Source organism: Oncorhynchus masou, chromosome 1 (genome assembly GCF_036934945.1).
Source record: "Oncorhynchus masou masou isolate Uvic2021 chromosome 1, UVic_Omas_1.1, whole genome shotgun sequence".
In the NCBI taxonomy this organism is placed as follows: Eukaryota; Metazoa; Chordata; class Actinopteri; order Salmoniformes; family Salmonidae; genus Oncorhynchus; species Oncorhynchus masou.
Genome location: NC_088212.1, coordinates 22,641,450 through 22,710,142, shown reverse-complemented (window position 1 = coordinate 22,710,142; position 68,693 = coordinate 22,641,450). Strand labels below are relative to the sequence as shown.

At 43.3% G+C, this 68,693-nt stretch overlaps 2 protein-coding genes across 4 annotated transcripts in view; one reads left to right on the top strand and one right to left on the bottom strand.

The window, feature by feature from the left end:
• Nucleotides 1-48,434: 48,434 nt before the first annotated feature.
• On the top strand, nucleotides 48,435-54,776 carry LOC135539405 (phosphatidylinositol polyphosphate 5-phosphatase type IV-like). Of its 3 annotated transcripts, none has more exons than XM_064965295.1 (11): nucleotides 48,435-48,571; nucleotides 49,224-50,071; nucleotides 51,011-51,134; nucleotides 51,272-51,369; nucleotides 51,455-51,579; nucleotides 51,789-51,908; nucleotides 52,246-52,353; nucleotides 52,519-52,680; nucleotides 52,839-52,954; nucleotides 53,076-53,212; nucleotides 53,400-54,776. In XM_064965295.1, exons 2-11 carry the CDS (start codon nucleotides 49,239-49,241, stop codon nucleotides 53,530-53,532), a joined length of 1,956 nt encoding a protein of 651 aa, XP_064821367.1. In that variant the 5' UTR covers nucleotides 48,435-48,571; nucleotides 49,224-49,238; the 3' UTR covers nucleotides 53,533-54,776. The 3 variants fall into 3 exon arrangements, with proteins under 3 accessions (XP_064821367.1, XP_064821361.1, XP_064821352.1); XM_064965289.1 differs by having other exon boundaries at nucleotides 49,184-50,071; XM_064965280.1 differs by having other exon boundaries at nucleotides 48,435-50,071.
• A 1,874-nt stretch (nucleotides 54,777-56,650) lies between these two features.
• The window catches only part of LOC135539397 (mitochondrial-processing peptidase subunit alpha-like), a 12,385-nt gene continuing 342 nt past the window's right edge, over nucleotides 56,651-68,693 (bottom strand). The window contains exons 2-13 of the mRNA XM_064965268.1: nucleotides 66,163-66,365; nucleotides 65,946-66,025; nucleotides 65,697-65,779; nucleotides 59,941-60,035; nucleotides 59,701-59,801; nucleotides 59,249-59,512; nucleotides 59,065-59,157; nucleotides 58,827-58,945; nucleotides 58,647-58,737; nucleotides 58,372-58,434; nucleotides 58,113-58,257; nucleotides 56,651-57,961 (exon numbers count right to left, since the gene is read on the bottom strand). Of these exons, the coding sequence (XP_064821340.1) occupies nucleotides 57,792-57,961; nucleotides 58,113-58,257; nucleotides 58,372-58,434; nucleotides 58,647-58,737; nucleotides 58,827-58,945; nucleotides 59,065-59,157; nucleotides 59,249-59,512; nucleotides 59,701-59,801; nucleotides 59,941-60,035; nucleotides 65,697-65,779; nucleotides 65,946-66,025; nucleotides 66,163-66,365 (1,507 nt within the window). The 3' untranslated portion in view covers nucleotides 56,651-57,791. The remainder of the gene's footprint in view (nucleotides 57,962-58,112; nucleotides 58,258-58,371; nucleotides 58,435-58,646; nucleotides 58,738-58,826; nucleotides 58,946-59,064; nucleotides 59,158-59,248; nucleotides 59,513-59,700; nucleotides 59,802-59,940; nucleotides 60,036-65,696; nucleotides 65,780-65,945; nucleotides 66,026-66,162; nucleotides 66,366-68,693) is intronic.

Here is a 68,693-nt window from a genome sequence, read left to right as displayed (position 1 = left end):
GAAGCAAACTTTGTGGCCCTGGGTCCTGAGAATGGAGAGAAGGGTTAGAGGAGTAGATCATGGAGAGAATGGCAAAGGAGTGAAAGGATGGAGAAGGTTAAAGTGGTTGAGGAAGTAGTGATGTTCCACTCCAGTCTCCCTCTCACCTAATTTATCACCTGATTTACGTAACAAAAGGCACATCGCAATAGGTGGTCCAGGTATCCTCGTGCCATGACACAAGTGGGAGGGGGTGGGCCTTTCCTTTGTTATTCTTCATTGCTCCCTTATTGTTCCCAACTTCTTGAATGCATACTCCATGAAGTTTGCCTAAAAAACTATTTTGTCTAAAGAAAAACTTTAAGTGTGTTTACATTACTGTATTTATGTGGGATATTGTTTTTCAACAGGAAAGATTTTTTTAAATTGCTGGAGTTTAACAAAAAAAAACAGTTTTTCTAACTTTTTCAGAAAAACATAGACAAAAGTAATGTAAATGATATAATCAGCTATTGTTTTATGCCCAATGTAATAGGAGGAACATTTGTATTGTGTCACATCCCAAGGTTGAGTGTAAACAGGATTTGTGTTGCCTTCCTTCTCATTGTGTTTATCTGGGCCATTTCAATGCCCCCCATCCCGGTAGCCATTTTTGAAGACTATACATATGTAGGATATTAATTTGAGCCAGTTTGCAACAGCAGGTCAATAATCCTGCAGCAAAAGGAAATTTGAATTTACTATGGGGTTGATAAAAAGAAATATTAGGGCAAGTCAAGTCTGACATTTTAAAGTGGAAATTACAAACTTTAGAAGCCTTTTTAAATGTCAAATGCACTACAAGTTTGCATTTCTTGCTGTGCAGGAACATTCTCAGTAACAAAAGAGCAATTAAATTAAGATGCTACAGCTGTAATGACACTTAGCAAATGGTTTTATCCAAAGCAATTTACAGTTCATTGAGTGCACGCATTTAAGTATATGTTACCCCTACGGGGATTGAAACCACAACCTTGGCATTGCTAAAGCCCCTCTCTTACCAAATCACACAGGACCAGCCTCACTGTATCAGCTCAAGCCACTGAAAACAGACAGGGAAGAATTTCACTACTTTGATTACTCCCTGGAAAATAATTGTGTTATCTACCTGTTGGTACCTGTCCTGGTAAAATGGTCTCTGTTAGCACTCCAAGGTGAGTTTATCACAGTTGGGAGGGGCTCTAGCTTCAGTTTGTTTTAGGTTGTGATTTAGTAGTGCTGAGGTACTGCCTGAGCTATCACTGCATGCTCAAACATTGACATGGCAGAGTCACAGATCAGAGCTTCTTACTGGCCACTTGTCTAAACACACTTATTACAATGCCACTCACTTATTGCAATAGAAATATTAGACTGCTACAATATAAAGTGGTATAGTAGGTATATCAGATAAACCATAGAATTATTTTAATTCCTCCCAAAAGCTGTCATTCAAGTCTCTCTCTCTTATTAGTTGTTACTTAGACAAGTGTGTCTTTTCCTTAAACCAAGGCCCCATTCATCCCAATTCAACACTCCTAAACTAGTTCAATATGATCCATAACTCTACATTTACTGTGTGTTGAGATGAAGTGTACAGCTAATCCAATCCACACCAGAGCATACAACACCCTGAGCTGCAGAGAAACAGAGTAATTGTTTGTACCATGCCATGTGAAAACCAGAACCATCCCTCATCCTCCATCCACATGTTTAATAGGACTGAGGGGGAGGGAGATGGCTTCAGCGGACATGTTGGGACGTGTCTATTCACTACAGCTTCGTAAAGAACTCAATGGTTGCCTCTTTTATGCATACGTCTATGTACTGTATTACCATGCTGTACCATGGAATTTGTGGTGTTTTGTCATCAGAAGATATAATTTCAGCACTGAAGTGGCACATCACCGCCACATCATGTTTGAATTCATTTTAATTAAGTTGATAACATCTTAGCTCAATGTCTCAGTTCAAGGCAGTCCAAACAAATGTTAAAATGCGTAAATTCCTTCAACAACATGTTGCTTAGGTTTGTAAATCAACAGGAGCCCACGGACTGGGTATAAACTCCTCTCCAACACACTTCAAGTAAGGGTTTAACTGTTGACTCATGGCACTCCACTGGAATATATAGCAGTTTGCTGAAGTGTGAACAACAGAGTAATTAACAACATTTGCTGAAGTGTGAACAAAGAACTTGCTTTCTCTTCTGCTTCTCCCCTCACCTTCCCTCACCTTCATCCACCTTCGCCCATCACGTACACATACAGGTGTGAGTATTCAATTAACACTCTTTGTTGAAACATGCTTCCCTTTGAAAGTAAAACAACCCTGAAAAGCAACTGCTCTATCTAATCCTTTGAACAATCACCTGATCAGTTTCCTCTTGTGACCATAGGCGCTGATATCCACACTAGCCCTGTTGTGTCAATGACTCTCACCTCTACGTCCCTGAGCTGCCCTGTCACACCAAGAGGAAACACTTAAGTCTGTGGGGGCAGGAAAGCCAGGAGATCCTGAGTAATACCACACAGAGTGAAACACCCCCCACCCCAAACATCCAAATCTCAGCCCTACCAACCTTTTGTCCTGCTTCTTGTCTGGGGGACACTGGCGGTTAGGTTAGCCTGGTAATTACCATATTGAGGTCACATAAACCTTCTGTAAGAGGCTCTGGGTTCTTCTAATCACTTTAACATATGACTGTTATGTCACCTCCAGGCCACTGAGCTTTTTTTAAACATCCAATCGGAGAAAAGCAGAACGTCTAGTTGATCATCTTGTTTATAATAAAACAGGGAGTTACAGGCCAGAGACAGCTGAATCAGTGTAAGGGAGATAATCATTATGATTTATATCACATTCATTTATTTGGGAGCTATATCACCTCATGTACAATAGTACAACCCTAGGCAGTCTTGTCAAGGCAATCAGTCTTGACAAAAGTGTTCTGCTCCAATGTGGCCAATGGGTGCGTTCGAGTGGATCAATGTTGTCTAGTCGATGGTCACGCCAATGTTCCCTCAATTTTTAAAAATCAGATTTAAGGTCTGTGAGCGCACACTTGAACATTGTGAAAATCCTGTGCCACTTTCGGTGCGCGTTTACTGTGAACACTGAGGCTGTACCCGCTTTAAGTTAGACTGAACAGTGGTCAACAAGGCTACTGTGGCTATTTGATCATCATGTAGGCCTACCAGAGTGGTCTACCATCAAAAACTATGGAGAAAATGCATCCAATAACATTTTTTACATGGAAATAGCTGTTCTATCATCCAGCCTACAGTAGCAGCCAATGTGTGGTGTTCAATGTATGCCTACATTTCAGAAGATTTTGAAAAAACATGCAGAGATTGACATTAACCTGTTTAATGCTGTTTGTCCTTCAGACAAGGAGGTGACTGAAAATATTGTTGTGTTGTCCGATGTACTTTACAAAATAAAATGCATAATTATTCCCATACCACTATTACAGAGAATCAGACAAATTATGCTACCCTCTGCCTATTGGCTACTTAGTTTATTCAGGCATGTCTCCAAATACAACCCTGCCACTTTAAGACAAAAAAAAGCTCTTAACCTGACTCCTTTTTCAAAGATTTCTAGATGTACACGTTTTGTGCTATTGTAGGAAGCAATCACGCCCCCATCACTGACTACAAATGATCAATAACTGGGCTAATAACTCACAAACTAGCAAACGATATGAAGAAATGTACAATGTGCACACGTCGTTACATGTAGCTATTGCTTTGATCTCAAAACAAGCCCATCTACTCATGATTGTTGATGCTGTTAAAACAGTCCAGTTCAAAGTGAATACACAGGTCCATATATGGCAATGGTCTATTTGCATATAGGCCTACTGCAGCTCTGATTGGTTATGACGCACTGGTCTGTGTAGAGTATGTGCCTTCATGGCTTTTGTGCCTGTCAATGCAATAGAATCCTACTCTGCCTACAACAAAATCTCTTGCATAGTTCGTTTTGTTTCAGTATGTTGCATTAAAAGTGGCTAATATTGCACTGATTCGATCACAATTCCCACATTAAAGGGAAACATTAATAGTGTTAACAAACGGTGAAACTCTAGAAAGTTGAGTGAAGCACCACACGGCCAGGTCTCTGACCTCCTCCCTATAGGCTGTCTCTGTCACGCTCTGACCTGAGTATTCTTTGTTTCTTTATATATTTTGGTTAGGTCAGGGTGTGACATGGGTGATGTATGTGTTTTTGTACTCTCTATGTGATGCTGCATGTTAGCACTCTGTTTCTATAGCGGTCACGTTCGTCTGGTTAGTCAGTTTGTTTGTTTTAGTGTATTTCGTGTTTTTTCCGTGTTCATTAAAGTATGCATTCACACCACGCTGCGCTTTGGTCCGCTTCTTACGACGATCGTGACAGAATAACCCACAAACCAATAGTGAAACCCAGGCTACCTAAGTATGATTCTCAATCAGAGACAACTAACGACACCTGCCTCTGATTGAGAACCATACTAGGCCGAAACAGAAACCAAACATAGAAAAACAAACATAGACTGCCCACCCCAACTCACGCCCTGACCATACTAGGCGGGAGACTCCGGCAGCGCTGGACAGGCGGGGGACTCCGGCAGCTCCGGAGTGAAGGGTGGTTCTGGCATTGCCGGCGTGACAGGCGGCTCTGGCAGATCCTGGCTGACTGACGGCTCTGGCAGCTCCTGGCTGACTGACGGCTCTGGCAGCTCCTGGCTGACTGACAGCTCAGGACATACTGGCGGCTCTGGCAGCTCAGGACAGACGGGAGACTCTGGCAGCTCAGGACATACGGGAGACTATGGCAGCTCAGGACATACGGGAGACTCTGGCAGCGCTGGAGAGGAGGAAGGCTCTGACAGCGCTGGACAGGCAGGAGCACCTGTAGGGAGGAGACAAAGAGACAGCCTGGTGCGGGGGGCGGCCACCGGAGGGCTGGTACGTGGAGGTGGCACCGGACAGACCGGACCGTGAAGGCGCCCTGCAGCTCTTGAGCACCGAGCCTGTCCAACCTTACCTGGTTGAATGCTCCCCGTAGCCAGGCCAGTGCGGCGAGGTGGAGTAGCCTGCACCAGGCTGTGCTGGCGAACAGGGGACACCATGCGTAAGGCTGGTGCCATATACACCGGCCCGAGGAGACGCACTGGAGACCAGATGCGCTGAGCCGGCTTCATGGCACCTGGCTCATTGCCCACTCTATCACGGCCGTTACGAGGCGCTGCAATGTACCGCACCGGGCAATGCACACGCACCGGGGACACCGTGAGCTCCACCGCATAACACAGTGCCTGCCCGCTCCCTCTCTCTCTCCGGTAAGCACGGGAAGTTGGCACAGGTCTCCTACCTGACTTCGCCACACTCCCCGTGTGCCCCCCCCGCAATACATTTTTGGGGCTGCCTCTCGGGCTTCCAGCCGCGCTGCCGTGCTGCCTCCTCATACCGCCGCCTCTCCGCTTTCTCTGCCTCCAGCTCAGCCTTGGGGCGGCGATATTCTCCAGCCTGTGTCCATGGTCCCTTGCCGTCCAGGATCTCCTCCCAATTCCACGAGTCCTGCGATCGCTGCTGCTGCCCATTACCACGCTGCTTGGTCCTTTTTTGGTGGGTGTTTCTGTTGCGAACCTCGTCCTCCTCTTCTGAGTAGGAGAAGCGAGAAGGATCGGAGGACCAAAACACAGCGTGGTAAGTGTCCAAAATGTTTATTTTAAAACATAAACTGAACACTACGAAATACAAAACAATAAACATGAAATGAACGAAACAGTCCCGTGTGGCGACAAACACTGACACGAAAGACAAACACCCACAACCCAAAACTGAAAGCCAGGCTACCTAAGTATGATTCTCAATCAGGGACAACAATTGACAGCTGCCTCTGATTGAGAACCATACTTAGGCCGAACTCAAAAACCAACATAGAAAAACAACCAGACTGCCCACACAACTCACGTCCTGACCATACTAAAACAAAGATAAAACAACAGAACTAAGGTCAGAACGTGACAGGATGTTTCAATCACTTTTTGAAGACATTAGTTTCTGTATGCCTCTGGAACTGATGCTTGTGCAATACGTTCTTCTGTCTCAGAGAATATCATTTTCCCACAAGTGTCCATCACATCTAATACCCCCCACACCGAGCCAATACATGAAGCAGTCTATAACCGGGATGTGAAGCCTACTTGATCATAGGACAAATGCACCAATGTATTGCAGTCTCATTATTTCCTGAGTGTATCAACCACAGATGAATGTTTTCTACTCCTCTAGTATTGTTCTTATAAATGACTGCAGGAGATGGTTTACAAACTGTATTGATGGTTTTCATGTTATACTGTCAAATGGTGGGAAAGGCTTGCCTGGATCCTTGGTTAGGTTGTGTGGGAAGGGGGTGACATGTCTAGAAAAGAAGAAGTGTGATATGGGGTATGATGCTACCAACCATTGATATTAGTCAAGCATTTTTAATTGTCTGTTGATTAGCCAGTTCAACAATGACAGTATTTCTAAACAACTTATGTATAACCAACACAGTCCGGATCGACTGCCACCCACCAACACTCACAATACTGAAAGGGACTGAACAAGACACTTAAAGTGTGGACTACAATTTCCTACACCTAATCACAACTAATTAGGTTAGTAGCTGGTTAACATGTAATTGGATGCATAAACACACATTTGTCACTTTTATGTTGGTCAATGCAGCTGCTTCCCAGTATTGTGCCCTGGGCACTCTAGCTACTGTAGGGAGACACAATGTACGGACAGGCCCACCGTGGGTCAACAGTAGTAGCTTACCCCAGTGCTGTGGAACCATGGGAGGTCCAGACCCCTCTCTAGCTGTTCTGATTCTGTTTTTGGCTGCGTAATCACAAACAGGAAGCCAGTGGGAGCCAGCTGCATAGGACCACTTCCTTCTTTTGTTTACTGGGGGATTGTATCAACCTCTGTGGCTCCTGGATGCTGTCATGTCGCACCATGCCTGCTGACCCATGCAGTATTATACCCCTGCTTTTCTTTGTCCATCGTCACACTCTGTCTCTCTCCCTAAGCTCTTTGAAGACTCCTCGCCCTTCTCATTGAACTCGTGGCCCTACCACTTCTCCACTTCAAAGCTAATTGATTAATATTTTCAGTTGCTCATATGTCTGACAGGCTATGAAATATAAGCTTTAAGTTGGTATATGGCTGTTTCATCTTAAACAATATGAACATTAGAATGTCTTGTCCAAGATAGTCACTACTCAGTGAGAAAGATGATTTGTCTTTCATCATAGGAATGTTCTGTAGAGTAGGCCTCTATAGCACTAATAAGTAGAAGAGTGCCACTCCCCCTGACCATGGTTCCCAGGCAGTGAGAACACCATTCCCTTTGTTACCTCAACGGTCAATAAACACTGGCACTTTATTCTCACAGTTCTCACCTCTGGATAGCAGCATTTTACCTCACAGTGTTCTTTCTACTGTAAGTTACAGCATCAAATAATAAATCACACTTTTTAATAATAAAGTTAAACCGTACTGCCTACTGTCTCTTTAGAAAATCAGAGATTATATAATATGTATTTCAATACACATATTTCAGATTCAGGTTTATTTAACATTCATTGTACATAAAGGATTCTGTGCCTGCTGAAGGAGTGTTCGCAAGGTTTTGACTTTCCCTGTGTTGGTGCGATCCACTCTTTCCGAGTCTCTGAAACCCCTCCCTTGAGCCCGAGCTGACAGATAAACTGTATTTCGTGGAGTAAATGTTAGCATCCCAACATCCCATTAAAGCCACCGTGTGAGGTGCAGCCAGAAAGAAGTAGTGAGTTCAGTGAGTTTGGGAACAATGTGGCCTTTCATCACGAGGGCCGCTTCTCCCCAGTCCATCTTTCCCTCTCTCTTTTCCTTTCACCCTCTCTCCCTTTTATTCTCTCTAGTTCTATCTCTTTCTCTCTCTAGTTCTAAAAAAGTCTATCTCTCTCTCCTCTGTCTTCCTCTGCGGTAGGTCTACAGTATCATGCAGGCATTCTATGTCTCACACCCATTGCTTGGGCCATGAGTGAAGAGGTCCTGTGATTTTTCAATTCCCAGGGTGGTTCTGCCAGAATGTTATTTTTGTTACTACTTAACTTCCCATTAAATGTATTAATAGATTGAGTACACATCCATCTCAGATTATGTCTAGTTCTCAACACTATACTCTGCACTGGTGACCCAGGAGGAACTTTCTCTGAAACATAACTCATCTCCCTGAAGATTACCCAAGGATCTCCCACAAGATTAACCAAATTGGAAAATAAGTGCATCATTTTTACATTATGGCCCCTGTGGAATTGTTCACCAGTCAATGAGCAAAGAAACCTGGTGATCCAGGATGGGCACAACAAAAGGCATGGTATGTGTCTGCCCATGCAGCTCAGTATTCTGTGTCATGATGAGGTAATTTACCAAACTATCAACATTCTGACCTATTGCATCACCTCCTCCAGAGTGGGCCAATCTGATTTCCTGTTAATGGCTTACTAATCAAACATTTATCCTATCATTACCTCAGGGTAAAATCTTGCATATATTTTCAACATCAACTTCTGCATTTACATACTACAGTAGATGATGAGAGATCCTGAATTTGATATCCCTTCACAGCACCACCAGACTGAGAGAGAGGGACCTGCATTGCTCCCTAATAGGGTAGGCTGATGTAATCACGAAAAGAGAGACTTGAGAGGCTAAGGATCAGTGAGCAGCACGACAGGCTGGCTCCATGCCCTCTGGAATTATGGGTAAATATCTGAGGCCCAGTCATGGGAATGAAATACATGTCAAGTCTCAGAGCGCTGACAGTGACACTGGCTCCAACACAGCAAGGTCACCAATGTGCCTCAGTGTGAGTGAGGGACTTTCCTTCTTTCCCACTTTCTTTCTTTTTCTTTCATTCTTTCAATCTTCCTTTTCTTTCTATCTCAATGTCTTTCTTGTGAATGTAAATATCTACAGCAAAATAATCTACTTAAGACTGATGCACTCTGGTTGTTGTTGCAACATATAGTGTTACTCTAAGTGTGTTTTTACAAGAATAATTGTGTATGCCTCAATAGAGCAAGTAAGAGACAGTGTGTGTGTAGCAATCTAATGATTGTTTGGGGAGAGGGAAGGTAGGGTAAGGAGGCTTAGTACTCAAATCAAATCAAATGTTATTTATCACATGCGCCACATACAACAGGTGTTGACCTTACAGTGAAATGCTTACTTACAAGCCCTTAACCAACTCCCCTTTGAGTGGTGTGTAATGTCGGTATGTGAGAACTATGGTAGCATATGACACCCAGGTTTAGAAAGAGACTGGGAGATGTACATAACTTCCTGTCTTCCTGCAACACCACAAGAGACTAATAATCTCACCTTAGTCAGGGCAGATGAGATGATTGATAACCTCTCTAAAAACCTGGACACAACATGATATGCCTGTTTCATAACAATAGTCCTCCTGAAAGACAAAGGCCCAGAAGAGGTGCAAGGTGGGAAATCTGCCTCATCCCCTCCTGGACCACATTTCCCAGCAGAATGTCACGCCCCAGTACAGTATACAGGAAGTTGGTGTTTTGATTTGCATAGCCCGGTTCTGTCACTTCTTGAGCTAAAAGTGCCTGTTATCATGCGGTCCTATTCTGTAGCTCACATAGAGGGACCGACCGGATCAACAATATTCAAGGGTGACTTCATGAAAGTTTGTCTTACTGTCCAATCTCTTTCTCTTTCTCTCTCTCTCTCTCTCTCTCTCTCTCTCTCTCTCTCTCTCTCTCTCTCTCTCTCTCTCTCTCTCTCTCTCTCTCTCTCTCTCTCTCTCTCTCTCTCTCTCTCTCTCTCTCTCTCAACAAGATTTTCCATGAAATAATATGGTACCATCACCTTAAAGTCACCTTAAACATTCTCCTCTCACTGACTTCAGCTCCGTTCCTTGTGTCTTCCCTCATATATGTCCTGAGTGATTAAAATGTGAAAACCAAAACAGTTATTTAAGGCAAGCTGCAGCTTTAGCCCATGCTGTTCACAGGGTGCTCAGATGTCCACCCCCTACTCTCTCCAAACAATGCCAAATTGAAGAGTCAACACATTTCAGACCTGCTTTGTTTGTGTCTGGCAGAGAGTGTTGTTATCAAAGTCCTATTCATGATATAAATACTTTTACACAGTGGGAAACACACAGAGCAACTGGGCGGAACTAATACTGCAACGACACCTGTGAGAAAGAAGTAGAGAAACAGAAGGTTGATTGCACCTTGGGCGTTATACCATGATTACACTCAAATGGGACTATTGTAAAACATAATCAACAGCCTAATAGTGCACATAGGTTAAGTTAAGTTTAAGTGCAGTGCAGTTCTTCAGTCTTAATTCCAAAACTTTATTTTGACTTGCTTTGGATATGTGCATGCTCCGATTTATTGCATGCATTCACGACAATCCCATGTCAATCAATCAATCAATCAATCAATCAATCAAAAAAAAATGTATTTATGAAGCCCTTTTTACATCAGCCAATGTCACACAGTGCTATAGAGAAACCCAGCCTCAAACCCCAAACAGCAAGCAATACAGACAATACAGAGTTGACTAAGCAGTTCACTATGTTCCATATGAATCCAAAAACAAGTATTTTTTCACATTTTCCAAAGCTTTAAATAAAAGAATGTTGATTGATGTGTGATGAAAATGTTTGTCTGATATATGACTAAGATCTCAGATGTGGCTCCCTGCTGTATGGGGGTTTTCTCATGTCTTCCTTAAAACTCAATCATGGCACGTTGCCATTTTAAGCTAATCCCATCTCTGGTCTCTCTCTCGCACTCTCTCTCTTTCTGCTGTCTTGTTTAGTCTTTGTAGCGGCTGACTGTCTCCCTGTAGAGCGGTGATTGTGGTGAACCAAAAGACAGTGCGCATCTAAGGACATATGCCTTTGTTTAGCTAACATCAGCAGTGCTCTGAGGATGCTCCCCCTTCTGATATGTGGTTGTGTTCACCTGTACTGTACTGTGGGTATTTATCATGCAATATATAGTAGGCTCCCCTGGGGTGAAGATTATCATCAAATCAAATCAAATCAAAGTTTATTTGTCACATGCGCCGAATACAACAGGTGTAGACCTTACAGTGAAATGCTTACTTACAGGCTCTAAACAATGATGTAAAGAGGAAAAAAAGGTATGTGTGTGATGTGTGTGTGTGTGTGTGTGTGTGTGTGTGTGTGTGTGTGTGTGTGTGTGTGTGTGTGATGTGTGTGTGTGTGTGTGTGTGTGTGTGTGTGTGTGTGTGTGTGTGTGTGTGTGTGTGTGTGTGTGTGTGTGTGTGTGTGTGTGTGTGTGTGTGTGTGTGTGTGTGTGTGTGTGTGTGTGTGTGTGTGTGTGTGTGTGTAGGCAGGCAGGCAGGCAGGCAGGCAGGCAGGTAGGTAAATAAAACAACAGTAAAAAGACATTAGAAAAAAGAGTAGCAAGGCTATATACAGACACCTATTATTCAGGATTATTGAGGTAGTATGTTCAAGTAGGTATGGTTAAAGTGACTATGCATATATGATAAACAGAGAGTAGCAGCCATGTAAAAGAGGGGGGAGGGGGGTGGCACACAATGCAAATGGTCCGGGTAACCATTTGGTTACCTGTTCAGGAGTCTTATGGCTTGGAGGTAAAAACTGTTGAGAAGCCTTTTTGTCCTAGACTTTACTCCGGTACCGCTTGCCATGCGGTAGTAGAGAGAACAGTCTATGACTGGGGTGGCTGGGGTCTTTGACAATCTTTAGGGCCTTCCTCTGACACCGCCTGGTGTAGAGGTCCTGGATGGCAGGCAGCATAGCCCCAGTGATGTACTGGGCCGTACACACTACCCTCTGAAGTGCCTTGCGGTCGGAGGCCAAGCAATTGCCGTACCAGGCAGTGATGCAACCGGTCAGGATGCTCTCGATGTTGCAGCTGTAGAACCTTTTGAGGATCTCAGGATCCATGCCAAATATTTTTAGTTTCCTGAGGGGGAATAGGCTTTGTCGTGCCCTCTTCACGACTGTCTTGGTGTGTTTGGACCAATCTAGTTTGTTGTTGATGTGGACACCAAGGAATTTGAAGCTCTGAACCTGCTCCACTACAGTCCCATCGATGAGAATGGGGACGTGCTCCGTGCTCCTTTTCCTGTAGTCCACAATCATCACAGTATTACCGGGGAGGAAGGACTACCTTTGCATATGCCCAAGATGCTGCTTGATACAATGCCATCTCCATCCATTGTCCACTATAGTCTTTTATGTATGTGCTATTTATGGCCAACAGAATATTTCATTTAGTACTGCTGTTTTATTCAGTCATTATGAACGATTTTAAAGCCATTTTGTTTATGGTCCTTAAACAATGATCATTGTTTCATACTGTTTTGTTTTGTTAGTCCCACCTGAACTGACTTCTTCTAGCTTGACATACCTCTGGTCAGAACATGGCATGTTCACACACGCACACGGTGCCTCCTCCCTGTTGTGTTCCGTTCACAGCAGTTTCCCATCAGGCCAGAGGTGGAAATCACTTGTCCCTGTGCAAAAGGAAATGGCCTCAGATTCCCAGGCCAGGCGTGGGGCGGAGAATCAGTGTCGCCACAGAATGATGTTACACTCACTGTAGTACACTTTGATGCAGCAAAGGGATGTTAGTAAGACCTGTCAGCTTTGGTTCCTAGGGCGGAAATGGGCTATAATGGGTAGAGTGATGACAAGTCTTTCCTAAAGCACTATGTGCTAATTTGGTTCTTGATTAAATGATAATAAACAATTAATACTGTGCCTCATGCTCTCTGACTGTACTTTATGTAGTGCAAGCTGAGCAGAAAAGAGATTCAAGTCTCTCCCCACTGGGCTCAGATGTCAGTTTAACATCCATTTTTGATTTACATTTGGTTGAGTTATCAAGAATGTGAATTCAACATGAAATAAACAAAGAATTACACCCTGTCATTGGATTTAGGTAAAAAATTGGGTGAAGAAAATCATAAATTCCCTTAATTACGTCGGTGACTTTTTGCAAATCCAATCAGTTTTCCACATTGATTCAACATCCATCACATTGATATCAGTTTTTTTGTTTTTTGACCAGTGGGTCATTGACCATTGACTATTTGAATCTAAAACCTTGATGTTTTGGCCATGTATGTTTTACACGGAATGCTTCACTTTTTGCTATCATTATTTATTTTTCTTGCACATTGACACAATGTCAGTTGAAACACTGTTGTTGAACCTCACTGATCAGTGTTGATGAGAGTGTGTTGATACACCTTGATGTTTCTCTGAGATCTGGGTTTTCTCCTCTCACCCAGGACAGGTAACTGCTGACTTTACCTTTCTTTCTATCTCTGAGAGGATCAGACAGACTCCCATTTCTCTCACCTGACACCTGCCATCCTGTGTCATCTCAGCAAACGGTTTTCTCCTTAATTAATGCCCCATCACAAAGGGAAAGGACTGGAGGGCACTAGGACTTTGTTTACTATCTAACAACCTGATATCTTTTCTTCTCTCTCTACCGGCACAGTTCCACTGGTTCAGCAAAACGACCACATTCCACATGCAGTCAGAAGCCTGGGAATAAGTTCTAGTGGTGAAATAATATTTACATTTCTATTTACAATTTTGTCTTCCCACAAACACAATTGTTTGCTGTCACCTCGCACAAATAGTTTTCTACTATTTTATGAGGCTATGGGAAAATGTGTGTTTTGGTTTTTATTGCTGCGTGTGCCATGTTGCAGTAGACCAGATTGAAGCCTTCACACTGTTTTGGCATACTTTCATTTGACAGGTATAATAGAAGTAGATAGTGAACACAAAAGTAATATTTTAGTGAAGGAAAATAAATCATGCTTTTGTCAAGATCTCGCCGATCCCATGCAGCTGGGATAATTTTGTATGAACATGTTTATCCTTTAAACTATAAACACTGAACAGGATAAACTTTGCATAAAATACATTTAAGAAAAGAAGTGGCAGTTATTCTTTGAATATTTACTCAACAAATCCATGTTGGGAGTTGAGTAAGTCTGAGATTTGAAAGTTTCCTACAGTTATTTGGCTGTTCAGCGGGAAAGATCGACATATACACTTCGACAGGATCGCCTTCCTTGGCGGGAGACTCGGGGAGAGAAGTGAGGACAGCGACAAAATCGGGGTTCGCGGCCACAGAGAAAGCCCAAAAAACAGCCCCGAAAAAGTTTTTGGGGAGGTGCGCATGGAGTGGTCGGCGGAGCAAAGGCGTGAACCAGAGACTGTCAGTGAGTTGAGGGAGAATGTGGAGGAGAGAGAAATGAGAGAGTTATGGAATTGGTGGAGGATGCACGACATTTGCCCTAAGGAGCGTGTTATCGATTTCACGACACCTGAGTCAGCTCTCCGTACTCATCTTGAGAAGTGTGTTAAAGTTCCGGTACAAGTGATGCCGGCTTTATGCACCAGGTCTCCAGTATGCCTTCCCAGCCCAGTACGTCCTGTGCCTGGTCCTCGCACTCTCCTTGAAGTGTGTGTTCCCAGCCCAGTACGTCCTGTGCCTGGTCCTCGCACTCTCCCTCAAGTGCGTGTCCCCAGTCAGGTACATCCTGTGCCTGCTCCATGCACTCTCCTTGAAGTGTGTGTTCCCAGTCAGGTATGTCCTGTGCCTGTACCTCACACTCTTCCTCAAGTGTGTGTTCCCAGTCCGGTACTTCCTGTGCCTGCTCCCCGCACTCGCCCTGAAGTGCGTGTCACTAGTCTGGTGCCACCTGTACCATGCCCCACACATCAGGCCTCCAGTGCGCCTCCACAGCCCAGTACGTCCTGTGCCTGCTCCTCGCACTCTCCTTGAAGTGTGTGTTCCCAGTCCGGTACATCCTGTGCCTCCTACTCGCACTCTCCCTCAAGTGCGCCTTCCCAGTCTGGTACGTCCTGTGCCTGCTCCCCGCACTCGCCCTGAAGTGCGTGTCACTAGTCTGGTGCCACCTGTACCAGTCCCACGCATCAGGCCTCCAGTGCGCCTTCCCAGTCAAGTACGTCCTGTGCCTTCAGGAACCTCCTGAGACGGTCCACGGTCAGGAACCTCCTGAGACAGTCCGGAACCTCCTGAGACGGTCCACGGTCAGGAACCTCCTGAGACGGTCCACGGTCAGGAACCTCCTGAGACGGTCCACGGTCAGGAACCTCCTGAGACGGTCCACGGTCCGGAACCTCCTGAGACGGTCCACAGTATGGAACCTCCTGAGACGTTCCACGGTCAGGAACCTCCTGAGACTGTCCATGGTCCGGAACCTCCTGAGACTGTCCATAGTCCGGAACCTCCTGAGACTGTCCATAGTCCGGAACCTCCTGAGACGGTCCACAGTCCGGAACCTCCTGAGACGGTCCATAGTCCGGAACCTCCTGAGACGGTCCACAGTCCGGAACCTCCTGAGACGGTCCACGGTCAGGAACCTCCTGAGACGGTCCACGGTCAGGAACCTCCTGAGACGGTCCATAGTCCGGAACCTCCTGAGACGGTCCACAGTCCGGAACCTCCTGAGACGGTCCATAGTCCGGAACCTCCTGAGACGGTCCACAGTCCGGAACCTCCTGAGACGGTCCACAGTCCGGAACTTCCTGAGACGGTCCACGGTCCAGACGGTCCACGGTCAGGAACCTCCTGAGACGGTCCACAGTCCGGAACCTCCTGAGACGGTCCATAGTCCATAGGAACCTCCTGAGACGGTCCACAGTCCGGAACCTCCTGAGACTGTCCATAGTCCGGAACCTCCTGAGACTGTCCATAGGGAACCTCCACGGTCAGGAACCTCCTGAGACTGTCCACGGTCAGGAACCTCCTGAGACGGTCCACAGTCCGGAACCTCCTGAGACGGTCCACAGTCCGGAACTTCCTGAGACGGTCCACGGTCAGGAACCTCCTGAGACGGTCCACAGTCCGGAACTTCCTGAGACTGTCCATAGTCCGGAACTTCCTGAGACGGTCCACAGTCCGGAACCTCCTGAGACGGTCCATAGTCCGGAACTTCCTGAGACTGTCCGGAACCTCCAGAGTCCACAGTCCGAACCTCCTGAGACGGTCCACGGTCCGGAACCTCCTGAGACGGTCCACAGTCCGGAACCTCCTGAGACGGTCCACAGTCCGGAACTTCCTGAGACTGTCCATAGTCCGGAACTTCCTGAGACGGTCCACAGTCCGGAACCTCCTGAGACGGTCCATAGTCCGGAACTTCCTGAGACTGTCCATAGTCCGGAACCTCCTGAGACGGTCCATAGTCCGGAACCTCCTGAGACGGTCCACAGTCCGGAACCTCCTGAGACTGTCCACAGTCCGGAACCTCCTGAGACGGTCCACGGTCCGGAACCTCCTGAGACGGTCCACAGTCCGGAACCTCCTGAGACGGTCCACGGTCAGGAACCTCCTGAGATGGTCCACAGTCCGGAACCTCCTGAGACGGTCCATAGTCTGGAACTTCCTGAGACGGTCCACGGTACGCAATCTCCAGCTCCATGGCTGGAGCCTTCCCCTGCGCCGATGCCCAGTCTGAGCACGGCATCCAGTCCGGCTCCAAGACCAGCGTCTTCCTCTGCGCAGGTGCCCAATCCAGGCACGGCGTCGAGTCTTCTTCTGCACCTAGGTCCAATCCAGGTACAGTGTTCAGCCTGGGTCCATGGCTGGATCCGCGGGATGAGCGGGTTCTTCGGCCCGCACCAGAGTCACCACCAAAGATGGGGGATCCGAGAGCATCTCCCGATGCTGGCAGATCCGCGGGATAAGCGGATACTTGCTCACATTTATATACGATCATGTGTCTCTCTATTATGTATGGGTATACTTAGGAACAGATTTCATAAATTAAAATCTATTGGAGCTGATTTCCTAGTGTTTTTACAGTGTTTTATGTCCAATAATATTTTATTTCTTACTCAGAAAACTTCAGGGGCCAAATAAAACCACCCACCGGGCAAATTCAGTTGGGGAACCCTGCTGTAGACCATACTATTAACCACGAGAGTTTTCATCTATATTTTCCATTACTGTCTATCCACCATAAACCTATGCTGGCACTAAGACCACACTCAACAAGCTGTATAAGGCCATAAGCAAACAAGAAAATGCTCACCCAGAGGCGACGCTCTTAGTGGCCGGTGATTTTTAATTTCTACCAGCATGTTACCTGTGCAAGTAAAGGCTAAGGAACTCCAGATCACCTTTACTCCACACACAGAGACGCATACAAAGCTTTCCCTCAACCCTCCATTTGTCAAATCTGACCATAACTCTATCCTCCTGATTCCTGCTGACAAGCAAAAACTCAAACAAAGTACCAGTGACTCAATCAATACGGAGGTGGTACGATGAAGTGGACGCTAAGCAACAGGACTGTTTTGCTAGCTGTTTTGCTAAAACTGTTTTGCTAAAACAGAAGTCCAAACTCTTGCGGTACGATAGCTCAATGTACGGCAGTTGCGTTGTAAGAAACGTAAGGGACAAAAAAACACTGCCCAGTCAAAATTGTCTAACCTATAGCGGAGATCTCTCGGCACACCCACTCCTTTCCAAATCTGCCACACTGACCTTTAACACAAATGGCCCCTCAGGGGTATGTGCCTGTACCCCCTGATCACCCACGACTGCGTGGCCAGGCACGACTCCAACACCATCATGAAGTTTGCAGATGACACGATGGTGGTAGACGACGAAATAGCATATAGGGAGGAGGTCAGAGACCTGGCAGTGTGGTGCCAGGACAACAACCTCTCTCTCTCTCAGTGTCAGCAAGACAAAGGAGCTGATTGTGGACTACAGGAAACAAAGGGCATTCACATCAGCGGGGCTATAGTGGAGAAGGTCGAGGCTTTCAAGTTCCTCAGTGTCCACATCACTAAGGACCTATCATGATCCAAACACACCAACATAGTCATGAAGAGGAAACGACAACGCCTCTTTCCCCTCGGGAGGCTGAAAAGATTTGGTATGGGCCCTCAGATCCTCAAAAAGTTCTACAGCTGCACCATCGAGAGCAACTTGACTGGCTGCATCACCGCCTGGTATGGCAACTGCTCGGCCTCCGACCGTTAGGCTCTACAGAGGCTAGTGCGTGCAGCCCATTACATCACTGGTGCTGAGCTACCTTCCATCCAGGACCTCTACACCAGACTTAGTCAAAGGAAAGCCATAAAAATGGTCAGAGACTTCTGCCGCCCAAGAGGGAGAAAGAGGTTATTGCTCAACCTCAAGAGTCGCACCTACATCATCAAACCTCACTCCATCATTCATCTCACCTTGCTCCTCTTCATTGCCACCGAACTCTAGAATGCCTTTACAAAGTTGCTTCCATTGTCTGTCACTGTGGCCCTAATTTTGTGCTGAATTTTAAAGTCTGCATGTATTTCACTTAACGTGGCAGCAATCACATTGTAGGTATGACATCCTCTCAGTCTCACACAAGCCAAATAATCTGACTTCTTCTCCAAGGTCTCCTCCTCGATCCAGTGTCATGCCATAACGATGAAGCTTCTGTTATGGGCAGACCAGATATCTGCTGTGGTGCAGACTGACTTTGCGCTCTGGAGTTTGGTAGAGAGCTTCTTTCATGGACTTAAATCCCTATTCAATTTGTTGAATCAAAATCTCTCTACACGTGACCTTTCTCCCACCACTGATTCCTTCTATCAGCTTGTGGAATGAAGGCACCTCTACTAGTGAAAAGGGTTGCATATCGTCTATGATTAAGTCAAATACCAGGGGATTAACCTGGCTTTGTGAGGTGTGTGGTCCTCCTGGTTGTAGTTTTGCTTGTTTCAATGGTGTACAAGATGTCCTTTTTTGGCCATCTGTAGATGGCTGTGCATCACTGCACTCCTCCATGTCATTTGGCTGCCCTTTCCTGCTCAGGGTCTTCCAGGTATTGTTATACATCCTCTGAAAAAAAGAGTAATTACTTAACTATGACACTAAAGTATAAGTAAAAGAACAGCGGAGTGAGCACCTTGTTATTGTTTTAATTAAGGAGTGTAGCTTTACCCAACTTTTGTCCACCCTTTTGAAACTTACGCTTCACTTTCTATAGCCTGCCCCTGTCTGATAAACACAGGGCTGGAGTTGGAACATGTAACCACTCACACATGGACAAAGCTGTGGATGCAAGGATGTCTATGGTGGTTTATATTGTTTGTCTAGAAATACTCAAATTTATTTAAAAAAGGTATTATACTTCGAGTTATGATTGGATAATGCAGGCATTTATTTGTGTTGAAAAAACAATTGTACAGCAGGAAAACTGCTGTGTAGCATGTTACTCTGAAACCATAGCTAACATAAACTCACCCCATTCTGTACAAATGTGCACAACCGCCACATTCAAACGAGGCTGCAAAGAAAACTAATGGGACTGTAGCAACTGTGTTGACATCAACATCGGGGGTGTGAACTAGGTTTCTATTCAAGCGTTGATCGACATGGTAATGGCTCTATAGTATTGGAGAAAAGTTGAGAGAACTGACCCTCCGTTACATCGTGACGTGTCATGCCGTAACGTACAGCAGCATAAAGCAACTATTTCTGTCTTACAAGCTCTCTCCACCAGGTGTAGCACTTCTCTCATCGTTTAAAAACAAGAAATGGACAGTGACGGGGGTAAGGGGGGGATACCTAGTCATTTTTTGAGTTGTCACTGTAAGCGATCATGACTCTCAAAAGACTATGTTTACCTCTGAAGATCACTTTAGCACCTCCCTAAAAACCCGATTTAAATTTGACACAAACCTTCAAATAGGTATGTAATGACACATTACTTATAGGGGCGGCAGGGTAGCCTAGTGGTTAGAGCTTTGGACTAGTGACCGGAAGGTTGCAAATTCAAACCCCCAAGCTGACAAGGTACAAATCTGTCGTTCTGCCCCTGAACAGGCATTTAACCCACTGTTTCTAGGCTGTCATTGAAAATAAGAATTTGTTCTTAACTGACTTGCCTGGTTAAAAAAAAAATATATAAACTCTTTATAGTGTTTTATTTACATTTTAGAGGCGATAAGGTGAGAAATTGGACAGATAGAGGAAAAGATAGAGGAAAAGCAGTTTTCCCACACGTGATCTCTCCTTCTCACTATCATGCATTAGTTTTGCTTCCCCACCCGCCATTTTTAAAAAGACCCGACGTAGCTCATTGCCTTCTTGAATCATGCAGAAACGGCCAGCGTGGAGGTCATGTAATTTATTTTGTTGGAAAGGGGAGACATTGTGCTTTACAATGGTATTAACAATACAGTTCATCTGGAAGTATTACATTTTTGGGGGCGCTAAAATAAGGTCAACTGTACGAACCAAGGCGATGTACAAAAGTGAGTGAGTTTACGTTAGCTATCTAAGAACACAACAACCCTGACAGTGAGCATCTTGTTATGTTACGGAGTGCAGCTAGCTTTCAAAAGGTTTTTTCAACTTTTGATTTAGCTATTCAGCTATAACTTTTGAAACGCCATAGGGAGGTGCACAATTGGCCCAGCATCGTCTGGGTTTGGCCGGTGTAGGTCGTAATTGTAAATAATGATTTGTTCTTAATTAACTGACTTTCCTAGTTAAATAAAGGTTACAAGCTCTGTCAGGTTGGATGGGGAGCGTCGCTGCACAGCTATTTTCAGGTCTCTCGATCGGATTCAAGTCTGGGCTCTAGCTGGGCCACTTAAGGACATTCAGAGACATGCCTCCAAGCCACTCCTGTTTTGCCTTGGCTGTGTGCTTAGGGTCGTTGTCCTGTTGGAAGGTGAACCTTTGCCCCAGTCTGAAATACGGAGCGCTCTGGAGCAGGCTGTCATCTAGGATCTCTCTGTACTTTCCTCCGTTCATCTTTCCCTCGATCCTGACTAGTCTCCCAGTCCCCAGTCCCTGCCGCTGAAAAACATCCCCAAGGTATGATGCTGCCACCACCATGATTCACCGTAGGGATGGTGCCAGGTTTCCTCCAGACGTGACGCTTGGCATTCAGGCCAAAGAGTTCAATCCTGGTTCCATCAGACCAGAAAATCTTGTTTCTCATGGTCTGAGAGTTCTTTAGGTGACTTTTGGCAAATTCCAATCGAGCTGTCATGTGCCTTTTACAGAGGAGTGGCTTCTATCTGGCCACTCTACCATAAAGGCCTGATGAGTAGAGACCTGCAGAGATGGTTGTCCTTCTGGAAGGTTCTCCCATCTCCACAGAGGAACTCTGGAGCTCTGTCCAAGGCCCTTCTCTCCCGATTGGTCAGTTTGGCCGGACGGCCAGTTTTAGGAAGAGTCTTGGTGGTTCCAAACTTGTTCCATTTAAGAATGATGAGGCCACTGTGTTCTTGGGGACCTTCAATGCTTCAAAAAATGTTTGGTAACCTTCCTCAGATCTGTGCCTCGACTTAATCCTGTCTCAGAGCTCTACGGACAGTTCGTTCGACCTCATGGCTTGGTTTTTGCTCTGACATGCACTGTCAACTGTGAGACCTTATATAGACAGGTGTGTGCCTTTCCAAAATCACGTCCAATCAATTGAATTTACCACAGGTGGACTCCAATCAAGTTGTAGAAACATCTTAAGGATGTTCAATGGAAACAGAATTCACATGAGGTCAATTTCGAGTCTCATAGCAAAGGGTCTGAATCCTTATGTATATGTGATATCTGTTTTTTTATTTTGTAAATACATTTGCAAAAATGTGTTTAAACCTGTTTTTACTTTGTCATTATTGGGTATTGCATGTAAATTGATGAGGGGGAAAACGATTGAATTAATTTTGAATAAGGCTGTAACGTAACAGAATGTGGAAAATGTCAAGGAATCTGAAAACTTTCCAAATGCACATCTTAAATTTTGATGGGGTGTTTAATCTGCGATTTCCAGACTATCCTCAGTTTAGACTGTAAAAATAATCATCCCGCACCGTTGCACCTACAACACTAATCTAGTGAGCACTATTGGAGCTCCACCTAAGCAAGGTATTTCATTGGTTTAACATGTAGTGAGGCGTCACTGATTTTTATATAGGGTCTCCACCCTTATTTTGATATTTTTCTGCCACGAACTTCCCCAGGCACCCATATTAGGGAAGCCTGGTTGTCGACAAAGCTAGCTTAGTAGAAAGCAAGCCCCAGGCCATAAAAACGATGCATTTCTTTAGTAAAAACACAGGCGCTCCTAACAATACTGCTCAGGAAGAGGCAGAGGACATGTACTGTATTTCTTGAATAGCCTACCATCTCAGTAGTCTATTATTTTATTTGTATTTATTTAACCTTTATTTAACTAGGCAAGTCAGTTAACAAATTCTTATTTACAATGACGGAACCAAAAGCCAAAAGGCCTCCTGCGGGGACGGGGGTTTAAAAATATAGGACAAAACACACATTACGACAAGGGAGACAAGGCAAAACTACATAAAGAGAGACCTAAGACAACAACATAGCATGGCAGCAACATATGACAAGAGAGCATGGTAGCAACACAACATGACAACAACATGGTAGCAATACAACATGGCAGCAGCACAACATGGTGTCAAGCACTATTGGGCACAGACAACAGCACAAAGAGAAAAAGGTAAAGACAACATCAAATCACGCAAAGAAACCGCAACTGTCAGGAAGAGTGTCCATGATTTGGTCTTTGAATGAAGAGATTGACATAAAACTGTCCAGTTTGTGTTTGTTGCAGCTCGTTCCAGTCGCTAGCTGCAATTAACTGAAAATATGAGCAACCCAGGAATGTGTGTGCCTTGGGGACCTTTAACAGAATGTGACTGGCAGAACGGGTGTTGTATGTGGAGGATGAGGGCTGCAGTAGATATCTCAGATAGGGGAGCATGAGGCCGAAAATGGTAAAGAACATCTAGCCGCTCGAGAGCACCCTTACCTGCCAATCTATAAATTACATCTCCGTAATCTAGCATGGGTAGGATGGTCATCTGAATCAGGGTAAGTTTGGCAGCTGGGGTGAAAGAGGAGCGATTACGATGTAACATTAGCCTGCAGCTTTGATATGTGCTGAGAGAAGGACAGTGTACCATCTAGCCATACTCCCAGGTACTTGTATGAGGTGACTACCTCAAGCTCTAAACTCTCAGAGGTAGTAATAACACCTTTGGGAAGAGGGGCATTCTTTGTTTTGGAGGTGTTCAGAACAAGGTTAAGGGCAGAGAAAGCTTGTTGGACACTAAGAAAGCTTTATTCTAGAGCATTTAACACACAATCCGGGGAGGGGCCAGCTGAGTATAAGGCTGTATCATTTGCATATATATGCATATTACACAGTCTAATGCACTGTGAATGACTTTATAAGGTGATAAAAATATATATTGCGTGATGCCGCAGAACAAATTGGTGCAACCAAATCATCGGCTGGGGCCACCAACTGAAAAAGGTAGCGGCACCAGTACCACCAGGAGAAAGTATAAGTCTGGAACCTTGTCAAGGGGGAGATTTCTTATCTGCTGCAGAGTAATGTGTTCTTCTGCCAGCTTTGCTGTTGGGAAGAGAATAATGCCATAGGATGTTATGCCGAAAAATATGTTGGTATGAATGTTGGTAGGACAAGGCTATGTATGTTTGTGCACATGGAAGTCAGTGATTTATGTTACTATAGGTTAATGAGGCAATACAAGTGTGATGTGACTAAAATGAAAGGGCGTTTAGTTCACTAAAATGTTCCACTGTTTTCGTGATTTTGACAATATCTAGACAAAATCATTATTCAAATGACATATATGGGGCTAAGACTTAATGATATTTTTGTCAAAATACAAACCCAAAAAATAATACTGATGTCAGGGAGCTATACTGCTAGGGACCCATGTGTCTGTCCCCTAGGCACTCTCCCAGTGTCCCCAGATAGCCACCAGTGCTCCTGTACTGGGCCTGCCATCCGTTTTGACATGTGCTGGGCAGGTGCTTCCGACAGTGAGCTCCCAATGCTGGAAAGAGCTCACCCGTGTGTCTCCATATGTGGTCCCTGGGAAACAAAGACCCCTTTGTACTTGTGGACCCATGGACTATGTGCCACACCGCAATGCAACAACACGGTCGGCTCCTCCAAAGCCAACCTCCAGCCTTGCCGGCCACCAAGGCCTGTGTGTGTGTGTGTGTGTGTGTGTGTGTGTGTGTGTGTGTGTGTGTGTGTGTGTGTGTGTGTGTGTGTGTGTGTGTGTGTGTGTGTGTGTGTGTGTGTGTGTGTGTGTGTGTGTGTGTGTGTATCCATTCATTCATTGCCATCACATTCAGATCCACTCCTAATTTGTGATTTGTGTTTTTGAATGGATGGAGGGGTCAGGGTGGCAGAAAGAGGCAGAGACAGGCCAGGGAGATGGTCCCTCATTAGGGACTGAATGGCTGCCAAACTCCCAGCTGCCTCTGCTCAACTGGAGGATTGCAAAAGAGAGACTCAAGCAGTCCTCCTTCTGGTCCCCCTGTTTTTAGATATACTTTATCAATTAGCCTCCATGGTTATGTGTGTGTGTGTGTGGTTGCTAGAAAACAAGGAAAAATCAGACAAGTGGGTTTCGCCCCAGAAGGAAAAAGGCTATTATGGGCTTCGGGTTACAATTAGGGTTAGGAGTTAGGGGTTTGTGGTTAAGGTTAGGGTTATGGTAGCCTCTGCAGAGTCCCCAACAACCGGATGTTTGTGCTTTCAGCAGAAAAGGAAAGAAAGCCTGTAACACTACTTCCGCTTTTAGACGTTAACAATACGACACGTCGTCACAGAGTTTCTAAACCCAGAGGCACAACATTGCAAGACTTCCGGGAACGCTCGCGAAACAGACCAAGTAGACCAGGCTGGGGTTTGGGAAGTCACTGAGAGAAGTGAAAAATTCTTCCTTTGTTGTTAATTTTCTCGAAATCGAAAGGCACAACCTAGATTTGAGCCAATGTCTTAAGTACTGTAGTTGAATATTTTATTACTCCAACCTCATGAAAGCATCAAACTGATACGTTTGAATTTAGGCAAAACAACTTTATATCGAAGGAGTGCCTTTTGATTTGATGGCCTGCACATGTGCAGTTTGGTACGAGACGACCATTAGACCCGATGATGTGTTTCTGCACATGAGCATAGCCAGCCGACGTCGCCATGACATTGCCTACAAGTGTGATCGAGGATTTCTATTGGAGTAGCAATTTCTGCCTATCTTCATACTGTGCTTTCTTTGACTCCCTATTAACTCCTCCTCCATATTTACTGGATTGGTTGAGCAGGATCTAGTTCCAGGAGCTTCTTTTACACCTGCTACATTAGGTTAGAGCTAGGGTTAGTTAAGGGTTAGGTTTAGAAGTTAGGGAAAAAATGATTTTGAATAGGAATCAATTGTTTGGTCCCCATAACGATAGCAAAGCAAATGTGTGTGTGTGTGTGAGGATATGCGTGACAATAGCAGGTCACTCAGCGTTGCTCACCTGTTCCTCATGCGTGAGAGGGTGGTTACTGACTCCCCGGCCTTCCTCCCTCCCAACTGCCCCCCCCTGTCTGTCAAAGCCTCTACCCTGGGGATATGTGGTGTAGTTTATATCACCACAGTCTGTGTAACTCACCTTCATTAGTCACAGAGCTTATCAAAGAGCCTGCAATTAAAGTCTGGTGTGCAGAAATGAGCTGTACAATAATGCATGATGATTAATTAAACAATAAAGTAATTAGAAAAATGACCCCATAGGAAAACAGTAAAACCATTCTTACTGAATCTGTCAATCCAATATGTAACATTCTCTTCAAGTGGATCTCACTCATTTCTTTATTTTCACACATGGAAAGTGTTCTCTCAGTCCCTATCAGTTGAGTTGTGGATCTCGTGAGGCATTTTTGTCCTTGAATAGTAGAGCTTCTGGACACATTCCCTGTGTGCTGTGAGTTCATCCTCAATGAACACATTGTTCTCTGTGTGATAAGGTGTAATTGCCCTTACAAAAAAATTACATTGATATGAGAAATCATGTGAAAACATGTGTTTTTGGAACACTTCACGTGATCACATGATTTCACGTGTAGTTTCATGTTATTACATGTTGTCACATTAAATTCATATAATTCACATGTGATCACATGAAACGTGTTTTTGGAACACTTCACAAGTGATCACGTGAAATTCATGCGGTTTTTCCATAAGGGTGTCTCTGGGCCACGGAAGTGCTCCGGCAAGATTAAAGTTGTCCGCTGATAGAGTTTGCCTTCCAAGGGGCAATCGAAACTGATGTCATTACAAATTCATTACTTACACATCTCTGAAATTAGCAACATAGTGCCATCTGCACTGCGTCTTTTGTGATCAGTTAATCTGACTCTCTGATCATTGATTTACTTGACTTATTTCAGCAATTTGAAGGTTTTCTGTGTAGTTTTCTAATGCTGGTGAAGCTTATTATTCAGTTGTTTTTACATTTTACTCCTGAATCACTATGATAAATATAATAGATTTTCTTGAGTGTATTTTTAACAAAGCTGATATTTACTTAGATCTCCAAACTGTAGGAATACAAGTGAAATCAGTTATAGACAGAGGCATGGTGGCTTAGCAGGAAGGTCGGAATGTCGAGAACCAAATGTTTGAAAGGTCAAATCCCAGGTGAGGACATGTTGAATAATAATTACTGTATAAATAAACATACACAATGTAATCACGTACAGTGCACTCAGAAAGTATTCAGACCCCTTGACCTTTTCCACATTTTGTTACGTTACAACCTTATTCTAAAATGGATTCAATTGTTTTTTCCCCCTCTTCAATCTACACACAATACCCCGTAATGACAAAGCAAAAACCGTTATTTAGACATTTATCAAAAAAAAATGAAATATCACATTTACATAAGTATTCAGACCCTTTACTCAGGACTTTGTTGAAGCACCTTTGGCAGCGATTACAGCCTCGAATCTTCTTGGGTATGACGCTACAAGCTTGGCACAGCTGTATTTGGGGAGTTTCTCCCATTATTCTTTGCAGATCCTCTCAAGCTCTGCCAGGTTGGATGGGGAGCGTCGCCGCACAGCTATTTTCAGGTCTCCAGAGATGTTTGATCGGGTTCAAGTCTGGGCTCTGGCTGAGCCACTCAAGGACATTCAGAGACTTGTCCCAAAGCCACTCCTGCATTGTCTTGGCTGTGTGCTTAGGGTTGTTGTTCTGTTGGAAGGTGAACCTTTGCTCCATTCTGAGGTCCTGAGCGCTCTGGAGCAGATTTTCATCAAGGATCTTTCTGTACTTTGCTCCGTTCATCTTCCCCTCAATCCTGACTAGTCTCCCAGTCCCTGCCACTAAAATAAATCCCCACAGCAGGATGCTGCTACCACTATGCTTCACCGTAGGGATGGTGCCAGGTTTCCTCCAGACGTGACGCTTGGCATTCAGGCCAAAGTGTTCAATCTTGGTTTAATCAGACCAGAATCTTGTTTCTCATGGTCTGAGAGTCCTTTGGGTACCTTTTGGCAAACTCCAAGTGGGCTGTCGTGTGCCTTTTACTGAGTCTTCCGTCTGGCCACTCTACCATAAAGGCCTGATTGATGGAGTGCTGCAGAGATGGTTGTCTTCTCGGAAGGTTCTCACATCTCCACAGAGGAACTCTGGAGCTCTGTCAGAGAGACCATCGGGTTCTTGGTCACCTCTCTGACCAAGGCCCTTATCTCCTGATTGCTCAGATTGTCCGGGCGGCAAGGAAGGAAGAGGAAGATTCTGGGTGGTTCCAAACTTCTTCCATTTAAAGGTGATGGAGGCCACTGTGTTCTTGGGGACCTTCAATGCTGCTGAAATACTTTGGTACCCTTCCCCAGATCTGTGCCTCGACACAATTCTGTCCCTGAGCTCTATGATCAATTCCTTCAACCTCATGGGTTGGTTTTTGCTCTGACATGCACTGTCAACTGTGGGACCTTATATAGACAGACTTGTGCCTTTCCAAATCATGTCCAATCAATTTAATTTACCAAAAGGTGGACTCCAATCAAGATGGTTTTTATACATTTCCAAACATTTCTAAAAAACTGTTTTCACTGTGTCATTATGGGGTATTGCGTGTAAATTGATGAGGAAAACATTAATTGAATCCATTTTAGAATAAGGCTGTAACGTAGCAAAATGTGGAAACAAGGAAAGGGTCTGAATACATTCCGGAAGCACTGTATGTCAAAGTGTGAACATCCCAACGACACATTTTTGCTTGCAGGGCATCACCTGTGAAATTTCATTTGAAAAATATCCACATTTGAAACTTCATGTGAAATATAAATCACAGGTAAAGTGTTCTAAAATCACATGGTTTCACATATGATTTCACATATGCAAGGTTACGTGATCATGTGAAACTTCATGTGAAATATCATCATGTGAAGTTTTACAAAACCATATGGTTTCACATGATTTGCAAAACATGCACATGAAAAAGATCATGTGATTTTCCACATGTGAAACCACTTGGCTTTTCCTTAAGGGATAGATTTTGGTAGAGACACAAGCTACATGGACATACTTCAGAGGTGGCTTTCGCTTGTTCATGCATCCCTCAAAAACAAAGCCTGCCTTTTTGAAATGGACCCAAATGGGTCTTCAGCAGCTCAGTCAGACCAAAATCAAACTGATTTAGCCTACACATTTATTGAAATGAAATGATCCTGACGTTGCACATTTTTGTTTCATAATCTTGACCCATAAACATGCCTTTTTTCTTCCTGTCATATTTCCTCTAATAACCTTTATTTTACCTTTTGGATTTCATTTCTATGTAATTCTTCTGTGGAAAAAAACAGATGCACATTTTGAAATTAGATCTAACTCTTAGAAAATCAGACCTGTAGTATTTCAACTTTGTTGGCTGTGGGGCTATAGGTGATGGAACCAACAACATGTAATGCAACACAGTGAAGAAGACAGACACAGGACTATGAAAGGGGAGTAGTGGAATATGGAGTATCTGGATGATGGCTGTGAAAGTGTGAAGGAAGGCCTGCCGTGCTGCTGTGGGCTTTGGGAGCAGTGGGCCGGCCGGTGTGGCTCGTCTCTGGCTGCAGACAGCTGCAGCTCACACATAGAGATCTGTACCAGTCACACCTCTACTGCATTTGAGTGGTAGATAGAATAGCCAACAGCTGCGCCAGAAGCTGATCTGCTTTATTGAAGTTATGTGTGACAGCCAATGATACAGTAATGATGTGTGTGTGTTTGGTGCGTGTGTGTGTTTGTGTAGTCTGTGTGCATGTGCGGCGCGCGTGTGTGTGTATGTGTGTGTAGTCCGTGTGTGTGTGGTGCGTGTATGTGTGCGTAACCTTGAATGAAACAAATCAGAGTGTGGACGTAACAATGTCACACTGAATACATTTTCCTCACAACATATTGAGACAGAAAGGCTTTTATACAGCTAGAGAGAGATAGAGAAAATAAAGAGTCTAGTGTTAGAATCAAGGTTTCTCATGTTGTCTGTGTATGTTACTGTAAGTATCATAGCTGTGTTATATACTGTAAGCATGAGGTCTACTATAAGTAGCATCCCAATGGGCACAGACGTCAGTTCTATCATCTAGTTTTGATTTACATTTCATTGAGTTGTCAACTAACAGTGAATTCAACAACACATGTCACCATGTCATTGGATTTTAGGTTAAAAGTTGGTTGAAATAAAGGCAAAATGCCCTTACGTTGATGGCTTTTTGCAAATCCAATCAGTTTTCCATGTTGATTCAACATGTTCACGTATATTTTTGGGGTTGAAATGACATGTAAACAACGTTACCCATTGGGATGGCTGTGTTATAAGCTTCCCCAGTACTCACTAGGGGAATGAATGAGTCAGTGGGAAGAAGCAGTCTGTCCCACCTGGTGTTCTGCTGAGATCAATAGAGATAAAGGTCTCTCTGACTTGACAATTATCACCTACGACCACTGGGGACTATCAGGAGAAATTACCCATATCTCAGCCTCTCACAGAGCTGCTATCAGGCCTCTGGTACTCCCCCATGACATAATTTTCCAATGACATCCTCACATGGTGAGGTGAGAAAAGAGGAGGAGGGTGAGATGGACCACAGAGAGACAGAGAGAGAGATGGATGACAGAGAGAAAGAGAGGGTGAAAATAGAGAACGGGAGAGACAGCAGAAATGAGTGCTGTGAGAACAAATGAATAAGTCAATGAGGGAGGGACGGAGGGAGAGAAACCAGGGTCCCAACCCATAGACCAGGGACAGGAATGGGGAATGGGGTGGGGGAGGCAGCAAGGTTCCCATGCCCCGGGGGCCCCAGGGGAGTAGCGGTGGCAGATGTGACGTCTGGGGCCCAGCTCAGGTCTCTTGCACTGGGGATGACAGTCTGCAGTCTGGGCTGAGACCAGAGGCTCTCATCCATCACCATCAGATGACCAAGGGCCTTTATGTATAAATAGATACAAAAAAGACCCAGAACAGACTCTTATTGGACTCCACTTAGGGCTAGCCTTGGGCCTCCTCCAATCACAGTTGGGCATCTTGTCTCTGCTACGTTTAAAAAATATATATGTTATTACCAAGAGCCCATCACAAATCCCAGGTCAAGAAGTCATCTAGTTTGTTGATGTTTCATCTTATTTTGGGTAGCTTAAGAAAAATAACGAAATATCTCAATCTTGCCTAAAGTGTCCGCATGCTTCCCAGCTATAACAGTTCGGAAGAGTTTGTGCATATACATTATATATACAAAGTATGAGGACACCCCTTCAAATTCATGGATTCAGCTATTTCAGCCACACCCATTGCTGACAGGTGTATAAATCGAGCACACAGCCATGCAATCTCCATAGACAAACATTGGAAGTAGAATGGTCTTACTGAAGAGCTCAGTGACATTCAACGTGGCACCGTTCAACGTGGCACCGTCATAGGCCTTCAAATTTCTCCCCTGCTAGAGCTGCCCCAGTCAACTGTAAGTGCTGTTATTGTGAAGTGGAAACGTCTAGAAGCAACAACGGCTCAGCCCTGAAGTGGTAGTCCACACAAGCTCACAGAACGGGACCGGCGAGTGCTGAAGCGTGTAAAAATCGTCTGTCTTTGGTTACAACACTCAATACTGAGTTGCAAACTGCCTCTGGAAGCAATGTCAGCACAAGAACTGTTCGTTGGGAGCATAATGAAATGGATTTCCATGTCCGAGCAGCCGCACACAAGCCTAAGATCACCATGCGCAATGCCAAGCGTCGGCTGGAGTGGTGTAAAGATCCCCGCCATTGAACTCTGGAGCAGTGGAAACACGTTGTCTGGAGTGAGGAATCGCGCTTCGCCATCTGGCAGTCCAATGGACAAATCTGGGTTTGGTGGATGCCAGGAGAATGCTACCTGCCCGAATGGATAGTGCCAACTGTAAAGTTTGATGGAGGAGAAATAATGGTCTGGGGTTGTTTTTCATGGTTCGGGCTAGGCCCTTTAGTTCAAATGAAGGGAAATCTTAATGCTACAGCATACAATAATATTCTAGACGATTCTGTGCTTCCAACTTTGTGGCAACAATTTGGGGAAGGACCTTTTCTGTTTCAGCATGACAATGCCCCTGTGGACAAAGCGAGGTGCATACAGAAATGGTTTATCGAGATCGGTATGGAAGAACTTGACTGGCCTACACAGAACCCTGACCTCAACTCCATCGAACACCTTTAGGATGAATTGGAACGCAAGCTGCTAGCCAGACCTAATCGCCCAACATCAGAACCCGTCCTCACTAATGCTCTTGTGGCTGAATGGAAGCAAGTCCCCTCAGCAATGTTCCAACATCTAGTGGAAAGTCTTCCCAGGAGAGTGGATGCTGTTATAGCAGCAAAGGGGGACCGACTCCATATTAATGCCCATGATTTCGAAATGAGTTTGATGAGCAGATGTCCACATACTTTTGGTCATGTAGTGTATTATGATGACATTTTGTGACGTTTTTGTTTGTCTTTTTGTTCGGCTGTTCAGACACACACGTTTTTCTGGAGGCAAGCCAAAGTTCGAAGCCGATCCGTCAGTGATTGGTCAACAGCAGAGATTCTTCAATAAAGTCTTTGCTGTCATTCAACAAGAGACAACTCATTTTCATGCAATTTTTTTAATTGAGAAATACTGCACCAAACATCTTAGTTAGATGTCAAAAAAACGTCAAAATGAATCACAGATTTCTTGAGTTATCTTAGATTAATACTGACTATTTTAACCGAAGGTCTTTTAAGGGAGTATGCGAGCACACGTTTGTTTCGGCTAGCCGAGTTCGACTAGGCGCCAGCCGAACTGAAGCATGCTTAAAACCAGCTCAATGGTCAGTAAGGAGCCAGGAGTCAGAGCTGAGGGATGGAAGGAGGGACAGAGAGAGGAGGAAGGAGCCTCCCAGTGCCAGTTTTCCAGGAGGCTGTCAGCGTGAGACAGCTGTGAGGAGAGGCCTTTATCTCCTAATGCACTGTATTACAGAGTCCTTGGAAAAAGCCTTGTCTCTGTGAGGATGGATGAAAAAGATTTGGATTGAATCCCGACTTTAAATAGATTAGGACTGCAAGCAGTCACACATCTGTAGCCGCCATTATACCCCTTTGAAGCCCCATGAGTGGCTGTCGACACTCATCAAACATGGCGAGGGGTGCAGCCGTGTCGGCTGCCGCTGTGCCGGGGGAATCATGGGGGTTTGTCTTTAAGGTCTCTTCTCAAGCTCCTGATGATTTGAAATGAACATCTGTAAGCCCTGATAAGTACAACGCTTGGTTTATTTCTTGGGAATGACAAAAAAGGAGGTGAGGAAAACATAACAAATTAAGCAAGGACTTCCTGAATGAATCCGAGTAAACAACCGTGGGTTATTCAAAGACGATGGTATCAGGAATAGCACCACAGGAAATGACCTCAGAGGCCTAGAATAACGTCTGGAGAATTCAGTTGAATTCCCATCAGAAAATCGATTTTACGTGGTTTATGTTATCTGTAGAAATCTAGATATGTCTACAAGGTTCAGAGTTTATCCAGATTGTGTGATCTGACCAGGATGACTGGATCTTAGGGTCAGGTGACAGCCTACTGCTGTAATGTGTATTATTAACTTCACCATCTGCCCCATTGACTCTGAACTTTATTAACTGAGTCATGTTTTGACCCACCTGTAAGGATGAATGTGAAAATGAAAGAGTGAGGTCTTACCTATTGGCCCTCTTCCTAGAGGGGACTGTGCTTCATTCACACTACTGGGATAGGGGTGAATATGTATCTCTGAAAGAGGACAACAAACCTGTTGGGAATCTGACATTGATTAATCAGACTGAATAAGTATTTATTTTTCCACTCCACTGGTCTTCTCAATGAGCTGTGAAATAGTCAGATACAGTAAATGAGGAAGATGATTGCATTATTAACAATTTGACACGTATAGCAGTACATATTTACTTGGCTGTAAAGAACCAGAGCCGGCATTAACCTATGAAGTCAATCTACACTACTGTTTTTAAAAACAAAACCAATCCCACAGGAGACATTTTAGAAGTTAGATGATTCTGGGTGTGTGTTGTTAATGTGTCTATTGTGTTTCCAGAAAGCGCTCTATCCTTTCTATTTAAACCCTGTACTGTTCATTAGAACCTCCATCTCTATGGATCCGTGGGGAGGACAAATGCCTAAAGCACCTGTGACGAGAGCGAGAGAGAGACCTCCCTCCAACTAACCAACCTTCCACATAGCATAACACAATACAGATAACAATAACTCTGAAACACAACACAGGACACAAGTCAAAACATCACACGAAAGGTTGCAAGTTCATATCCCCGAGCTGACAAGGTACAAATCTGTCGTTCTGCCCCTGAACAGGCAGTTAACCCACTGTTCCTAGGCCGTCATTGAAAATAAGAATTTGTTCTTAACTGACTTGCCTGGTTAAATACATTTACATTACATTTAAGTCATTTAGCAGACGCTCTTATCCAGAGCGACTTAGTAAAATAACAACCCATCTATCTCCCAGTGGACCAACCAACCGGATAACATTATTGATACTTTTTACTATTTCTTATTGTTTCTGCCTTGTCAAGAAGGAGCCTGGAAGTAGGCATTTAGTTTGACGGTGGATACCATGGGTATCATGTATATACAACTGATAAACTTGAAACTCGTTAGGTTGTGTGTGGTAACGTACTCTCCACACCCACTCCCACACAAAGCTGTGCAAGTGCGATCTCCAGGCACAGCTGGAGTACAGGGCACTGACTGAGACAAAGTGCATCTTTCCACCAGTGTTTGTCTTCCTCTAAATCCACCCAGTCTAGAGGATAGGGTTTTCCCCTCACACACTGACGCATAACTCTGCTGGTAGGCTAGTTTGAACAGAGGAGCTGTACAGGCAGTGTTTGAAAATCTTCATCTGGACTATTGTCGTGAAGCATCAATTTTTTGTTTGCTTCGTGTTTTTTGTTTCATACTGTATGTTTGCTTTGTAAGGGTGATATTGGGCTACTGGAGTATGTCAATTGGCTTCACACACATCATGCTGCCTGCCTGCTGGTCAATAGTGTAAAGAAAGGCATTGTCAGTAATAGCACCATTGCCCCCTACTGGGGAGAATAGCACATATTAGGACTGCCTCAAGCAGCTAAACAACAGTACTACATGTGTAGACTGAAGCAGATAGACTGAATAACTGTAAAAGTGGACCAAGGAGCATTTAGCTCTGGTAGCAGTGCATATGCTGAATGTAACAGGGGAAGATCACAGCACAACATTCTTATTGGTTCATTATTCATGTGACAAAGTCCGTTTCCATCCTCACTTAACACGTTTAACATGATTTTCTTGATCTGGGTTCTCAGTTATTGCAGAATGGAGGCACTGGGGGTTTCGTTTTTAAGGTTGCTGGCTACAATTAGGAATCAATACCTGATACACTAAAAAACATTCTCTTTTTCTATGTAACTCAGAAATAAAACAGTGGCTTGTCCAATAGGGTTGTTTGCTTTTAGTGCTCTGGCCTATAAAGTATAAACATCTCTCTCACATTTACTATAAAAACATCATTACCTTTCAATTGTTTTCACACATTAGTTGGCTGAGATTATTTCCACAGTGAGTTTTGTGCCCTGTGAAGCGGACTGGCAAGCACATGGTGAATCCTTTTCTCTGAGTAGGCTACACACTCACTCCTGCCTGCCTGCCTACCTGCCTGCCTGCCTGCCTGCAGCTGTGTCAACAACACAGTGAGCTGGGTGACTCCCTGACTGCAGACAGATAACTCATATCTATCTGCAAATACAGTCTCAGAGAAACATTATGATAACAAACATAGTTGTACCACATTTGTATAACCTATAACTTTTCATAAATCCTAACATTAATTACCTGATTTGATTTAATTATCCCTTCATTCCTGGTCATCCCAGCTGGTCATCTTCTCTTTGCTCTAGTGATCAAAGAAAAGAGGCGTTTAATTATGAAACGGTGCACTCCACTAAAACATTGCCTGTAAGTCACCATATGGAACTCATCTCTTCAGCCCTTATTAAAGCGTCTGGCCACAGCAGAGCAGGGGTCAAAGGTGGCTGGAGGTCAGCAGGGTCCCATCACTGTGACCGCAGTCGGAGCCTATAGGCTGTTGAACAAACAAACGTCTGAGGTCATCACATCAATAGGCTTCAAGGCCGTACTTTAAAATGTAGGTTTGTGTGGGACTATTTTGGCCAAGCTAGCTACGTTAAAGTTGACCACATTCTAATCTCAACATTTACTTTTTTGTTGTAAATGGTCAACTGAAATGACAAGATGGCCATTCTAATATCCATAAGTTCATGTTCATATCTAAAATGACCCATTCGCTTTTTTCCACTAACATACTTTAAATGTGTTCTAAACCATATGATTTTAACAGGCTTCCCTGTTGTATGAATGCTTTGGGCTACTGGTGCGTAATATTAACTGTTTTTCAAGTTGCTAAGCACCATGGGAGTCATGAGTCAAAGGTTAGCTCAATAATAGTTGGGCTTCTTAATCTAAGGTGCCAAAAGGGTCCACTTTAACTCCCTATACTTCCCTACTCCTCTTACCTCCACTCTAAACATACTTCACCTTAGCGAGTCAAATTATTTGTGTGTGCGTGCGTGTGTGTTTCCGTGTGTGCATGAAATTAATAACCATTACAGCTGATCATGAACTCACCTTCAGTTTGAATTAAAGCATGTTAATTTCATTGCTATAATTTATTCACACTTTGCAAATCCAATACATCCTAGCTGTTGATGATTGCATAAGGACCGCTTGGTCAGGCCACAGGTAAAAAACAGAGCCCTCTGGCCTCCGGGTGGCCCAGTGGTCTAAGGCACTGCATCGCAGTGCTAGCTGTGCCACCAGAGACTCCTGGTTTGAGTCCAGGCTCTGTCGCAGCCGGCCACGACCGGGAGGTCCATGGGGCGACGCACAATTGGCCGAGCATCGTCCGGGTTAGGGAGGGTTTGGCCGGTAGGGATATCCTTGCCTCATCGTGCACTAGCGACTCCTGTGGCGGGCCGCAGTGCGTGCTGACCAGGTCACTAGGTGTACGGTGTTTCCTCCGACACATTGGTGTGGCTGACTTCCGGGTTGGATGCGCGCTGTGTTAAGAAGCAGTGCGGCTTGGTTGCGTTGTGTTTCGGAAGAAGCATGGCTCTCGACCTTCGTCTCTCCTGAGCCCGTACGGGAGTTGTAGTGATGAGACAAGACAGTAACTACCAATAATTGGATACCATGAAATTGGGGAGAAAAATTGGGTAAAGAAAAAACCTGAGCCCTCTGATTAGACCAGTGGGAGGACACAATAGACCCAGCGGTATCACACTACTACCACATCCCCTCTCTATTTACCACTTCCTGCCTGGGAATCAGGGCTTTACATCCCTCACGGAATTCCACCGTTTGTTTCTTTCCCAAGACTTCCAACTGCAACAAACAAAGGGAGGTAGGAGAGAGATGACAAACACAAAGGGAGGTAGGAGAGAGATGACAAACACAAAGGGAAATATTCTGCAACAGACCAGAGCACACATTCCAATAGCATCACCACTACTGGGGCTGAGGACAGTGGGGAGATGCAATGGACAGAAGGGCGAGAGGAGTAGAGGAAGGTATGGTTATTGGTGTTGGTGTTTCTAGAATACTCTCAAAGTCATGCCATTATAGCTATTCAATATAACAGTGCTATAAAGGAACAATCCAAATGTATATCATAAAAATAATAACTATATTCTCATATGAACACATCTGTTTGTTTTGCTTATGTCAATAGAAAGCCTCGCACATGCACTGTGTAATCTGTAGATCTGAACTGTAACATCTCTCTCTTTCTCTTTCCCCTCTCTTTCTAATAACAGACAGTGCAGGCACACGCACCTGAAAGGCAGCAGCAGTGTTTGTGTATGTGCATGCGTGCTGTCATCACGGCTGCTTGTGGCTAGTGTCCTAGACTCTAATCTGCTGGAGATGCTATCATGTGTGATTAGTGTACAGGGTGTTTACTGGCACATGCTCTCTCTGATTGCAGTTAAGCTGCCACCACAGTTACAAAGATACACACACAAACACACACACACACAATATACCCCTAAGGAGAGAGGCCTGCACCTGCTCCTCTTTTTGCCTTGTGTAAACAGAGCAGGGGTAAAGCTAGAGGGAGGAGGGGAATGGGAGGATGGAGAATGGGATGAAGCATTAAAGGCATGTTCAAGTTGAGGTTCCATTATCCTAGCACTAAATGCTAAATAGGTAGGATTTGAGGTAGGAGTATTTACCAAGCAAAGTTTAGGTGTTGGTGAGTGTGGGTGTTGGTGGGTTTAGGTGTTGGTTTGTTTTGGTGTTGGTGAGTTTGGGTGTTAGTATCTTTGGGTGTTGGTGTGCTTGGGTGTTGGTGTCCTTGGTTGTTGGTATGCTTGGTTGTTTGGGTGTTGGTGAGTTTGGGTGTTGGTGAGTTTAGGTGTTTGTGAGTTTGGGTGTTTAGATGTTTAGATGTTTGGGTGTTGGTGAGTAGGGGTGTTAGTATCTTTGGGTGCTAGTGAGTTGGAGTGTTAGTATCTTTGGGTGTTAGTGTGCTTGGGTGTTGGTGTTCTTGGGTGTTGGTGTGCTTGGGTGTTGGTGAGTTGGGGTGTTGGTAGGTTTGGGTGTTAGTATCTTTGGGTGTTGGTGTGCTTGGGTGTTGGTGTGCTTAGATGTTTGGGTGTTGGTGAGTTGGGGTGTTGGTAGGGTGGGTGTTGGCACGTTTGGGTGTTGGCACGTTTGGGTGTTGGTAAGTTTAGGTATTGGTGAGTTTGAGAGTTGGTGAGTTTGGGTGTTGGTGAGTTTGGATGTTGGTGTGTTGGTGAGTTGGGATGTTGGTAGGTTTGGGTGTTGGTGATTTTAGGTGTTGAGTAATGTTTATGCCCTGGGGACTTGTAGACCTGGAACATTCCTAATGCAAATTGAGAATGGGAGCATAGATATGAAGCAAACAAGGGGATCCAAGTGGATTACACAAAGCGTGTTTGAGCAAAAACATCCTCTCTGGGGAGATATGCCACAGTGATTGAGTATAGGGATCTCTAACCCATTTTTCCACAGCTTACAGACCATTCACTTCCCTAAAGACAACATCACATAGTACACATTGCATGACATTTCTTTCTCCAATAAACCTCCAATAAGCAATGATATTGTTTCTCCCAATGTTTTGACCCTCTGTTTGGTGATATAAATGACAAACTTCCTTGCTCACTCGATATGTATGCACAGACATGGCTCAACACTCATAAAAACACAATCAGCAAAACTATTGCTTAATGAAAATACAATGGTGACTGGATATGGATACAAACAAAATGAACATGCTGGGCTGTACTTTGAATAACTGTTATATTTTTGTTTGTTCTGCTTGGTAAGGCAGTGTTTGCTGACGCAGAGATATAAATGAGGCATGCAGAGTTCTCACTGTTTTGAAAATGAATACCTTAGGAGTGATGAAGAGACATCTCCAGGAACTGACACTCATATCTATGTGAAGGGGACACTGGGTATTTCAACACTACTGGCACATATTTGTTGGGACATCGCTATCTGTATAGCAACCGTCCCTTTGGTTTTAAAAAAACAAATATATTTCCACTCAAACAGTGCTCATACAGTGCTCATATATTTTACAGAAATATTTTACAATTCATAGTTGACTACAAAAATATTGCCGGGGCTGGTCCATTGTCAAGATAATTATGAATTACACCTTTTCAGTCCTTTAAAGACAGTTTTTTCAACTTATATGTAGTGATTTTCAGGTCTCTGGGAATAGATCGTTAGAAGGAGAGGAAATGTAGAAAAATAAGGAAAGAAGGTCTCTTGATGCTGATATTCCCCCTCGGGTCAAAGGACAATGAACGACACATGCCTTTGATCTCCATTCATACACACACAGAAAATATCAATGTCTCCCTCTGACCCTACCTAATCACGTCTGTGCTGCATTACTGCTGTGTGATGGGGTTTTAACAACTCTGGCCCTTAATGAGGTTTATGCGTTATGTTTTGTCCCCCTCCTCCTACTCAGCTGTACAACACACCTCCTCCTACTCAGCTGTACAACACACTGAGTAAGAGGGAGAGTTATTTATGATGGCTGGGCTTTAGCTACATCAACCCTTCTGCACTCCTACACCAAGCTAATTATCCTCTCCCCACACATGAATCATTGCACTGCACCACCTAAAGAAAGAAAGAGATTAATTTCTCTCTCTTTGAGCGCATAATTCAACATTAACCTCCTTCATTAGTGTAAGTTGGAGTGTGTGTGTTGGACGGCAGGAATGAATGCCCTTGATGTCGATAATCCGGTTTTCACACAGGGTTTGGCTGCTGTTTTCATCCACTGGGCTTAACAATATTGTTCGAATGTTGTAGTACAATAGTTTTTTTTGTGACCATGTGACCTGAGCTGACTTTTTTTCCAGTCAGGGAGGGAATAATGTAGGAAGCAAAGATCATCAATACACACACTTCTGTTAGGACAACCGACACCTCTTTCCCTTAAATTTGAACTGGTCACAAGGTAAATATCAATCAACAACATCCCCTCTGGACATCGTAAGATGCTCCATTCACAAGGGTATACCTTGCAAAGGTAGTTCCAAAGCTATGTGGTTAGACAGGTTTGATTTCATAGGTTCGATTTATTTCAGTGGTTCTGTCAATATACGTAGTCTACATAATGTCACATTACAGGTGTCATATTTGTTTTGAACACCATTCATGTAGGTTTCTCTCAACATTGGGTTTCTTTTGGAAAAGCCTATATGTCTGACTACTAATATCACACTGTCCAAGGTCATACAGTAACTATTACATGACTCAGAAGAGTGTCTCTTCTGACCTCAACACTCCAACTCCATTATAACATTTCATTTCTTATCTCTGATAAAACAATATGTCTGGGTTCCAGTCCCACACTGGTCCAGAGTTATTAAGCATATGTCTCATTTTCCATTTCAGTCCACTGATACTATAAGAAGTGCACACAAAAGCACTATTTTCACTTTTATTCTAAAAGTCTAATGAGGGGATCAAATATAACTGACACTCAGAGAAGACAAAGAGAGCGTGGCCCTCTGTGCATGATGGGGAGAACAATGCAAGGGGAATGTGCCGTGGCCGAGGTAGGAACACTGAATGCAGATTGGCCTGTAATGAGGGATTAAGGTGGTATTACGGGGCTTTATTAAGATGTTTCTGATCCTCATTAGACAATCTCATATCAGCACATTGATTCCCGCTCGCTCGCTCTACACACTCTCTCTCTCTCTCTCTCTCTCCCTACTGCACTGCTGTACAGCATGTACAATAGAGAAGTTTAATGAGCAACTTTGTCCTTTTCTTGTGGAATGTAATGTGTGGCAGCTAGTGTGAGACCACTGATGCATTACTGCGCTGCTCTGTTATTGTTTTCATAATGAAAAATGGGCAAAAAGGAAATGTACAGTCTGGAAAAGATGGAAGAAGACATCAAGTGACCAAAGTCAATATTTAGACTGCATGGCAACTTTGAATAGGAGTCAATCAAATATTGCTGACATTAGCATCAACCGCATTTGGTTGACTCCTATTCAAAGTTGCCAAAGAATATATTCCATTATTTATAGAAGTCAGCACAAGTTTAATACATGACACTACAGACACAATGTTTAAAATTACAATTAGTAATTTTACAACTTTCTCTGGCCCATGGTTCCTGACAAAAATATGATTCCAAAATCTATGAAAAATCTACACGATGATTCAAAATGGATCCACAGTTCCAATGTTATATGAGGGAAGGTGGGTCAGCTGTCTCTTGGTGAGAAGAGATCTGTATCTGCAGGTATACTAGAACAGAAGATTAAGACAATGGAAAAGCCATTCCGTGAGCAGGACCTGATAACCTTTTCATTGTTAAACTTGATAGGTATCCCTTGAGCTTTCAGATCCTTTTCATTCCCACGCCTGACCACCCTGTACTCCTGTTGCAACATGCAGCTGCCAGTTTTACCAAGGCTCTCTCTCTATGTGGCAGCTCTATAAAATGACGTCTGGAGCAATGGGAGAGAAAGACAGGTCTGAACACAGTCCTGTTTGGGATTCAGAGTGGAGGCGTTTGGGTCCACAGCAACAGGCTGTGTAGTTGGTATTTTCAGACATGGCTGAACTTTGCAAAAGAGTAAATCCATTTGAATTCAATCACTTTTTGACAGCACCTCTTTTGATTTGAACAAAACCTTCCATTTATACATATTTGCCCAGTGTAGAAGTGGTCAGAATGGGATATTTGAACCTGAATGCCAAAACGTTCAAGAGATAAAAGGTGCTGAAAGTTGACCCATTTTGCATACCCCACCATACCATGAGATATCCATGTCTTCATCACTGGAAAAGATCAACGGTTGAGATTGATATAATTTAACAGTTTTCAAACAGGGTTGTCAAACTATTCTATAATTTCTGGAAGAAAACATATATACACTGAACAAAAATATAAAACGCAACCATTTCAAAGATTTTACTGAGTTACAGTTCATATAAGGAAATCAGTCAATTGAAATACAATCATTAGGCACTAATCTATGTATTTCACATAACTGGGAATACAGATATGTGTCTGTTGGTCACAGATAACTTTTAAAAAAGTAGGGGCGTGGATCAGAAAACCAGTCAGTATCTGGTGTGACCACTACTTTCCTCATGTAGCGGGACACATCTACTTCACATAGAGTTGAATCAGGCTGTTTATTGTGGCATGTGGAATGGTGTCCCACTACTCTTCAATGGCTGTGAGAATATTGGCGGGAACTGGAAAACGCTGTCGTACACGTCGATCCAGAGCATCCCACACTTGCTCAATGGGCGACATGTCTGGTGAGTATGCAGGCCATGGAAGAACAGGGACATTTTCAGCTTCCAGGAATTGTGTACAGATCCTTGCGACATGAGGCTGTGCATTATCATGCTGAAATATTAGGTGATGGCAGCGGATGAATGGCACAACACAGCGGTATCTCTGTGCATTCAAATTGCTATTGATAAAATGCAATTGTGTTTGTTGTCCTTAGCTTATGCCTGCCCATAGCATAACACCACCGCCACCATGGGGCACTCTGTTCATCTCATTCCCTGAGATGTTGTCTGACAGTTTGTGCAGAAGTTCTTCTGTTGTGCAAACCCACAGTTTCATCAGCTGTCAGGATGACTCAGGCAGATGAATTAGCCGGATGTGGAGGTCCTGGACTGGCATGGTTACACATGGTCTGCAGCTGTGAGGCCGGTTGGACGAACTGCTAAAACAACATTGGAGGAGGCTTGTCAGGGGGATGGATTATATTGGCAAATTCGAAATTCTCACTAACAGGGATGTAAAACCTATTTGTGCACAAAACTTGAGAAAAACAAGTGTTTTGTGCATATGGAAAGTTTCTGGGATATTCAATTTCAGCTCATGAAACGTGAGATATGACAGTATAGTCAAAAGTTGTGACACACCTACTCATTCAATGGTGTTTTTTATATTTACTATTTTCTTCATTGTAGAATAATAGTGAAGACATCAAAACAATGAAATAACAGATATGGAATCATGTAGTAACTAAAAAAAGTGTTAAACAAATCAAAATATATTTGATATTCTTCAAAGTAGCCACCCTTTGCCTTGATGACAGCTTTGCACACTATTGGCATTCTCTCAACCAGCATCATGAAGTAGTCACCTGGAATACATTTCAATTAACAGGTGTGTCTTGTTAAAAGTTCATTTGTGGAATTTCTTTCCTTCTTAATGCATTTAAGCCAATCAGTTGTGTTGTGACAAGGTAAAGAAGATAGCCCTATTTGGTAAAATACCAAAGTCTATATAATGGCAAGAACAGCTCAAATAAGCAAAGAGAAATGACAGTCGATCAATACTATAAGACATGAAGGTCAGTCAATACAGAACATTTCAAGAACTTTTAAAGTTTCTTCAATTGCAGTTGTATAAAAACATCAAGCGCTATGATGAAACTGGCTCTCATGATGACCGCCACAGGAAAGGAAGACCGAGTTACCTCTGCTGCAGAGGATAAGTTCATTAGAGTTAACTGCACCTCAGATTGCGGCCCAAATAAATGTTTCACAGAGTTCAAGTAACAGACACATCTCAACACCAACTGTTCAGAGACTGCTTGAATCAGGCCTTCACGGGTCAAATTGCTGCAAAGAAACCACCACTAAATGTGGTTTCTTGGGCCAAGAAATACAAGCACTGGACATCAGACCGGTGAAAATCGAAATTTGAGATTTTTGGTTCCAACCACTGTGTCTTTGTGAGATGCAGAGTAGGTGAAAGCAGGATCTCCCACATGTGTTTCCCACTGTGAACCATTGAGGAGGAGGTGTGATGGTGTGGGGTGCTTTGCTCGTGACACTGTTGGTGATTATTTAGAATTCAAGGCACACTTAACCAGCATGGCTGCCATAGCATTCTGCAGAGATACTCCATCCCATCTGGTTTGTGCATAGTTGGGACTACAATTTGTTTTCAACAGGACAATAACCCAACACACCTCCTGGCTATGTAAGGGCTATTTGACCAATAGGGAGAGTGATGGAGTGCTGCATCAGATGGCTTGGCCTCCACAATCACCTGACCTCAACCCAACTGAGATGGTTTGGGATGAGTTGGACCGCAGAGTGAAGGAAAAGCAGCCAACAAGTGCTCAGCATGTGGGAACTCCTTCAAGACTGTTGGAAAAACATTCCAGGTGTAACGGTTCTCTTCTTCCTCTGAAGAAGAGGTGTAGCAGGGATCGGACCAAGACGCAGCATAGTTAAAATTCATGGTACTTTCAATAACGAAACTATACATGAACTAGACTACAAAACAAGAAACATGAAACCCCAAAACAGTCCCATGTGGTACTGACACAGGAGACAACCACCCACAAAACCCAACACAAAACAGGCTACCTAAATATGGTTCCCAATTAGAGACAATGACTAACACCTGCCTCTGATTGAGAACCATATCAGGCCAAACATAGAAATAGACAAACCAGACACACAACATAGAATGCCCACCCAGCTCACGTCCTGACCAACACTAAAACATGAAAAACACACAAGAACGATGGTCAGAACATGACACCAGGTGAAGCTGGTTGAGACAATGGCAAGAGTGTGCATTACTGTCATCAAGGAAAAGGGTGGCTACTCTTAAGAATCTCAAATATAAAATATATTTTGATTTGTTTAAAAAAAAATTTTACTACATGATTCCATATGTGTTATTTCATAGTTCTGATGTCTTCACTACTATTCTACAATGTAGGAAATTGTAAAAATAAAAACTCTGACAGGTACCGTAAACTTTTGACAGGTACCGTATATATATTTTTATAAATATATTTTTTAACCTTTAACGTCAATAATCAAAAAAATTGTAAACTCAGATTTTTTCATTTTCACATATGTTGCAGCTTAGACCCTACTTACATCATCAAAAGTTTTTGTTATGCCCACCCTCAGTTGAGACAACATTCTCCTGAATACAGGGTGGAATAAAATAGAGATGTCAACTTTCAAATGGTACCACAAAGATGGCTTAAGGTCCACACATCAGAGAATGGGACTTGAATGGGAATATCTGTTGTTTCAAGTTGTACTGTCAATCCTCCATAGGAAACATATTGAAATCATAGAAATATAGATCATATAATATACATGACCATTTAAGTTGAAATTCAATGATGGGTGGACTGACAGTCAACTTTGTGTTATTTATTACAATTGAACATTTAAATCAAATGTATATTTCAATGGTGCACCAGCTAAATTGTAGTGGTCTGAAGTGATAGAAATATAATTCATAGAATGGACTTATGATGACTTATGACACCCACCCTGTATTCAAGACCATGTTGTCTCTCAAATGATGGCGGCACAACACAAAATGTCACTAGGGTGGGCATTCTAGTTAGTTTATTTCTATGTTTTGGCCGGGTATGGTTCTCAATCAGGGACAGCTGTCTATCGTTGTCTCTGATTGGGAATCATACTTAGGCAGCCTTTTTCCCACCTATGTTTTGTGGGTAGTTGTTTTCTGTATAGTTTATGCACCTTACAGAACTGTTTCGGTTTTCCCCTCTTGTTTATTTTGTTAGAGTGTTTTGCGATCAAATAAAATCATGAACACCTATCACGCTGCGCTTTGGTCCAATCCTCATTATGACGAGAGCCGTGACACAACCTGAGATGATATGAAATAGGGTCGAAGCTACAACATTTGCGAATATGAAAAAAAATCTGAGTTTACCCATTTTTGGGTAATTGACGTGAAAGATTTAGTTTGAAAACACTGTTTGTAGGCTATTAAAGTATATCAAACTCAATCTTTTCCAGTGATGAAGACATGGATATCTCATGGTATGGTTAAGGGTATACAAAATGGATCAACTTTGAGCACCTTTATCTTCTGAATGTTTTGCCATTCAGGTCCAAAAAGTGACTTTATGACCACTTCTTCCATGGGCAAACATGTATGGAAAGTTTTGTTTTAAACAAATGGGATGCTTTCAAAAAGTTATTGAATTCAAATGGATTTACCAAATGATCATTCTCAATAGCAGAGATTAGGAAGCCTGGTCCCCCAGATCATTAGTGTCTACTGTACAAATTTTGCTTTGGTATAGACGCTTCAGAGGTTATAATCATTTAGTGACATCATTGGGAGGCTTTTTCAAATCAAATCAAATTGTATTGGTCACATACACATGGGTTAGCAGATGTTGTGAGTGTAGTGAAATGCTTATGCTTCTAGATTTGACAATGCAGCAGTATCTAACAGGTAATATCTAACAATTCCACAACAAAACCTAATACACACAATCTAGTAAAGGGATGAGAATATATAAGTATAAAATATATGGATGAGCAGCAACAGAGCGACTAAGATGCAGTAGATAGTAAAGACTAGATAGTGAAGGATACAGTATACACTTATGAGATGAGTAATGTGAGATATGTAACCATTATTAAAGTGACTAGTGTTCCATGTATTAAAGGCCAATGATATCAAGTCTGTAGGTAGGCAGCCGCCTCTCTGTTCTAGTGGTGGCTGTTAAACAGTCTGATGGCCTTGATGAGATAGAAAAACAGATTCTATCTCTCTGTCCCAGCTCTGATGCACCTGTGCTGACCTTGCCTTCTGGATGGAAGTGGGGTGAACAGGTAGTGGCTCGGGTGGTTATTGTCCTTGATGATCCTTTTGGCCTTCCTGTGACATCGGGTGTTGTAGGTGTCCTACAGGGCAGGTAGTTTGCCTCCGGTGATGTGTTGTGCAGACCGCACCACCCTCTGGAGAGCCCTGCGGTTGTGGGCAGTGCAGTTGCCTGTAAAAATAGTGAGGGTTTTCGGTGACAAGCCACATTTTTTCAGCCTCCTGAAGTTGAAGAGGTGCTGTTGCACCTTCTTCACCACGCTGTCTGTGTGCGTGGACCATTTCACTTTGTCAGTGATATGTACACAGAAGAACTTAACTTTCTACCTTCACTGCTGTCCCGTCGATGTGGATAGGGGGGTGCTCCCTTTGCTGTTTCCTGAAGTCCATTATCATCTCTTTTGTTTTGCTGACATTGAGTGAGAGGTTATTTTCCTGACACCACACTCCGAGGGCCCTCACCTCCTCCCTGTAGGCTGTCTCGTTGTTGTTGGTAATCAAGCCTACCACTGTAGTGTCGTCTGCAAACCTGATGATTGAGTTGGAGGCGTGCATGGCCACGCAGTCATGGGTGAACAGGGAGTACAGGAGAGAGCTGAGAACGCACCCTTGTGGGGCCCAAGTGTTGAGGATCAGCGAAGAGGAATGATTGTTTCCTACCTTCACCACCTGGGGGCGGCCCGTCAGGAAATCCAGTACCCAGTTGCACAGGGCGGGGTTGAGACCCAAGGTCTCAAGCTTAATGATGAGATTGGAGGGTACTATGGTGTTGAATGCTGAGCTGTAGTTGAAGAACAGCATTTTTGATCTTACAGCGATGAAAGAACCATAGAATAATTGAATAAGATTTATACGAAAAGAACAGTGTTTACTGTGCACAGATGTCCTAGATTATAGAACCCATTATTGTCAAGATTCTCAGAATCTCTCTACCTTAGCCATCTCGCTTTCAGCTGTGAGAGGGAACCATGAAATGTAACGATACCAAATAGGAGCAGAGTTGCATGAAACTTCCATCTGCTCTTTGCCAGGGTGCGACTCACTGTCAGAGAGATTGCCCACCCACAGATAAAGCACTGTAATTCACTGGAGAACACTTCTGTGCTGCAGCATCATTGAATGAGAGATAGTAAACATCTTAAACATGAGTGAACACAGGAACATAACAGTTATCAAACACCTCAGATAATGTTATGTGTATTTACTCTGGGTAAACAGCCTCGTTGACATATGGTGAGGCATCACGTGTATATTGTAGATGTAAAAGCCAATAATTGAGTTGAATCAGATGTATTTCATATTTTATTGTGATTCAAGCAGTCACACTTGATGCACTTACATAGCCCTATAATGACACCTTCTGGTTAAAAGTGTGTGTGAGTGTGAGTGTGTGTTTCTTGTCAAACAGACAGACAAGTATATGTTGTAAATCATCACAGTTGATATACCTTACTTACTAATACTGTAGGGAGGTACATAGACGATACATTACACACGTTGTTTTGTATTCAGAATGTTCAAACTAAAACATGTTGAGCTTATCACAAGCTCTCAAAATCCAAGGCTTATACTCACTCTAACCCACTATTGTAACTCCACACCTTGAAACCACCCCAAAATAGCTCACTAAACTAACGGGTATGCCTATGTTATTAGCCTTATTATTACCATAACCATCACTACTGCATTTGTAGTAGGGGGCGCTACACGTACAATGCAAGCAGCATGTGTTTTATAAGTAACAAAAACTGTTGTCAAGCGTTACTAAGGAAGTGGAAAGTTTGCTTAGCGTTCGGAGCTAACCAGCTAAGCTAAAAATAGCTAGCCAGCTACCTCAATAACGATGTATTCTCACAATCCTGCAATGGACGAAACTTGATTTTGCTTTCCCCCAGGTATCTAACGACGATAATCATTTGATTAAATGAAGCGTCATGTCTAATGCATTTGTCTTTCCCAGACTGCCAGGTTCCTAGCTAACTAGCGTTCTGTTGTCATAGATTAGCTAGCACACAGCTAACATTAGTTACGTTTCTCAAGCTAGACTGGACGCATAGTAAACATTAGCTAGCTATCTCTACTATCAGAACCCATAACTAGGAGCATAACATGTTAACGATGATGTAGCTATCTAGTTAGCTAGCCGTAAAAGTGATCAGCTAACGTTAGCTTAGCTAGCTAGTAAATTTAGCACCCAGTTAAGGTTAACTAGCTGCCAACAGAGCTGCCACTTTCAGGCAGTGATTTAGCTAGCTAGCTACCGATAATGAGTCAACCATATGTGCAGTTTACTAGCTAACGTTAGCTAACTAGTTAGTTAATCAAATGAATCGTGACTAATGATGTAATACCGATCTTAACGTTATACCTTGTGTGAGATCAGTAACAGGGCAACATATGGAGCTAATGTGAAGTACAAGTTAAGGAATAGAATTGAGCAATCAAACATAATTATAAATATTATCAATCACTTCTCAATAATAGTAGCTAAAGTAATCGTTTTCTAGATTATCTCCTTCTAATCAAATGGAGTCCCCATGCACCTAGAAGGTGCAGCCTACTATGAGGATGACTGAGAATGGGGAGGATAGCAGCCCCTCTCAGCCCGTTGTTGGAGTGTTACCTGGTGGAGCTCCTGGTGGGAAGGATCCAGGAGAAGTAAGTGGTGACAATACAGAGGACAACAAAACCACAAAGCTCCTCAACAACACCATGAAAATCACTCAGGATTTACGAGACCAAAGCAGCAAGACCAGTCCCTACCAGCCCCGACCACCCCTGCTGCCAAAGCCCCCTGTACTGTCAAAGGAAGGGAACAGTGGTTCGGTGGAGGAGAAGGTGAGAAGCAGGAGACTGAAGAACAGCCAGGAGAGTCTGACCGACCCAGCTGAGACCGGTTCCTCCACAGAATCTCTTAAGGAGGACTCAACAGTTACAGGTGTGTTCACCTTGAGCGGTGCTGCCACCTTGAGGAACGGACAGGGCTCTGTCGTGGGACCCCAATCGGCTCCATCAGGGTCCCCCGTCTTCAGAGCCAGGGGCCAGAGCCTTTCAGAGTACGAGCGGGGGCCCCACGACCACCACAGTGACCCTGCAGAGCAGCGGGTGAGGTCCTCCAAGGTACGCCTCTCTCCCTTACAGCCCTCGGGTCCATTTCCTGCTCTGGAGCAGAGCTTGGCTTCCGCATCCTTAAGAACAGCTAATCGGATTGACAGGGATTGTGTGGATTATGGCATTGTGCCTGGGAGGGCTGGGCCGGAGAGGCTGCAACTGCACAGGAACCTGAGCGACAGCCGGCTTCTGGATAACATGGTGTCGGACAACATCTCTGTCAACTCCATGAAGTCCACCTTCAGCGTGTTGAACCCCATCAGACCCAGGGACGTCAGGAACAGGTATTTCCACAATACTTGAATTCAGGATATCCTCTCCAGATTACTGACCAGATACCTACTGCAGGAGCCTTCTCTACCAGTATTGGATCATTGACTCATACTGGTATCAGAGTGTTATTAGAAGTCTTGATGGCTTTGATGCTGTATTAGATCAACACATTCTGGATCTAAATACAATGTATATAGTATCCTTTGAATGTTTGATGCACCTCTAAAATGAAGATAGCCAGGCTTCGGTGATATTCCATTGTATTGAATGCACTACCTGTGATGTGGCACATGACATCCCATGATAAGAATTGATGTGGGCCTTGAGTTAAATATGCCTGTATTCTGCATGAAATACAGACCGGCATTTGAGCTATTGTAACCTACTGTGAACAGTCTCACAGTCGCCATCAGCTTTGAATCGTAACCAAGAAGACTATGCTGTAGGCTAAGGCTAATTATTACCATGGCACATCTGCAGTTAGAGCATAAGCATTGATGTGTGCTCTAGCAACACTGGTATCAGCTATACTTTAATGAAGGCCTCAGAGGCTTATGCTATGTAAGTGCTCATTCAGACAGAGGAAAGTGTAAAGGGAATCAGCATAGCTTTTGCCACCATTCAGGGAGCAAAGATGGGTGTCAGTACGCTACACGCCTCATGCCTCAGCAAGGAGCTGTTAAAGGAATCAGGGGATTTATCTGAAAAGTTTCAGTGCGCTATCCGATATGGAAGAAGCCTATGTTTTGAAATGTGATTCAGCGCCAATAATACGCAGCCTTCTTTAAATTGTGTGTGTGTGTGTGCATGGTACTGACATTTTATAATGTAGTCTACCAGACATTTTAAATGGGTTTGGTTCAAAGTAGCCAATAATATTTCCAAACAGGAAAAAACTATCTATACCTCCCGTTATTAGCCTAAGTGTTAATTTTCTCATTGTGTTGCAGGAGTTTTTTGGAGGGCAGTGTGCTGGGTAGTGGTGCCCTGCTGGGGGCTGAGGAGCTGGACCGCTACTTCCCAGAGAGGAGAGTTGGCATCTACATAGCCACATGGAACATGCAGGGAGAAAAGGTGGGGCCGCTCCTATTGTTTAACATTAGGCCTATAGCCTGAACATATGTTTCTACACATTCTACACTCACTCTTTGATAACGTGTGTCCTGGTATTCTGTTATGAAGGAAAATGACCGCTTCCGTATCCTTTTCAGGGACTTCCAAACAACCTAGACGATCTGTTGCTCCCGACGGACTCTGAATTTGCTCAAGACTTTTACATCATCGGAGTCCAGGAGGGATGTCCAGACCGGTATGAGATGACTGTGTATGAGTGCATAAAGAATGATATCAATGAAGTCTTCAGTACTCTATGCTGATGTGTGTCTGTGTCACAGGAGGGAATGGGAGATCCGTCTTCAGGAGACTCTGGGGCCGTACTACGTCATGCTCTACGCAGCCTTCCACGGGGTTCTCTACCTCACTGTGTTCGTCAGGAGGGACCTCATTTGGTTCTGCTCAGGTCTGTCCCAAATGGCTCCTGACATTTTCAGAAGAAAAAGAATCAGTCCTTTACCATCAACAAATCTCAGAATGTTGTCTCTTATTGAAATGTTGTAAGAGAGGCAACGTTATAAGGTGATCTCTGGCAACCCACTGCATATCTTGTGTACAGTACATTATGTGATTTGGTCCCACTCTATATGCTGTAATTATCGAATCTCCTAACAGAAGTGGAGCATGCCACGGTCACAACACGCATCATGTCTCAGATCAAAACCAAAGGAGCTGTGGGGATCGGCTTCACTTTCTTTGGCACTTCCTTCCTCTTCATCACCTCCCATTTTACCTGTGAGTGACATGTTGTTCATGAAGTGATGTCAATACATGACGTGGATGTAAACAAGAAGTGGAAAGCCTTTGGATACACCCCTACTAACTAGGGGTGTATTCATTATGCCAATGTTTAGTCTGTTGCAAAACGTTTTGCAACAGAACCCGTTTACTCCAAATGGAAAATGTTTTGCAACTAAAACAAGTTTTTATTGTACAAATTCTGGTAGGTCCCTCCCAGTTTCATTCTGTTTGCTTTGTTTACTTCTGTTTGGTTTTTAAAATATAAACGGTTTCCATTGCAAGACGTAATGAATACACCCTGGGTAATTTAATACATGTCCTTGTTTCCTAGCTGGAGATTCCAAAGTGTACGAGAGGATTCTGGACTACAACAAAATCATTGAAGCACTTGCTCTTCCTAATGGTCTTCCAGACACCAACCCTTACCGCTCCACATCCTGTAAGTACTCCTAAAGACAATAGTTGTTCATTGCAGTACTGCTGTTACATCTAGAAGAGCATGCTTATTGTGTGATGAGAAATGATGGTATTTCCTTTATGCAACAAGTACTGAATAAAAACACCAGTGTAAATGTACTTATCATTTCTGTTTCATATCTTTCAGCGGATGTGACAACACGGTTTGATGAGGTTTTCTGGTTTGGGGACTTTAACTTCCGTCTGAGTAAAGATCGTGTGGGGGTAGAGGCCATTCTAAACCAGAACCCGGGTGTGGACATGAGCCCTCTGCTCCACCATGACCAACTCTCCAAGGAAATGAAGGATGGTACGTCTACATGGAACAAAACCATATGAACACGGAGAACCGGACAGGCAAATATTACATGTATTAGATTGTGAATGATATCTCAAAATGTATTGTTACTACGCTCACTGTGACAGATATTTCAAAATATAATACAAATGTATTATGCTCTGTTCTAGGTTCCATCTTTAAAGGCTTCCAAGAAGCACCAATTCACTTCTTCCCCACCTACAAATATGATGTCGGCTGTGACATGTACGACACCACCTCCAAGCAGAGAATTCCCTCGTACACAGTTAGTGTCAGCATCAGTCATACCCTGTACCATTCGTTCAAGCAAGCCTCTTTTTTTATGATTGTTTGTTTTAAACACACAAAATAACATTTATATTTCACTGTTCCTCTGTGTGCTATAGGACAGAATACTGTTCAGGAACAGGCAGGTGGATGACATCAAAGTGATAAAGTACACCAGCTGTTCAACGATAAAGACGTCAGACCACCGGCCTGTCATCGCCATGTTCCAGGTCAAACTGCGTCCCGGGAGAGACAAGTAAGTCCCACCCCTTCCTCTCAGCTGTTGCAGGGGCAAGCTGTTTTACTCCTCTCATGTACACTGTAGTACAAATAGTAGTAGTAATAGGCGTCCAAAAGTGAAGTCAATGAAAATCTGAGTTTAACTAGAACAGTTTGTTAATCCTGACTTGTATTTGTTGTTCTCTGTCTGGTGTGTTTCCCAGTATTCCTCTGGGAGCAGGCCAGTTTGACAGGAGTCTGTACCTGGAAGGCATCAGGAGGAGGATCACCAGAGAGCTGAAGAAGAGCGAAGCCATAAAGAACCAGGGCAGCAGCACCATCTGCTCAATCTCCTGAACCTGGACCGGACTTGACCGGTCCTCCCTCCAGAATCACTCTGGCCCAGTCGTGAGGGACAAAAGGGAACCAGTCTTTGGTTGCCACTTCCAGTCCAGTCTGTGTGGGTCATGGAAGTCACTGAAACTGATCTGTGAGCACCCCCTACTGAGAGCTGTTGGAACTGTCACTCATGGTTATGGGGGGCTGAGGTTGTAGCTGTGGGGCTGTTCTTGAGGGTAGGGACCTTGAATTAATGACAGATACCAGCCTGCAGACTCAGCAGTTAACTGGTCTATTTATACAGCCCTTCCACAAACAAGACTGAGCTGAGGAACGTGCCATTGAAGATTACCTTTTAGACAGTCAGTCACATCTCCATCTGTGCGCTTGCTGGCTGAAGCGAATGCTTTATGTAAACTGTACTTTAAAGAAAAAAGTCTAATTGTTTTATTTAACAAGCCAGGTTGATATGGACTATGTAATGTCACCTTTTTTTACTTGGTGTAACAGTATTCAAAGGCCTTGTAAATGCATTTTCAACAAACAGCTCTTACAGATGTTTAATAGTATACATCACTTTCGGTTGATATACCAAAGCTCAATTCACTCCAAAACTTTTGTGTTTTTCATGGAAAAACGAACCCATGTGATTTCACAGAAATTGGTTTGTTATTCATATCAACTTTATAGGAAATGTCAGTTATTTTGGTGTTGCTTGATGCAAATGCATTCCCTACAAGTACGGTACTTATTGAAATAACTTAAGACATGGTCTTTTCTGGCATTGTATAATACCAGATGTATGAATAATATATTTCAAATATTTAACTTATTTACATATTGTATAATATCTCACATAATAGATACAGAATCATCTTTTGCAATGGTGATGTTGATCGTGTTGGAGGGGTTTGTTAGACCGTACTCTGGTTCATTGCCTTAATGTCACCTTTCTTGACTAAATGAAATACACTGTCATGTAACTTATTCAAAAATTACTTTCCATACTGTATTGTGCTAACGAAGGGAAGATAATTCATTTTGTTCTTGCATGAAGATCAATGTAATGGTGTAATGGTGAATCATGAGTTGTCATTGTGCTCATGGCAAGTGCCTGTGATCTTGTTTGTGATTTCCTCAGGACTCCATATCTGTGCATCTTTTATAACACATGCTTTGTGATGTAACATCACATAAAAAAAAAATGGTATATTTGTTATTGTTTTTTAAATTTTTTAAATAAAAGTATCCTTTGTCATCTGAAACAACACCTCTTTGCTGATCCTCAACACTGGGGCCCCACAAGGCTCGGCCCCCTCCTGTACTCCCTGTTGACTCATGACTGCATGGCCAAGCATGCCTCCAACTCAATCATCAAGTTTGCAGATGACACAACAGTAGTAGGCTTGATTACCAACAATGATGAGACAGCCTACAGGGAGGAGGTGAGGGCTCGGAGTGTGGTGCCAGGAAAATAACCTCTCACTCAACGTCAACAAAACTGAGGAGACGATTGTGGACTTCAGGAAACAGCAGAGGGAACACCCCACTATCCACATCGACGGGACCGCAGTGGAGAAGGTGGAAAGCTTCAAGTTTCTCAGCGTACACATCACTGACAAACTGAAATGGTCCACCCACACAGACAGTGTGGTGAAGCACTGCCAACAACGGCAAAGCTCTCCAGAGGGTGGTGCGGTCTGCCCAACACATTACCGGGGGCAAACTTCCTGCCCTTCTGGACACCTACAGCACCCAATGCCATAGGAAGGCCAGAAAGATCATCAAGGACATCAACCACCCGAGCCACTGCCTGTTCACCCCGCTATCATCCAGAATGCGAGGTCAGTACAGGTGCATCAAAGCTGGGACCGAGAGACTGAAAAACAGCTTCTATCTCAAGGCTATCAGACTGTTAAACAGCCATCACTAGCACATTAGAGGCAGCTGCCTATAGACATAGATTAGCCACTTTAATAATGTTCCGTATCCAGCATTTTATCTAATGGGTGGCATCTATAAGTCTAAATATTCCTGTTACATTGCACAAACTTCAATGTTATGTCATAATTGCATAACATTCTGGCAAATTTGTTTGCAACGAGCCAGGCGGCCCAAACTGTTGCATATACCCTGACTGCGTGCAATGAACACAAGAGAAGTGACACAATTTCCCTAGTTTAATATTGCCTGCTAACCTAGATTTCTATTAACTAAATATGCAGGTTTAAAAAATATATACTTCTCTGTATTGATTTTAAGAAAGGCATTGATGTTTATGGTTAGGTACATTCGTGCAACGATCGTGCTTTTTTTTCGCAAATGCGCTTTTGTTAAATCATCCCGGTATGGCGAAGAACGAGCCAAGCGGCACAAACTGCTGCATTAAACCCTGACTCTGTTGCACAGAACGCAAGAGAAGTGACAATTTCCCTCGATAAAAAAATCCATGTTAGCAGGCAATATTACATAAATATGTATGTTTAAAAATATATACTTGTGTATTGATTTTACGAAAGGCGTTGATGTTTATGGTTAGGTACACATTGGTGCAACGACGGTGCTTTTTTCGCGAATGCGCTTGTTAAATCACCCGTTTAGTAGGCTATGATTCAATGATAAATTAACAGGCACCGCATCGATTATATGAAATCAGGACAAGCTAGATAAACTATCATAAACCATGTGTAGTTAACTAGTGATTGTTTATTTTATAAAAGATAGTCCTTGCTGCACTCTCATAACAGGTAGTCAGCCTGCCACGCAGTCTCCTCGTGGAGTGCAATGTAATCGGTACCGATTGATTCGAATACGGGCCATATCGATTAATCGGTCGACCTCTATACTATGCCACTATATGTTAGTCCAATACCGCTCGGACATACGCATTTATGTTCTTAATCCATTCCTTACTTAGATTTAAGTGTATTTGGGGTATATGTTGGGAAACTGGTAGATATGACTTCACTGTCAGAGCTAGAAGCACAAGCATTTCGCACCACCTGCAGTAACATCTGCTAAACACTTGTATGTGACCAATAACATTTGATTTTAAGTGGACATTGAATATCCCTCAAAGACAGTGTATCAACTTCAGAACTTAAATCTTTGGCAGTCCAGACATAAGACTTAAATATTTTATGGCAATATTAACATTTATTTACCGGAAACAAATTGGCCTGAATATAGATACACATATGGGTCTTCACATTCAATAGGTTCACTTTCTCTCCAGGACCCAGAGATATCTTGGTTTGAAATAAAATAGTGGCACTATTCTGATATGAAGTGTCTTGATGAAACACAAATAGTGAAAAAGCTGTGGATACATTATTACAATTTAGCAATATAGTTTTGCAACAGAGAAACTAATGTTAAGATTTTCTGGCACCTGAGAGGATATCAGCACACACACATACAGTACTACTTACATACAGAGGTCAAAACTGTTGGAATGGGTTGAATGACAGAATGGAGCGCAGGCAGAACACTGAGAATACTAAAACTAACTACACAACACAGTATCTTATTTCAGTCTGGTTAAGTGGAGATCAATGTGTATCTATCTACAAGAAACAACAGTCTCATGATTGGTGACACCAATCCAAGCATTGCCCAATGTTGTTTTATTATCGCATTATCTCCTGTGCGGTAGAGGTGACCAACAGCTATGTGTGTGAGAAGGGACATTGACAGAAGTGCTAGCAGTTAGTCGGAAGAGTGTCTCACAGATTTCAGCCACCCTCTGCTGAAGATGACAAGGCCTTAGGTGAGACTTCAGCCTGTGAAATCTGATAAAAGTATGTAACATTGAAGGAAGTACCTGTACCAACTGTGAAAAGGGTGTAGGACATTGCAAGGCCTGTTTGCTATCCTAAAGGCTAGAGAACAGAATCACGACCCCTTATTAGATTAAGGTCATTTGTAGGTCACCCTGCAGATCAAGCAATGCAGCACTCAAGCCATATTCACCCACACTCATTCAAACATACTTGGAATTAAACCCAAAAGCATGCCAACCGTCCCAGACAACGTGGGTCTGGTAAGATACTGAACAGGAAATTAAACTTCCTCTGGCAATAAAATATAACTGTTCCTGACTGAATAAAATGTAGTTAAAAATCACCACTCTCTCAGCACTTTTCTTTTGCGGTTGAGGTCCAAACATTAGTCCTCTCCCAGAGCTTAGCACAGCTCCATTGCCAGACCACTAGTGTAGGCCAGTGTCCAGTTTATACAGTGATGCCTGGGTAAACAAACACGGGGGGGGGGGGGGTCTATCGGAAGAGGCGGTACATGCGAGGCAGGTGTCCGTCCTTGCTGGACAGGGCAGCTTGGATGTGCTCATAGGAGGGCATCTCTGTCAGGTCTCCTAGGGCTGCTACTGCTGGCTTGCTGCACAGCATCTTTGTTGTGACCCGCTTGATGTCACTCGCTGTAACTTTACCTGGACAGATTGAAAAGTCAGCATACAGAAGTACTGATTTGTCACAACAGTTATGATTAGCCTACTCCCTGAAGATTTTTTTGACAAATGTTTCATTCTGGGCTTGCTGATATCAATATCTGCTATTATGATAGAGGGTACTAGTACTCACTGATGAGGTCACACAGCTCGTGTGGCAGCTTCCTCTTCCCTGTGGCTAGAACCTGTCGGCCGACATCCTCAAAGATAACCGGCCGCGACTCCAGGTTCATCATCAGCATGGACTTGAGCTGCGTTTTCGCTCTCTCCAACTCCATCTGAGTACGGAAAGAGAGATGCAAAGTTTTGAAGTCTCAAGAAAGAGTTTAAAGTTCAGAAAGCTTTGTCGCTTTTGTGACAATTTCCCGTCGCAGGCTAATCGCCAGCCTTACCTCTCCTGCTGTCCCAGCCATCTGAATGAACTCTCTGGTTAAAATCTCCACCATTTCCCGAACCTTAATAAAGCAAGATGTTGCAATCAACAACTTTGGAATGACAGCAGCACTTTCACAACTTCAGAGAACACGCATACAAAGTAAAATATTGTTTTTATTTTGAATAGTTCTCCTGATGTTATTCTCTAAGCATATGGCAGCTTTGTTTTAGCCCTTCATCTACGGTGTAAAGTCCTGCCTTTGCATGGCTCTCCCAAATCCCCTCTCCCTACCTGTCTAGGGTCTGCGCTGGCATGGATACACAGCAGGCCAGTGTCCTCATAACTGTGATGGTATGAGGTGGCATTGTACATCCAATGATGCCTGTAGAAAAAAATATAATAAACAGAATCCACAAAATAATACAATCTTAAGTACTTTAATTAAAATTGTGAATGTTGCATCATGCTTACCTGTTGAGCACATTCAGGTATAGTCTAGTGAACATGCCTTTCCCAGGACCCCCCGCTGAGAAGGACCCACCTCCACCCATCATCATATTGAGGACGGCAAAGGGGATAAAGTCATCCTCCTGCAACACAAAACATGCATATATTATACATAGAACATCCAGCTACAGGATAGCATAGAAACAGTTCAACCAAGTTGGCAGGAGATCCTCCACACCAACCAATCAAAGTGGGTACCCACCAGGAAGGAGCAGCTTTCCAGGCCAATCATGATGTGTGTGAGCTCAGGGATGGGGGTGGGGCCAAGGCTCACATCTGACATGTCCTTATCCATCTGAGAAGATCAAAAACAAAAGGTTTACATTCTGAATTAGTAAAGAAAATATTTTAAAAAGGAAAAAGCAAGCAAAGGGAAAAATACTTACCCTTACGATTCCACCAGTATACTGTGCCACAGACAGGTCGACATTGGTAGGCGTACTGGCACCCCATACTGGCTTTACATTTAGCAGATATTTCCTGGCACAGGCCACCAGTTGTTCATGTTCGATGCCCACTCCAGCTAGCACCATACGCTCTGGGCAGTAGTAGCTCTGCAGGTACATGTGTAGCAGCTTCTTGTCGATCTTCTCCACGCTCTCTACTGGGCAGAAGCGAGGCAACCCAATGGTGTTCCCCCGATATGCTGCCTTGTTCACAGAGTAAGTGTTGTGAAATATTATGTATCGCCATAGAAATGTGTGTCAACAAATGGCGCAATTGATTATCTATGCACACTGCAGAGAGGTAGGCCAAAGTCAATTAGAAACAGTGCAACAATAGATTTCATGCAGCTCAAGAGTGTTGTAATTTTCTGTCAACCAGTCACATGACTCACTGCATGGATCATCTCTGTCAGTAAAGGTTCAGGGTCAGGCCTCATGCTCAGATCCTCCAGCTCAAAGCGCACAGCCATCCTAGTCATCTCAATCTCCTCATCTAGTAACCCAAAGCAGAGCCATACTTGATGAAAATATACTCCCCCAAAAACATTTACCAGTCTGTTAATTTGTAGACAACTCAATTAAGTCAACATTTTCTCTCGTCATTAAGGGAAGCATCATTAAACATGACTCACCTAGTAGGCGTGGCTGCAATACAGCGTCAGAGAGCAGGCTGACTACCGTGTCCAGTCCCTTCACCTCGGCAGAGACTGCATACATGGTTGTGTCTCTGTGAATAGAAACCTTAGGCATCCTACAAACTGACTGAATATCTTCATCCCATTCCACAAAGCAGTACTGAGATACTTTCTGAAGGTACTGTATAAATTATTCAGACCCCTTAAATTTTCCACATTTTGATATGCTACGCCCTTATTTTAAAATTTATTAAATATGATTTTCTTTATCAGCAATATACACACACACACACAATACCCCATAATGACAAAGTGAAAACAGGTCTAGACATCTTTGCAAATTTATTACAAATAAAAAACAGAAATACCTTATTTAAATAAGTATTGACCCTTTGCTATGAGACTAAAAAATTGAGCTCAGGTGCATCCTGTTTCCATTGATCATCCTTGAGATGCTACTAAAACTTGGGAGTCCACCTGTGGTATATTCAATTGATTGGACATGATTTGGAAAGGCATACACCTGTCTATATAAGGTCTCACAGTTGACAGTGCATGTCAGAGCAAAAACCAAGCTATGAGGTCGAAAGAATTGTCCGTAGAGCTCCGAGAAAGGATTGTGCCAAGGCACAGATATGGGGAAAGATACCAAAACAATTCTGCAGCATTGAAGGTCCCCAAGAACACAGTGGCCTCATTCTTAAATGGAAGAAGTTTGGAACCACCAAGAGCTGGCCGCCCAGCCAAACTGAGCAATCGGGGGAGAAGGGCCTTGGTCAGGGAGGTGACCAAGAACCCGATGGTCACTCTGACAGTGCTCTAGAGTTCCTCTGTGGCGATGGGAGAACCTCCCAGAAGGACAACAATCTCTGCAGCACTCCACAAATCAGGCCTTTATGGTAGAGTGGCCAGCCACTCCTTAGTAAAAGGCACACGACAGCCCACTTGGAGTTTGCCAAAAGGCACTTAACCTCTTGAAACTCTGGGGGCGCAATTTTATTTTTGGATGAAAAACGTTCCCGTTTTAAACAAGATATTTTGTCACAAAAAGATGCTCGACTATGCATATAATTGATAGCTTTGGAAAGAAAACACTCTGAATTTTCCAGAACTGCAAAGATATTGTCTGTGGGTGCCCTAGAACGGGAACTACAGGCAAAACCAAGATGAAACGGCAACCAGGAAATGAGCAGGATTTTTGAGGCTCTGTTTTCCATTGTCTCCTTATATGGCTGTGAATGCGAGAGGAATGAGCCTGCCCTATCTATCGTTTCCCCAAGGTGTCTGCAGCATTGTGACGTATTTGTAGGCATATCATTGGAAGATTGACCATAAGAGACTACATTTTCCAGGTGTCCGCCCGGTGTCCTCCGTCGAAATTGGTGCGTCATTTTCAGCTGCTGGTATTTTTCCATGCGATTCTGAGGGGAAAGCAGGCTTCCACAAACTGCATATCAATGAAGAGATATGTCAAAAAACACCTTGAGGATTGATTCTAAACAACGTTTGCCATGTTTCGGTCGATATTATGGAGTTAATTCGGAAAAAGTTTGCAGTTTTGGTGACTGAATTTTCGGTTCGTTTCGGTAGCCAAATGTGATGTACAAAACGGAGCGATTTCTCCTACACAAAGATTCTTTCAGGAAAAACTGAACATTTGCTATGTAACTGAGAGTCTCCTCATTGAAAACATCCGAAGCTCTTCAAAGGTAAATTAATTTATTTATTTGGTTATCTGGTTTTTGTGAAAATGTTGCATGCTAAATGCTACGCAAAATGCTAAGCTAGCTTGCAATACTCTTACACAAATGCTTGATTTGCTATGGTTCAAAAGCATATTTTGAAAATCTGAGATGAGTGTTGTTAAGAAAAGGCTAAGCTTGAGAGCAGGCATATTATTTTCATTTCATTTGCGATTTTCAGAAATCGTTAACGTTGAGTTATGCTAATGAGCCTGAGGCTGTATTCACGATCCCGGGTCCGGGATGGGGAGTATCAAGATTAAAGGACTCTTAGACCATGAGAAACAAGATTCTCTGGTCTGATGAAACCAAGATTGAACTCTTTGGCCTGAAAGTCAAGCGTCACATCTGGAGGAAACCTGGCACCATCCCTACGGTGAAGCACGTTGGTGACAGTATCATGCTTTGGGGATGTTTTTCAGTGGCAGGGACTGGGAGACTAGTCAGGATGGAGGCAAAGATGAACGGAGCAAAGTAGAGAGAGATCCTTGATGAAAACCTGCTTCAGAGTGCTCAGGACCTCAGACTGGCACGAAGGTTCACCTTCCAACAGGACAACGACCCGAAGCACACAGACAACGCAGGAGTGGTTTCAGGACAAGTCTCTGAATGTCCTCAAGTTGCCCAGCCAGAGACCGGACTTGAACCCGTTCGAACATCTCTGGAGAGACCTGAAAATAGCTGTGCAGCAATGCTCCTCATCCAACCTGACAGAGCTTGAGAGAATCTGATGAGAAGAATGGGAGAAACTCCTCAAATACAGGTGTGCCAAGCTCGTAGCGTCATACCCAAGAAGACTCAAGGCTGTAGTTGCTGCCAAAGGTGCCTCAACAAAGTACTGAGTAAAAGGTCTGAATATTTATGTCAATAAGATCGTTTTTTATTTTTAATACTTTTGCTATAAAAAAACATTTTGCTTTGTCATGATGGGTATTGTGTGTAGATTGAGGGATTTTTTTGTTTATACATTTTAGAATAAAGCTATAACGTAACAAAATGTGGAGAAAGTAAAGGGGTCTGAATACTTTCCGAATGCACTGTACATGCCAACTACATACTGTATATCTACAACATCAAAAGGGATAAAGAGTACCATGACTACACTAGGGTTGCACATTTTGGGAATATTCAGAGGCGGAAACTTTCCGTGGGAATTAATGGGAATATATGTAAATTCATAGAAATAAGTAAATTAATATTAATACCACTTAAATGTAGATGTTTTTTGCATTGGATATATTTACCATATGGAGAGAGAAACATAAACCTTTTACCTTATCATAAGTAGACAATTGCAAATTATTAAATCGTTCCAATAGCTACAAATTGAACTTTAATTAAAAGAGTTGACTCTTCAAATGGGATGACTTCAATGAACAACAAAAGGGAATATTGAATGATCCCCAATGATCTATCACATCTCCCAAAAATCTGTAAAATGATAGTCTAGAAGCTAAAGCTTTGATTGTCTTCCTCTCACGCTTCCATGTATTCTCCCTGGACATCCTCAATGTCCAACTCCTTGAACATCAGACTGAGGCCTCATCTTCACTGTCACTTTCCAACCTTCTTAAGGATGGCTCTTTGTTAGACTAAAAAAGCCTCAAATTTAACCAGATGCCACCAATTTGTCAACCCTTGTATTGGTCAGCCTGTTGTGTGCTTTGGTGTGTGTGTTCCCAAACAAGGACCAGTTGCACTCTGAGGCAGCTGATGTTGGTGGGATTTGGAGGATGATGGAGGCAACAGGGGAAAGAGCCACAGGTCCAAAGGCCCTTCCATCAGGTGGCTGATGAGATATGTCGGCACGACTGCCATTTTGCAGCTCCATCCTAAAGCCCTTGCTTGGAACTTGGAAGTGTACTTCGCCAGACTGCCAAGAACCTTGCCCTCATCCAGGCCAAGATGGCGAGACAGGGTAATGATGACACCATAGGCCTTGTTGATCTTTGCACCAGACAGGATGCGCTTGCCAGCATACTTGGTGTCCAACATGTACGCTTCGGCGTATATTGTCTTCAGGCAGAAGTCTTCACGCTTTTTGATGTATTTCAGAACTGCAGTCCTCTGATTGGAGCAACAGTGAAGTGGGCAGGGCAGTATGGATTTCTTCTCTTACATCTGCAAGCAGAGCCTGAACACAGACAGGATGGCATTGTCTCCCTCAATCCGTGCAATGGCTACTGCTATAGGTTTCAGGAGTTTCAGGCTGCTTACCACTCTCTCCCAAAATATTTCATCCAGGAGGATCCTCTTGATGGGGCTGTCCATAATCGGCAGACTGTGATATGGCCATTTCTTGGAGACTCCTTCCCCTCCAGGAGACTGTCAAACATGATGACAACACCACGCCAATGGGTGTTGCTGGGCAGCTTCAATGTGGTGCTCTTATTCTTCTCACTTTGCTTGGTGAGGTGATTGCTGCTATAACTTGATCACCCTTCACATACCTAACCATTTCCTTGGCTCTCTTGTAGAGTGTATCCATCTTTTTCAGTGCCATGATGTCCTTGAGGAGCAGATTCAATGCATGAGCAGCATAGCCAATGGTTGTGATGTGAGGGTAGGACTCCTCCACTTTAGACCAAGCAGCCTTCGTGTACGCAGAATTGTCTCTCACCAGTGCAAATATCTTCTGTGGTCCAAGGTCATTGATGACTGCCTTCAGCTCATCTGCAATGTAGAGACCGGTGTGTCTGTGCTCTTGTAGAATACTGGTTGAGGGGTGGAGATGATGTAATTAATTATTCCTTGGCCACAAACATTCGACCACCCATCAGAGATGATTGCAATACAGTCTGCTTTCTCTATGATTTGCTTGACCTTAACTTGTACTCGGTTGAACTCTGCATCCCGCAAATGAGTAGATAAAGCATGTCTGGTTGGAGGGGTGTATGCTGGGCGAAGAACATTCAGAAATCTCTTCCAATACACATTGCATGTGAGAATCAGAGGTGAACCAGTTGCATACAAAGCTCGAGCAAGACATTCATCAGCATTTGTCTGACTATGTTCCTCCATTGAGTAAAAAAACCTTCTGATTCCAGGAGGACCATGAGCTGTTGCTATCGATCAGGTGTCTGATTAATCATTTTCACATTGAAGTAGAGGGACTTTTGTCAGAGGTTGCTTGTTGTGAGAGCGCTGAGGGAACTTTATGCACTTGGCCAGATGATTCTGCATCTGTTTCATTCTTCACATATGATTTGGTACATTATTTGCAAATGTACACAGCTTTTCCGTCTACATTAGCTGCAGTGAAATGTCTCCACACATCAGATAGTGCCCGTGGCATTTTCCTGTAAAGATGAGGAAAAAGAGTAAAGAGAAAAAAAAAATACAATTCCATGTACAGATAAATAGTTAAGCAGTTAGATTAAACAACTGCTTTGTAAGATAAATGTTTTAAAATGAAACATGCATGGAAACAGGTGAATTAACACTCAGTTAGCAGGCTCAAGCAAGCTAAAACCCACATGGTAGCAAAACCTAACTAGCAGAAATGTTTAACAAGTTAGAAATGATTTAAACACTTTGTTGTAGGCTACTATTTACCAGTTAACAAAAAAAATCAAGGTATGTCATATAAAATATATTCACCCAGTATTGTAATCAAAACTTACCAGAAAGCATGTAGTCCTTGGCTCAAACAGTGTAGTAGTGTGGGCTCAATAGGATCTCATTAGTGTGCAAAATCTTGAGAATCAGCTGTACATGTGATGGAAGAATGCACTGTGCATGCAGAGGGTTGCAAATCCATTGAATTGGGGAGTTTAACCAAAATATGCCACAAGACCTACAATTGCCTTGTGTATCCCACAAAAACAATTCACTGTTATAAGCTATTTTTTTATGATTTTAAGCAAAATTACCCAAATTACCAGGCTTAACTTCCCATGGAAAATTTACCGGAAAGTTTCCGACCCTTAGCAACCCTACACTAGACCTTTCCATCATTCAGAGTGAAAACATAATGTGCCTGGATATTAAAGCCAAATAAAATATTCATACCTGGATGTTTGGCAGTCACAGATCCCTCCATGTTTTTCGAGTGTGAGAAGAATTTCATCTTTACTGCCATACTGGGCTGTGGACTGAAGATGCAGAAGGTGTTATCATTTGCCATGAACAAAAACATAGCAATCAATTTGCTTGTGCTACAAAATGACAACATAGTGAGAGGAAAAAAAAAACATTGGAACATATTTTGTACAAGGTGTCTATTGACTAGCAAGACGTCTCAAAACAGGTAACACTTACAGAAAAGGCAAGTTTCTCCAAAAAGTGTGCAATTCCACTGGGGTATTTTGTCTCATGTCTGGATCCTGAATTTACTAAAACTGGAAGGAGAGAGAAATCAAATCAATATTCAGTCATACTATTAATATGCCGCATACTATTGATTATGCGGCAAGAGACGGTCTGAAATAGAATGATAAAGAAAGATCAGCTCTATTCAAAATCTGTAGCAACTTACTTCCAACTGTGCAGAACTGACCAAACTTGTTTTGAGATGCTACTTTAAGGCCATTTTCCAAAGTAGTGATTTTGGTCTCGCATTGTTCATGGCTGTCCACTGCTGCAAATACTGGTTTTGGGATCCCTGGTAACGGTGCAGAGAGTGAGATATTGGGATATCCACTGCCACTGCTGCACTTTCTATACGCTGCAATTCCAAACCTGTAAATGCAAAAATGTAGGTTAGTTTATGGATTGCTGCAAATAACAACAGCATGTCTTGACAAGTGAACTGAACTCTCACAAATGAGTACCAGATTCACCTACCCACATGATAAAGCTAGCACCAGATGCTAACCACTGATGATGCCAAAGTGTGCTTGTCCAGAAATCCAAGTTGCCAGTGTCGGTGTACGCTAACATTAAGGCTACTGGTCAGACTATGGAGGCTTTAGTCTAGAGCAGGGTTTCCCAAGATCTTTGGTTTGGTACTGTTGATTTAATCATACGTGCCTGTCCATCGCAGGACTTAGAACGCAGTTGATCATTTTCAAACTCAATGGCAAGGAAAAATATTGAGGTGCTCCATTTATAATAGCAGCACCCACCTGTAGCTCTCGCTCCAGCAGGTATATTTCACTGGTCACCCCCAAAGCCAATTCCTCCTTTGGCCGCCTTTCCTTCCAGTTCTCTGGTGCCAATGACTGGAACGAATTGCAAGAATCACTGAAGATGGAGACTCATATCTCCCTCACTAACTTTAAGCATCAGCTGTCAGAGCAGCTCACAGATCATTGCACCTGTACAAAGCCCATCCAACTACCTCATCCCCATATTGTTATATATATATATATATATATATATATATCGTTTTTTGCTCCCTTGCAACCAAGTATCTGGACTTGCACATTCATCTTCTGCACATCTATCACTCCAGTGTTGCTAAATTGTAATTATTTCGCCATTACGGCCTATTTATTGCCTTACTTCCCTAATCTTACCTCATTTGCACACACTGTATATCGATTTTTTTCTATTGTGTTATTGGCTGTCTGTTTATTCCATGTGTAACTGTGTTGTTGTTTGTGTCGCACTGCTTTGCTTTATCTTGGCCAGGTCGCAGTTGTAAATAAGAACTTGTTCTCAACTGGCCTACCTGGTTAAATAAAGGTGAAATAAAAAAAATAAAAGTCACTGGCCACAAACACATTCACGGATTTGACAGTCATGCCATCACTCCCGCCGTAACTGGATCCTGGACTTCAACACATCTACCATGCTGACCCTCAACGCAGGGGCCACTCAAGGGTGCGTGCTTAGTCCCCTCCTGTACTCCCTGTTCACCCACGACTGCGTGGCTGCATACAACTCCAACACCATCATTAAGTTTGCTGACCACACAACAGTGGTAGGCCTGATCACCGAACACGATGAGACAGCCTATAGGGAGGTGGTGAGAGACCTGGCAGTGTTGTGCCAGGACAACAACCAATTTGACAGAACTTGAAGAATTGTTTTAAGAATAAATGTTGCACAATCCAGGTGTGGAAAGCTCTTAGAGACTTACACAGAAAGACTCACAGCTGTAATCACTGACAAAGGTCATTCTAACATGCATTTACTCAGGGGGTTGAATACTTATGTAATCAATATATAATGTTTTATTTTTCATAAATTCTTTGCAAATGTTTGATTTTTTTATTCCACTTTGACATTAATAGTACTTTGTAAAATGTGAATACTTTCTGAAGGCACTGTATCTACCTTAAATACCTCGTACCCCTGCACATCGACTCGGTACTGGTACCTGTATAGCCAGGTTATCATTACTCATTGTGCAATTATGTGTTATTCCTTTTCTAATGTTTCTCCAATTTCTTTCTCTGCATTGTTGGGAATTGCCCGTAAGTAAGCATTTCACTGTTAGTTGTTGTTTACGAAGCATTTGACAAATAACATTTGATCAAATGAAAGACAACCTGTCACTATGTAGAACCACCAGTGAGGTGATGATTTGTTTAGATTATCCTGGCAAAAAAAGTGTTGCTTTAACTTTTTCGTATTGGCCATCTACTGTAAGCATTGGCACAAGGAGATGAAATTATAAATGTCTACTGAACTTTTTTATTTTGCATACGCTTGTACTCAGAACGACTTACAGGAGCAATTAAGGTTAAGTGCCTTGGTCAAGGGCATAGACAGGGCTCGAGACTTGAACCAGTAAGTTAATTGGTCTTGTACACTATAACGTCCGTTTTGCGGACGTTATAGCGGCCTCAGCGAAATGTTTATATTACTAGCTAGGTCTAACAATGCAGTAAAATTTCAACAAATACAAAATAAAATCTAAATAATTTAACTTATATTTTAGGAATATCAATTATAATTAACATGATTTTTCTACAGGATTCTACTTACATCGCGTAAAAACTACTGAATAAACCCAAAACGTGCTTTGATTGGCTTCTAAACAGCTTCTACCCCGCCCAAGCCTTAAGACTACCGAACATCTAATTAAATGGCTACCCAGACTACGTTACTGTCAATAAT

Coding starts and splice junctions, on each gene's coding strand:
- LOC135539405 (XM_064965295.1), top strand. CDS start 49,239: ATGAGGATGACTGAGAATGGGGAGGATAGCAGCCCCTCTCAGCCCGTT. Junction 51,909..52,245: donor CATCACCTCCCATTTTACCT/GTGAGTGACATG, acceptor CTTGTTTCCTAG/CTGGAGATTCCAAAGTGTAC. Junction 52,354..52,518: donor CCCTTACCGCTCCACATCCT/GTAAGTACTCCT, acceptor CATATCTTTCAG/CGGATGTGACAACACGGTTT.